We start from the raw sequence: 72,089 nt of genomic DNA, 5'->3' as shown, positions 1-72,089 counted from the left end.
CGACTACAAGGGGTTTCACTTGGCCTCAACCTTATGAGAAGTGGACGCACCACGATAGCAACGCTACTTGATTAACTCAAAACACAAAACTGATTTTATTCTTTGACAAAGAAGATATTTAAAGGCAACAGTCCTTTGCCAATTAGGAAAATAAAAGATAAAAATCCTAAAAACTAATCCTATCTTAAAATAATATCTTGATCTTATACTAGGAAAATAAAATCCTAACAACCTTAAAATAAGATAATTTACCAAGATAAACTCCAAATCCTACTAATCACGCATAACTTTCGGATTGACGTTACTCAATCTCGCGATTAATAGACGACTCATCAAAAATAAATCAACTAAAAACATTTTGATACTAAACAAACTATATTGATGCTATTGAATACGCATCAATAGGTAACCTAATCTCTTATTCAATAACTCAGCAAGGAAATGAATGCCCAAAAGGGAAAAAAAATCAGAATAGAAAGAGCAGAAGAAATATGCCTAAAAAACTCCCAAATCAAGTATTGAAAGTAGTTGTGATCCGTCAAGGAATGTCAAGGAGAAAGGAGAACCATGGCGGAGAGTAACAAAAAAAAGGGAATGGAAATGAGGGAAATGAGGAAATCAAGGAAACACTTCTATGTATCATATATCATATATCATACAATACCTTTGTCAAATTTCAAATTGAAACCCTACTAGCTTAAAATAGCAAATTTCTCAGCCTAATGTTATTGTATTCTTTCTTTGTGCTAAATTAGATAGAATACCCTCCACTAACTTGGAAACTCCATAAACCTACTCAATCAATCAATCAAAGCCTAAATCCCATAAGTGGGGTCCGCTACATGAACCAAATTTGATTATTCTGTGTAGTCATCCACAAAAAAATTTCCTCCTCCATCCCTTACGATCCAATGCTTCATCCTCATGCAAATCCATATACTTCATATCTTTCCTTACTCCTTCCAACCAAGTCATTTTCGATCTCCCTCACCCTCGTTTAACCCCTCCATGGTCCCACTCTTCCACTCTTCGAACCGGTGCACCCAGGTCTCCGTCTTACAAGCCCAAACCAACGCAAGCGTTTTTCCCGTAGTTTGTTTGCAATGCCTGCCACATCTACTTTCTTGCGAATAACCTCATTTCTGATTCTATCTTTTAGAGTGTTCCCGCACATCCACCTTAACATGCGCATTTCTGTAACCTCCATCTTTTTAATGTGCTCTTTCTTAGAACCCCAACATTCTGTACCATAGAGCAACACTGGTTTTCCCTTCCAAGGGAATGCTTCGATCACATAACACTCCTGTCGCCGCCCTCCATTTAATTGCACTCTTAAAACACAAATCGAATTACAAAAACCCCACTTTTCTACAAACCAAGAACGCAACTAGTATGTACTCTCATATCATCTAAATTCCTCGTGTATCTTTTGCAGATTTTGCCCATCTTACATTTGCTACTGGATAGACAAAAGATATTGGTAAGTTAAACTAAATGTCTTGCAACTTTGTGACAGCTTGCTACATGAAGCAGCAAACAACTTGCTAAAACATTCCATCAATCTGACACATTAGGTTATATATCTCTTTCAGCTCAGTCTAAGATAGACAAGTATCTTAGGTAATGTTTGGTTAACAAAGGAAGTAGAAATTCACATGAATTTGAAATTTGTGGGAATTAAATTGCTTACTTTAAATTCATGGGATTTTTTAAAAGTTGTTTGGTTTGCATAGGAATTTTTGCTTCCCATAGGAATTTCTATTTACCTAGAGGGAGCTAGGTAATTAAATTCCCACATTTTGTGGGAAGTGATTCCTAGGATTTTCTACTTCCCCCATTCCACCATTTTTTTTGTCAACCAAACAACTCTCCTTATTACAATTCCTAGGATTTTCCAATTAGTTTCCCATTTTTTGCAAAAACCTGTAGAAGACAAATATGCTCAATTCTATTGCAGGACTCAGAAGAATAATACTCCACTACGAAATCGGACTTAAAGAGAGAAAATCTACACCAGAAACATAAAGAATTTTTTTGCACAAAACCAAATCAATACAGTGACATACAGAAAAAGACTTTTACCTGGTCCAGTAGTTTTTCTAGGTAGATTCCTGCCAATAGGGTAGCATCAGTTGCAATAACTCCTAAATTTGACACTGCTCCCAGCTTCTAGTTGCAATAGCTCCCTATTTTCAACGACACAAAACAAACTAAAATGAATCCCACCAATCTACTAAATTTCTTGGGAATTGATAAATAAAATTTGCAAATTCCTAACAATATTTCTTCTCCAACTTTTTACAGGGTTATAGAAACCCCTCTCCCTCCCATCCTGTCACCCCCTCTAACCCCTCTCCTTCTTTCTCACTCTTTCTTCCTTCTCCCTCTCTCCCTCATTCTTATACACACTACGCTGCAGAGCCCAATCACAAAAGCCGATTCAAGCATCCCAATTTCGCTACTTGATACCATAAACGAATTACGATCAGATGCATGATAGATTAAGTTGTGTGATAAAAACTTGAACATCAGCAAATATAGATTGGCATAACATTAAACCACATGATGCAAAGCAAATTGTGTATAGGTAAGCTATATAGAAGGAATAAGCAATTAGTAACTCATCACTCAGGGTTAATTTAGATGGGATAAAAGAGGAATGCTTCACAGCAAGAGTAAAAATACATACAGTTCTTAAAATCAGAATTTTGATTTCATATCAAATATGAAATAGCAGCATGGAGAGTATAAAATGTCATAATTCACAATGACACAAACTTAAGCAATCGATGAGCAGAATTATAGAATTAAACTGAATCATCGTGGAAAACAAAAACTATTGCTGTTTTTAATAATCTCTCTTTAATTATGCCACTAAATTATCCCCTCTAAACACACACGCACGCATACAAAAATCATATTATTCTCACAAAATTAACCCATACTTCGTACCAATTAGCCTATCATGTTGACATTAGTCATTACAAGCAATATCAGCTTATTACTCCAGTACCTACCCCCAAAATAGAACACATAGGTTCACTTTAGAAAAATTAAATTTCTCATAATAATAATTTAAAGCATACACAATAACATGATCTGATGAAAGAAAATGCAACAAATTTGCATTTTTTACCATAAAAACTGAGGCACAAACAGAGCAAATTGCTAGAGAACCTTCTTTCAGTTTCACCATCTTACATTGCTAGTTATATTAATCAAAAACAACAACAACAACAAAGCCTTAGTCCTAAATGAAACATGCAAGCAGCATATTTAGAATCAACCAATCCATTTAAAGAATGCTAATCAATAGGAACAAGAGTTAATCAATGTCATTAAGAATCCAGGATATTCCAAAATGGCAATCAATATCTGGACAACGGTAAAACATTTCTTGACCACAATACTCAGAGAAACCCTTATAAATTTACAGTGCCAAGTATTAGGAATCTTATTTGTTTGGTATCTGATCTAGGCAACAGCAATAACACTATCTACCCACCAAAAAAAGGGGATTGAAAGGCAAAATAAGAGTTCATTTCGTGCTAAAATGGGCAAAATTTCCAGTTTATTTTACCAAAGCTGCTACAGCTTTCAAAATCTATATTCACTCGTAATCTACAAACAAATAGTAACAATTGGATCACAAAAGGTGCAACATTCTAGCTTAATCGCTGGAGATTGAACAAGCAAACAGAAAGAACCCGCATATTTTTACAGAAGGTAGCAATGATTCCTAAGTATGGGAATTCCGAATATGTCAACACCATATATCCTCTATTAGCCATTTTCTCAATATTTTCTTCATTCTACGAGTAGTATTTATTTATAAGGCCAACGATTGATTTTTTTTGGGAAATGGTATGTAATTATTGAGAATATTAGGAAACCCTCCTCACGAGGAGAACGAGGAGGGAACTTGAGCAATGATTATGGGACATGGAAATGTATTTGGGTTGTGGAAAACCAGAATTGATGATCTTGATTCATTTCCCATTCCTCCCTCTTCTCTTCTGTTCTGTCCAAATCATATTTCTGGTTTTAGAAAACATCTAGGGTTGTTTGGGTTGAGTTACTGTAACGCCATACACAAACTGACAAACACTAACTACAATAATCATAGGGTCTATGATGTCCCCGGCTGTTATCACCTCCTTTTAAAGTCACACCGGCTTACCTTCACCATCACTCTCTCTCTCTCTCTCTCTCTTAATAAAGCATCCTCCTTTTTCCCAGCAACAAACAACCATCCATCCAATTACTCTCAACTTTCTTTCTCTCTCCTCAGCCGCCGTCTATCTGGATTCTTCCAATCAGCCAGAAATTGAGATTATTCTCATTTTTATTTGGCATACCAGGTATTAGAATAGAGTAAACTAATACAAATCATTTTCTTCCAATGGTCATGACCACCCTCGCCCGTCGAATATGAAGGAATCCCCCTTCTGTGGTGGTTTTAGGTCAGAAAGCACTTTGACAGGCCACTAAGCAAAAGCTAAACACTTCTGCCAAAAGAGAAGTCTAAGGGTGGAATGTACATAGCTTACACATAGACGTCAAAAATAGATCCATCCGGAATGCCGATCAAAGAAAACTTGGCTTAAAATCGTGAAAACACATGAGAAAACACATCAAACCCAACATACCCAAAGATAACATAAAGCACCCAATTCAATGAAACAAAATCATTTTTTTGTGAAAACATCGGAAACCCATTTAAGGTTGGTACAAAAACACTACAAACCTGATACATTAGGTTGGCCAAACTAAACTCGTGGTGTTTGATGTGTCCTCTTACACTGGATATTGGATAGACAAAAGATAATGGTAAGTTTAACAAAATGTCTTGTGACCTTGTGACAACTTCTTACATGAAAGTAGCAGACAGCTTGCTAAAAGCCTAAAATATCTAATCAATCTGATATATTAAGCTATATATATCTTTAAACTCGGTCTAAGATGGACAAGTACTCTTGTTTCACATTTTTGCACAAGCCTGTAGAAGACAAAAAGGCTAAATTCTAATCCAGCCATTCAGGACTCGGAAGACTAAAACTTAATGGCAAAATACTCCCCTCTATCCTTTATTTTTTGCACAATTTAACCCAAAAGACATAGAGATTTTGTTGACCAAAATAAAAACATTAAAATGATATCAAGAAAAAGAGTTTTACCTGGTGCTGTAGTTTTTTTTTGGTAGAATCCTGCCATTAGGGACTTTAAGGTAGCATCAAGTTGCAGTATCTTCCAACTTTGACACTGCTCCCTGCTTCTACAGGCATAAATCTTGCTTCCTTGAGTTCCTAAGCAACCCACTTGGCCATATGAGTTAAAAGTTGCTCACTCCCTAGTGAGGATTTTCTATTTGCTAGACTGATATAAAATCCACCAAAAGTCCAAAACAACACAATTTATCAAAAGAGTGATAATCAAATTTCACAATCAACAACAAAATTGAACAAAAGTCGCAGTATTTATGAGATGGGTACCTTGGAGAGGATGAAAGAGGAATGCATGACAGCAAAAGTAAAATTGCATACAGTTCTTAAAATCACAGTTTTGACATCATATCTCATATAAAAGCAGCATAGAGAATAAAACGCTGTTATAATTCAGAACGGCACTAACCATACCTAAGATCTTAAGCTGTCAATGAATAGAATTAACCTGAATCATAATGCCAAACAAAAATTGTTTCTGTTTAAATAACACCTCTTTAAATATGTCTCTATAATGTTCCCTCTAAACAAACACATACACAAATTATTTCTCTCCTCACAAAAATAACTCGAACCAAGTAGCCTGACATATTGACATTAGTAACAATTCCAACTTAATACTCCCCCAGAAACATTACCCAGAAATTAATACAATAAGAGGTTCACTTTTGCACAATTTGGTTTCCGATAATCAAATTTTAGCAAACATAACATGATTTGAGAAAAAAAAAAATGCAACAACAAATTCGAGATCTCAACCAGAAAAACTGAAGCACAAACAGAACAATTTGGTAGGGAACCTTTTTTGTTTCACCTTCATCTCTTTAATCAACAAACATGCAAACAGCGAATTTAGAATCAATAAACCCATTTAAAGAATGCTAAACATTAGGAACAAGGCTTAATCAATGTCATTAAGAATTCAGGAATCAGGATCTCCCAGAATGCTACTCAATAGTGGCCCTAAATTTCGATATCGATAAACGGTTCATTGATCACGACAATCAGAGAATTCCTTGCACATTCACAATGCCAAGAACTGGGAATCTTATTTGGTTTTGCATCTGACCCAAGCAACAACATCACACTATCTATCCATCAGATTACAAGAACAATCAAATAAACAGCTGCCTGTAACAATTAATATCAATTGAATCATAAAAAGAGCAACATTGTAGCTTAATCACTGGTGCAATTAATCAAAAAATGAGATACAAAGAGAGAGAGAACCTGTATACTTTTCACAGAACCTTTTCCCAACCATCGGAATCCCGAAAATCTCAACACCACGAATCTTGAATTACCAATTCTATGCAGGGTCAAAGATTAATACCTTTTTCCTCAATAAATGATAATAGAACGAGGCTGAGCCCCAACGATGATGACAAGGTTATGTCGTGTTATACTATTTCTGGTTTTAGAAAATATCTAATCTAGGGTTATGTGTGGGTGGTTGGGTTAGTGTAAGGTGTAACGCCGCACACAAAGAAACTCTACTGTTACATTAATCACAAGCTCTGTCATGTCCCCAGCTGTTCTTTTTTAAGTCACACCGACTTACCTTCACCACCCCTTTCTCTCTCTTTATTTCTCCAATTTCCCAGCAACAATCAACCATTCGTCCAAAATACTCTCATCATCATCATCTCTCCCTTTCTCTCTCCTCTTACGCCGTCTATCTGGGTTCTTCCTTCAAACTATTTCAAAATTCATCCCCAATTTCATTTATTTAGATTGATTCAAATCTTATTTTTTCCCGATGGCTGACAACAGCAAGAAGGAGAAGGAAAACCTTCTTCTGGGGCGGTACGAGGTCGGAAAACTCTTAGGCCACGGCACATTTGCCAAAGTCTATGTCGCGAAAAACGTCAAGACCGCCGAATGCGTGGCGATCAAAGTTCTAGACAAAGAGAAGATCATGAAAGGAGGTTTAATGACCCATATCAAGCGAGAGATTTCAATCCTCCGCCGTGTTCGGCACCCCAACATCGTTAAACTCTTCGAGGTGATGGCAACCAAAACCAAAATTTTCTTTGTTATGGAATATGTTCGTGGTGGTGAGCTCTTCAATAAGGTGTCCAAAGGTAGATTGAAGGAAGACGTTGCTAGAAAGTACTTCCAACAGTTGGTCTCCGCAGTCGGGTTCTGTCATACTAGAGGCGTTTATCATCGGGATCTGAAACCGGAAAATCTTTTAGTCGACGAGAACGGCGACCTTAAAGTCTCCGATTTCGGGCTTAGCGCTGTATCTGATCAAATACAACAAGATGGGTTGTTTCATACCTTCTGCGGAACCCCGGCGTATGTTGCGCCGGAGCTTCTCGCTCGAAAAGGGTATGATGCGGCTAAGGTGGATATTTGGTCATGTGGGGTGATTTTGTTTGTGTTAATGGCTGGTTTTTTACCTTTTCATGATCCTAACATTATGTCAATGTATCGCAAGATTTATAAGGGCGAATTCCGGTGTCCGAGATGGTTTTCGCCTGAATTGGCTAGGTTGTTGCGTCGATTGCTTGACACTAATCCTGATACTCGAATCACCATTCCTGAAGTCATGGAAAACAAATGGTTCAAAAAGGGTTTTCAGAATGTCAAATTCTACTTCGAAGATAACAAAATGTGTACTTTCAAAGAGGATGATGATGTTTGCAGCAACTTCGATGAGACAGAATCTTTGTCTGAGTCCGAGTCTGAAATACAACGACAACGAAAGCCGGTTCCAGGCTTGCCGCGCCCGGCAAGCCTGAACGCCTTTGATATCATCTCGATGTCCCGAGGGTTCGATCTCTCGGGACTGTTCGACGATGACGATGGGGAAGGCTCAAGATTCGTATCCGGAGCACCGGTGTCGACAATTATATCAAAATTGGAGGAGATTGCGAAGGTGGTGAGCTTCACAGTAAGGAAAAAGGATTGCAGAGTGAATTTGGAAGGGTCTAGAGAAGGTGCCAAAGGACCATTGACATTACAAGCTGAGATTTTCGAGTTAACCCCATCGTTGTGTGTGGTAGAGGTTAAGAAGCAGGGTGGTGATAAAGGAGAATATGAGGAGTTTTGCAATCAAGAATTGAAGCCTGGTCTTCAGAATCTGGCTGTTAGTGATCATACTTCTCCTCCCGCTGTCGAAGTTGCCGCCGCGAATTTACCGTCGGATACGGAGTAGATTCGTATTCTCTATTTGAATATCATTATTTTATATGTTTTTTTGGGGTTTATATCTCTTATATTGTCAGCTAATTAGGGGCAGATTTCTATATTATTTTGAAAATTTAGGTGAGTCAAAACTTAAAATGTTGTTGTAATGGTTGAGACTCTTGAGAGCAAGGAATATATATATATATATAGTGAGAATATACTTTTTGGTAATCTATAATTACTTAATCACGTAAGTACTCCGTTACTAGTACTACATAGTTATTATATTGGATTGCGTTTAAAAAATAGTGAATCATATTTGAGTATTACCCCGTAGTAAACAACTCAAACAAGTAACTACTCCGTAGCTTGCATTCCATTGTTACTGAATTGGCGCGCATCTACTTGTTGATTTGGCGCACAACTAAAAGTATTGAACTGTAATTTGAATTGATAGTTATGGAGTAGTTATTAATTTAGTGTACATATAGTTGTTAAATTGGTGATCATCTCAAAATAATGAAGCGTCATTTGTATTAGTAAAAATTGTACCATAGTCCCTCACTCCTTATTACATTGGTACACATCTCAAAAAAATTGTACCATAGTCATTTGTATAGTTGCTCGTTCCATTTATTTATACTCTCTCTCTAAGTATTGTACATGAGAGTTGGGTCTATGGAAAGAGTGAAAGACCGATCATTTGGACATTTGAGCTCCATTCACGTTCATGGGCCTACTATTGGATCATCATTGCTATATATTGGGCCTCCAAGTAGAAATGGACGACATAGTTGCCCTATTAGTGTTTGCCAAATAGCTAACTCGTTAAAAATCGGAAAACCAAAGAGTAGGAAACTTGGAATAATCCAACGAATGTTTGGGTTGAGAGTTGAGACTAATACTCGTTACTTCTAGTTTCTCATAAAGTATCTCACACAAATAATAATTTATTTATGTAGATGATGTGACATATTATACAAAGTACTTGTATAAAATAGTTTACAAAATGAGGCACACACTTTCTCTCAAAATAAGAACAATTTGATTGAGAATTTTAATAATAGTATCCGGAGTCTACTAGAGTAGCACTAACAACAAGTCTAATTAGAAAATACATATCTTATATACCACCACTTTTTATAAAAATCAAATCACCTAATATGTAGAGGGTGGAAATATGAGACACAAAAATGGACTAACATGCATAGTCACATGCTCCCTTCATTTCATGATAATCCCTTCGTTTTATAATAATCGCAACACTTTAATTAGCACATATGCTAATGCATAATTTTGACTATTATTAATATTTGTAATAATATATTATTAACAAGTATAAAAAGATTAATATAATGAAAATATACATAAAGACTAATCCAAAAAATATTTTACATGACTACATATGTTTTTTTTCTATATTGGTAAAAAAATATAGTCAAAGTAAGCATATGAATAGTACAAAAGTCAAATTGTTACTATTATCAAAACGGAGGGAGTATATTTAAAGCCATGTGATATATAATTGCTTAACAGAAAAGGAAAAAAAATTCTTAAAAGTATGAAAATTACAAAAATAGCTTATATTACTACGTGTGTAATGTAATTTTCACAATGAATTAAGGTAACAGAAGAGGTCAATAATGCTTGTTTATTAATAATATAAATGTCTTAAAGGTCTAATGACATGTTCAAATTTAGTAAAATTATGTATGACTTTATTATTTTCAAAATATTAAATGATAATATTATGTTAAAAGTTGGAACTATAATTAAGTTTTCGCTTTTCATTTCAAACAATGTCGTGTCACTTCATTTACTGTAGTACTCCGCCATTTAGTTTTACTCATCTTTATGTATAGTCGTTTAAAATAATTTAACTACGAGTGGTTAAGGTCTTATATATGTTTAATGGTCCAAGTCCAAGAATTAGGAAAAAAAAAATGTTGAAATTCCAAAGAAAAGGATTACCTTTTACTACACTTTTGACAAATTGACAAAAATGAAATGAGAAGGTGTAGTGGAATCAAAGAATGAAGTGATAAGAACGTACAGGTTGTAATAAGTAGATCTACGGACTTTATTCTTAATTGGCAGAAAAAGAAGAATGTTCCACACACGTCCACTTAATTACCAAAAGAGAAAAAATAAAATCAGTGGAGGATAACTTTAATAAAGTAGGATTATATATGTACGTCAAAAACACTTGCGTGGACCTGGTCCACAATAATATTATTTGTGGATTCGAAGTCTATACACACGCAACTGACATTATATTGAATATAGTGACCATTATTTTTAACATAGTAACCTTATTTTTAACATAGTAATCTTTATTAAAACTACTACAACGTTTAATAATATTGTGAACTTGAAATACGACATTATTACCCTAATTTTAGCATAGTGGCCTTTATTATTCATATTGATCAGTATATAAAATATTTCATTACAAAAATAACCACTTAGGCCTATATATTACCAAAATGATTTTTATTTCAACATAGTGACTTTTTTTAAAATTATAGTGACCCTTTTTTTGTTAATAAAACAACCATACTTTCTCTAATGTTAGTGGTCCACAATAAATTAGTGTGAACCAGGTCCATTTAAGAATTTGTATATTTATGTACTATATTATACAAACTAGTACTAGTATACTTCATGTTCTGATCTCGTCAGATTCATTCGGTGGTCTGCCCCCTCCACTCACCAAATATTTTTGTAAAACAATATATAGATCTGAAGTACGTAAAATTATCGTTTTTTTTTCTTTTTTTTCAAAAGATTTCACATACATTACAATAGTTGCACCACGTAATAATCTAACCATTTACACGTAACAATACCTAATTTCGGTAAAAAAAGATAGTCAAGATAGTGATTCATTTTGTTTGGTGATTTTTCTAAAATTAGTCGAGTATTTGGTTCAATGGTTCATAAGACTAAAAAATCTTAGGTTAAAGATATAATATAAAACCTATATTCCCTAATAAGTGTGTCCTGAGTAAGATTTGAATTTGAATTTCGTCGTTGTAGACTTATTAATCTCTATATATTTTCCATAAACAAAAAGAAAAGAAATTTTTATATAATAATGTTAAGATAATACTTTTACTTTGTTTCCTACTTTCCTAATTATTTATTAGTAATGTACTTGATCATTATCTAACTAACACATCCTTGATGGTCTGCATTAACATGGGACCTGAAGTTGCTTGCCTCTAATGGATTTTTTATTTTTATGATCAATCATTTATCTTAATATTATAACTTCAAGGACATACTTTTGTGAAAGTACCTTCAAATAAAGAATCAAAAATAAACTCTACAAGTATAATATATTAATATACCAAGTAGGTAGTAATTTCCAAAAAAGGTAAAAATCAACATTTGTTACCGCAATGATCTAATTTTACAATAAATTGAGTGAAAAATTATCTTTTTAAGTACAACAATAACATGAAAGCTAGACAATTGGTATTTGTACTAAAAGTCTTAAAGTTTTGCACATGATTAGCTTTCAACCAAAAATATGCTTAATTTGATGAATATTAAGCGAAGTACTTCGAAATACTCGAAATTTAGCAATGAATAATACAACGCTAAACAAGCATATATATGAACATACTACAAAATATGTCATTATCATTAGACTAGAATTTAATTAAAAAACATGAACTTCACAAGGTCGATCGAAATTAAAATAAGTATTCAAAACTTAAACTATATATGCACGTCTAAGTTGGCCGCGAAAAAAATAAATGCAGATTCTCAACATGCATAAACATTAAACAACGAAGTACTTGCTTATTCTTTGCGAAAATAACGGGGCAAAACTTCGCACAAGCTAACGAAATAGCAGACGCGATCACGCGGTTCAATTCTTTTCTATTTTTTTTGTAAAAAAATTATTATTATTTTAGTCCAACCATTCTATTTCTCTCCTTTTACAATTTTAGTCAATTTTGGATATCGAATTGATACCACGACATTATAAAAGTTGAAAAACATCTTTTTGAAGGAGCGAGTAGCATTTTATAAAAGTATATATTTGAATTTTTTTAAAAAGAAAATATTATTTTGAGTGTCACCATAAATGTATGATCGATTAGGTGCTAGCAAAAATCACTCCCCAGATTGTTAGTATATTGTTTTATTATTAATTAGTTGCATTAAATAAATTCGGTAAAAATTTAAAGTCTGGAATGTATGTACAAAATCAACCAAATATGATAAGAGTTTACATGACTATTATTCACTTACGAATTACCAGTATTATATATATGTGAATGGTTAAAAGTCAAATGATTGCAACTAAAAAAAATGAAAATATGATTAAAACACCATAGAAACAAATATGAAAAGACTATGGATGGATTCGTAAGACTTACAAATTTAAGATTACCGTAAAAAGATGTATGGCACAAGGATTTTAGGGATACCTTACTTGATCTCTTTTTTTTTTTAGGAATATGGTAAGAAGATCATGAGCAAACTTTCAACCTTCACGGTTTTTTGGGTTCAGTATTTGCAAGTCAACCACTTGAGAGTAGAGGGAAGATAAGAGAATATTTACCCCAAGGCCCCAAATACCTTCACTTTAAAGAATTTGGACCCCAAAATTCTAAAATCAGAAATAAAAATTCTTACCAAATAAGGCAACACTTTAATGGTATACACATAGATAGTTTCATGCATACACTACACTGCTACACGCCTACACTTACGAATACGAGAGTATAATCAAGCCTAATTAATACTGTAGAAATAATACAGTACGTACTACGCGTAGACACATTTTGCAATTGAATGTGCATGCAATAATACATTACTCGTATTAGATTTAGCTGAGAAGATATGATGGTTGTATTTTTATAACGTTGCATGAGGCCACCATGAGATGCTGTCAGCTTTATAAAATGTACAGATCAGAAAAGCAATAGGAAGTCTGCTAAAGGTGTATCACCTAAGCTAAAAAACCAATCAGTATTCTTGTTTTCATCACTATTACTTCGTATTATCCCTTCGTGTACATTATTCTTCTCGATCTAATAACCGCTATCTCTAATTACGATCTTAGGTTAGTTAACCCCTTCAAAAAAGCAACCCTAGCTTTCTTAAAACTAACCCCTTCAAAAAAGCAACCCTAGCTTTCTTAAATTCTAAAGCCGTTGAGGTAATAGATGTATAGTTTTATAATGGCAACAAAAAATTTATATACACTGTGATTTAATTTAAGTATATACTAGAGTGTATTCGTGATAAGTTGATAACGCATGGTGTATATATATTAATATAGCATGTATATTTAGAATGAAAAATATAAGGAGATGTAAAAGTTATAAATAGAAAAAATGGAGAAGTGGAATTTTTAATTTTTTTATATTTTTGAAAATAAATAAAAGTGGAAGTTATTTAGTTGGAGGTTATAGCAAAAAAAAAAATTAAAAAAAAGCATAAGATTTGAGAATTGGGCTTTTGGGAGGTTGTGATTAAGTGTTGCAAAATGACTCTGCAATTATATAACAGATTTGATTTTAATTTATCAAAATTTATTTTATCATATTTTATCAAATTAATTTGAACTCACTTTAGTTGTAATTTAAAGTTAAATAACCTTTATCAACTCTTATTTTTCCTTATCTTATCTAAATTTATCATTCAATTTAATTTTATATGAACCAAATAGAATCTAAGCGTATTATCATATGCATATGTTGTTTGAATAATTCTAGTAGAAAAGATGGATAGTTTTACACATACGTTACACGCACTTTAATTTGCTAATGTTGGATAATGATCTTGATCATCTCGTTGTTATATGATCGGCGTTATCTTCGGCAGCTATTATTATCCATGTAAATATTGTTAGCTTAGTTTTCCCTTAATCTTAGGGATAAATATTAACTTTGTATATTTTGTAATTATCCTATTTTCCTTGCAAACTCTATTTATATGATGTACAATTCTCAGAAGATAATTAAGTAAAACAAAATACAATTCTTCTATCTTCTATATGGTATCAGATTCTTGATCTGACGACCAAGCAAACCCACGCCCACCTCCTCTACGCTGCCTCATCATGTCTTCCTCCACCACCGAAGCCTCTTCCAAGTAATACAATTCTTCTATCTTCTATATGGTATCAGATTCTTGATCTGACGACCAAGCAAACCCACGCCCACCTCCTCTACGCTGCCTCACCATGCCTTCATATTTCTCATATTGGCTCCTGCACTATTTCCAATCTCAAACTTAATAATGTTCTAGTTGTTCCATCTATAACCAACAATATCATTTCTATTTCTCAGCTTTGTTGTGATAACAATATATCTATTTCTTTTGAATCTAACTCTTTTCACCTGAAGGACCCTTCAACGGAGAGAGTGTTATTTCAAGGGACACCTAGTCGAGGCATCTATGAGCTTTCCACCTCGACTCCATCAGTTTTCACAAGCACATCGTCTTCCATTGATTGGCATCATCGTTTAGGTCATCCATCTAGGGCTATTTTTAAGCATATTATTTTGCAAAATAAATTAAATGTCTCTTCAATTTCCGTTTTAGACTGTAATTCATGTGCCTGTAATAAGAGTCACAAACTTCCTTTCTCTATCTCTTCTATTCAATCTTATGCTCCTCTTGAATATGTCTACACTGATTTGTGGACCTCTCCTGTTTACTCCCATGACAATTACAAGTATTATTTAATCTTTGTTGATCATTATTCCAAATACATTTGGCTATACAACTTAAAACAAAAATCGGATACTAAGTCTGTTTTCCTCCGCTACAAAGCACTTGTAGAAAAATATTTTCAACTCCCACTCAAAACCCTTTATTCGGACAATGGAACAGAATACCTAACTCTACAACATCATCTTACCATTGATGGTGTCTCTCATCTCACCACTCCTCCGCATACACCCGAACATAATGGCTATTCTGAACGTCGACATAGACATATAGTCGAAACATTCCTATCTCTACTCTCTCATGCAAACATGCCTCTTGATTTCTGGTCCAATGCCGCTTCTACAGCCGCCTATCTCATAAACCGACTTCCCACACCTACTCTAAACAACGTCTCTCCCTATTTCAAACTTTTTGGTTCGAACCCAAACTACACCAAACTTCGTAGTTTTGGGTGTCTATGTTATCCTTGGCTTAAACCATATACCACCCACAAACTAGACCCAAAATCCAAACCATGTGTCTTCATAGGTTATTCTCCCTCTCAAAGCGCATATTACTGTCTTGATCCATCAACCATGCGTATCTACACATCACGGCATGTCCAATTTCTTGAGTCTATATTCCCTTACAAATCACTAACGACATCCCCATGCACATCCAACAATGAACTACTTGAACAATGGGCTCCCTTAGTCATCCACTCCCTACACACGCCCACTCCTACTCCCTTACCTAATCCTCCTACGGCACCTACTTCGCCAATCACCACATCCCCACCTTCTCCCCCTCATACCTCCCCTACATCACCTACTCCTTCGCCATGCTCCCATCCTTCCTTATCCTCACCAACCTCCTCATCACCTTCCCCGCAACCCTCTCCTACCTCCCCTCAAATAATCACTCGCCTCCAACATGGTATCCGCAAGCCCATAAACAAATTAAACCTCAACGTCGAAGCTCATGACACTACCCTACCCAAAAACATCACCCAAGCCCTTAAGAGTCCCGTGTGGAGAAAAGCTATGGAAGCCGAAATCAATGCTCTTCAAAACAACAACACATGGACTCTTGTTCCCTCTTCTGCTTCCCAAAATGTTGTGGGTTGCAAATGGGTTTTTCGTATCAAGAAAAATAAAAACGGTGACATCACACAATACAAGGCTCGCCTAGTAGCTCGTGGTTTCACCCAACGTGTAGGCATTGACTATGGGGAAACATTTAGTCCCGTGATCAAGCCTACCACAGTCAGACTAGTTCTCACCATTGCAGTCACAAACGGTTGGCCCCTACGCCAACTAGACATCAACAACGCCTTCCTTCAAGGCACACTAACCGATGATGTTTTCACCGTCCAACCCCCCGGGTATGTAAACCCTCAATATCCCACCCATGTTTGCAAATTACATAAAGCTCTATACGGTTTAAAACAGGCTCCCAGAGCTTGGTACACTGAGCTTCGTCACCATCTTCTTCAACTTGGCTTCCGCAACACCATCTCTGATCCTTCTCTCTTTACTCTATTTGCAGACAACATAACCGTGTATCTCTTGGTATATGTTGATGATATTATCATCACATCAAATATGCCTGACTATCTAGACGTATTTATCTCTCAACTCTCAAACCGCTTCTCCCTCAAGGATCTTGGTACACTCTCCTATTTCTTAGGGGTTGAGGTAACGTCTCATAGCCAAGGTCTATTTCTAAGTCAACAACGCTACATCAACGACATTTTATGCCGTGCAAAAATGGATGAAGCAAAGCCAACACCCACGCCCCTTGCTGTTCACCCACCATTGACAAAAACGGGCACTCCTCTCTCCGACCCTACTCACTATCGAGCCCTTATTGGTAGCTTACAATATCTCAGTCTAACCCGCCCAGACGTAGCTTTTGCTGTAAACAAACTAGCGCAATATATGCAACAACCTACTGATTTTCATATGCAATGCCTCAACAGACTTCTACGCTATCTTAAGGGCACCTCTGCTATGGGTCTTACCATCCATAAGTCTACCCCAATGTCTCTTCATGCATACTCTGATGCTGATTGGGCAAGAGACACGGACGATTTCATCTCAACAACTGCTTACATAGTATACATTGGCAAAAATGCCATCTCATGGTCATCTCGAAAGCAGAAGACAAGAGCAAAGTCTTCCACCGAAGCCGAATACAGGGTTGTTGCTGCTGTCTCCGCCGAGCTTCTCTGGATACAAAATTTGCTACATGAATTGCGCTATTCTCTGTCAACTACTCCAGTCATCTATTGTGACAACGCTGGAGCGACTTACGTAAGTGCAAACCCTGTCTTTCACTCACGTATGAAACACCTTGCGTTGGACTACCACTTCGTGCGTGAGAATGTGCAAGCTGGTAAGCTACGGGTTGCCTACATATCAACAAACGACCAACTAGCTGATGCTCTTACAAAGCCACTGCCTAAGCTCACATTTACTACACTAACAAGCAAAATCGGTCTGTCATTCCCATCACAGTCCGTTTTGAGGGGGCATGTTGGATAATGATCTTGATCATCTCGTTGTTATATGATCGGCGTTATCTTCGGCAGCTATTATTATCCATGTAAATATTGTTAGCTTAGTTTTCCCTTAATCTTAGGGATAAATATTAACTTTGTATATTTTGTAATTATCCTATTTTCCTTGCAAACTCTATTTATATGATGTACAATTCTCAGAAGATAATTAAGTAAAACAAAATACAATTCTTCTATCTTCTATAGCTAATGCTTAGTATTGCAACACATTACACATGTGCACGATGTGTGAGGGTGGTATAATGTCGAAATACACAACCAAAGAGGGTTATTGAGCAAATGTATTACACAAATTGCAAATACAAAAAGAGTTCCAAACATGTACTTATACATCAGCTAAGAGCTTAAGATCCCTTAACTTTTTAATAAATTGCGGTGTTTATGAAAGATTCAATTGCTCATGAATGAGGTAAAGAATATGTTTCGACATTTTAACTCGGTCTAGTCACAAAACTCAGCTATATAACCCACTAATTAGGTTTTTTAAGACAATTTCTTAAGATAGATTACGATTCAAAGATAAGATAAATCTATTTTATCATGTACTTCATATCTTTATTATGGCTTTATAAAAAAAATTCGATATAGAAAAACTTCAAAGATATACGTACATTTAAAATGACATTGAATTTGATTGGAATTTGGTTAACACCTTATAAGAATTATTCCTCTCTTTTACTTATTTCTAATCGGTAGTATGAGTAAATAAATACAGAAAGACACGAGAGAATATTGGATGTTGCTTCCAGGAATGCGAAGCGAATGACGGGTCAACGTCTCTAAGCCGACACGTTCTTATCTCGAAAAAGCCCATGATAGTTCACCATATTTACGAAACTGCCATTTCCTACTTCTTTGTTTCTGACTTTTGACTCCCCACTCGCCTTCTCTTTCTTTGAAACCGTGTCACCGACGGAAAGAACCTACACCATAATGTTTTGTTTTTCTTTTTTTTTTTTTAATTTTTTTTTTTTTTAATTTTCTAAGTTTTTGGCACGTTTTATTATTGATTTTCCATTTTCGGTACGTGTGAGCTTTTGATTAGTCAATTACTCTACTTAATTGGCCTTTTACTTATTTAATTAAGTACACTACATAACATATGGTCATATCTTATTATACGATATCATCATTCTATCTTACTTAATATTCCAATTTGATGCCTAATATACCTACTTTATTTGTTTGTATACTAACACTACTTAATTTGCAGAATATTTTGTTAGTTTTTTTTTTCCTTCTAGTGACACTAATTAAGGAAATCATATAAAGAATCATCGCATGGCTTATATAATTATGTAAATATACACCTTATAAAAGCACCGTCACAATATTAATCTATCTGCATCCTATTTGAAAATTATTTGGTTTCATAATCAAGATTTACTTCATTACTTTATATGAGACAGTTCATAGGTGGTGCTAGTGGTGCATAATACGGTAATATCACCTTACACAAATCATTACTTTATTATTATCTAGTCTGATCTCTACCCTTTTTTTTTTAATGCATGAAAGCATTATGTTTTAGAGTATCATTCAATTCCCATCCTAAATTCGCGTAGTTGGTTAATAGAATTCATTCGTGACCATGAAGTATATATGACTGTATGAGTATGAAGTTTGAAGTTAGTTACCCTTTCTCTCAAGTACCTAGGTCAAGAGTATCTTCATGGCACTATGGCAGAGCTTTGGCCCAAATTTAATAAATTAAAATACCAACCAAAGCTTAATTGGTTAGTTGTAGGAGAACTCTAGGTACTTGCCTTTTTGCATAGCTATGTGGCACCCCCAAAATGGAACATACCAAGTATATAAATAAATTGAACATAAGAAACATTGTAGTAGCTGAAGTTTTGTTTTTTTTTTTTTTTATCAATACAAAGTCCATACTAAATAAAATTGCCTTCTTTATATGTAATGTTTGCTTGTCTATATGTTTTTAAAAGATGTACTACGTATTATAATTTGACCGGCACGTGATTTTAGTAGGGTTAATTGATGACTTAAATATTACCCCTATTACACCCAAAAAGTAAGAATAGGCAACAATGAGAGGTGACAAGAAAACAAAGGTTTTTTTTTTTCCTTAGCACTAATCCTTTCTCTTTAAATTTGATTCATTTTCAATTTATTTCCTAGATTTATACCAAACAAATCTAAGTCTGTAATTTATTTTTATTTTTTTGTTTAACAAAATTCTTTCATTATATAATTAACACCCTAATTAAGTCATACAATGGGTACAAGAAAGTAGTTCTAATAGATAGAGATAAACTTGTCCTTACAAACGTTGATAGTTTAATCTCATTAATTAGATTCTTTGACAATTCAAAATGAGTGAGGTGTAATTAACAAAGCTGTTTTTTTGTTTTTGTTTTTTGTTTGTTTTTTTTTTTTTCCACAAAGATAACTATATAAATAAAAGCAGAATTACAACCTAAAAGTGTAAACCCTCACACAGGGCTTGCTACTAACTATTACACGAAGAACGAAGAGAACAAAATACTTAAAAAGTCTTGCAGCATACCAATAGATGCGGAGCTTGAATAACCAAGAGGATCATATCACATCCACATTGAGGACCAAGAGAAGCCAAATGAAACGAAATAGTCGAGATGGACCAAGAGCACAGGACATAATAATTGAAGAAACCCAAATAGTAGCTGAAGTTTGGTCATTTTACGAAAGCACTACGTATAAAATATGGACAATTAGATTTGGTGCAAGCATAATTTATCATTGTCGTCTTTTATCAAGCTAATTCACCATACGCATTACAAAGAAATAGAAGTTAAGTGAATATATCTATATCTATTCACCTTATAAAGGAATATATAGGTTTATATACTCTATCAAAAAGAAAAAAAAAACTAGATTTATCGGTTACCATTCCTCTATATATATATAACGACAAATGTGATTAGACTTACCATGCATAATTTAACTAAATGCACTATTTTTAATTTGTAAGAAAATATTTTGGAAAACTCTATAGTTCATGAAAGTGAAAATTATATGAATTATAATGATATAATATCCATCATATATATGAGATTATGTTAGAGATATGAGATCAATCAATATCGGAAAATATATGTGATATATTTTCATAGTGATATTATCATGAGAATAATATATTTAGGTCTGTTTAGGTTAAAGATCTAGACAAATTTGGGGTGAAAGAGCTAATGGAATTACTTTCTTATTATTTATCAATAGGTAACCTATGATTATAAGATAGGAAACAATCAACTATAAATCCTAAAGATATATTCGCTAAATAATATCTTTAACCTAAACAAGCCTAAATATATTATTCTCATGACAAATATCACTATGGAAAATAATATATCACATATTTTTTCCGATATTGATTGATCTCATGACATATTATCATCTTAAAACAAAGCAATCAAAGTATATAGACTAGTTTGATTGAGAGATTGTTATATATACCCGTGTGTACTGTACATCCACGAGTATTTTGTACTCATTTTGATGATTGTTTTTCATTTAATCATCAAATGAAAAGCAAAAACTAACCTTGGGTTAGTTGGGAGTACGGTACACGCGGGTGTATATAACAAATTCTAAGTTTAGTTTTGTTTTTTATAGGGAAAATTTTAATGATTATTAAGCGAACCTTTACGTCATCTATATTAATTAAATTACGTCATTCTATAGTAAGCAATCAACATAAATGGCACATGAATTATTATAACAATATAAATTTACTGATACAATTGTCTTACAAAAATAATACTCTAATAATTAATTAATACAATTCGAGTGTTTGTTGAATCAGTTGGATCTCATCAACAAAACTTAAATTGGAAGACGACGAACGAAGTTGAGCTTGAAATTATACGAATTGAAGTATAAAGGTATTTTTAAGAAAAAAAAGACATTTGACCAGACCTAAATGCGTTGACCTATATGAGTATTACTATTTAGTACTGGTATTAGTTAATCCGTACTACGAAGGACGCCGTCCAACGGTACATCAATTTAAATGGACACACAAACGCAACGTAAGCTAGGAAGAAACGATAACACAGTACTACTGTAACTAGTTTATTTTTCACTAAGATGCTAAATTGCTAATTGAGTTATTGTAGTTTTTTTCTTTGTGTTTTTTAAACCTTTTCCTTCTTATACTTACGTAATTATGTTGTTTAAACATGGAGAGAAGAGCGGAAGGCTAATGTCTAGAGTCATATGCCCGTACATAGTCATTTTATACCGAATTACTCTTTTTTTTCCTTTTTTTTTTTTTACGAAAAAAATCGAATCAGATTATGATTGGATTATAATTTTAGGTTTGATCAGATAAAATAAGATTTCTTGAAAATCTTAGTTCATTAGAATGGATTAAGAGGGTTTGGATTAAAAAATAAAGATAAAAATTATATGAATAATTAATCTTCTTCAAGAGTAATATATGATGATGTTATATTATAAGCTTATTTGAAATCTTAATTAAGACTTATGAATCTGCCTTGCAAGGACTGTTTGGGGTAAAAATTCCCCTTCAAATGGACCAATGCCAATGCGACATGTGTCCATACGCTCAGCGCTCAATGAGCCACTCAGAGCATGACACGTGTCATCTAAAGGGGAAACCAGGCTTGAAGCCCATGGAACCCTAGAAATCCATCCAAACTCTCTATAAATATTGATGATTCACATCAGTTAAAAATAACATACATTGAATACATATTCCATACACACAGAAACGAGCAATCTTCATTGCAGAACCCTCCTGACTCATGAGGGTTTATTACTAATTTCCGCACTATACTCCTCAAACACGTTCTAACTTAATCGTCGGAGGCGGAAGTCCACCCCCCAGCCGGAGTCTCCGTGATTTTGCAGGTAAAGGCAGCTGGAGGTCAGTCTCGGTGTTGTAACTCTCCCGCAGGACACTTCAAAAAACCCCGAAACAAGGACTGATTTTGTATTATGTATTTCGTATATTGGAACTAAGTATATACTATCAAAAATCAACATTGTTTGCATCAAAATAAAATCAACATTGTTATCTTTGAAATATCTAATAGAATACTTTATTATTACTCCGTATTAGTTTTGAAAGAAGAATACTTTGCTATTAAATTTATTTTATTAAAATACTCAATTACTAAAGTACACTTATTTTATTAATATACTCAATTACTAAAGTACGTACACTCTATTAAGGCTTAGCTTATGGGTAATAATAGAGTACTCTATTATAATTAAAAAATAATGTCCATGGGCTACTATGTAAAAAATAAGATAACTGTATTATTATACAGAGTATATCAATATGGATTTCCGATTGAATCCAAATATAATTAAACCATTTAGTGTTAAATTGGATTGTGACTTGTGCAAATTCTAGTTAGATCAAAAGTACCTAGTCTTTACATTAAAATACAGTAAAACTTGACGTAAATTCGGATTGGATTGGACTCAGTATCAAAAAGACTTAGTTTATTTCAATATAAGTAACTTGGATTGTATTTGATTCAAATCGAAAACCGAACTTCATAGTCATTTGACACATTTTTTTTTTTCTTTTTTTCTTATCATCCATTACTAATCCATGTGCAACACAAAAAGAGCCATACTTGTAATTTGTAAATTAAACATTATTGAATTACTTGAATAAGTCTCATGCCCGGCCGCACATATAGATTAAGGCAATAAAAGGATATTATTCTCTACTTAGAAGAGAAAACTACTCTTAAATGAATTGAACATGAGAAACAACTAGACAAGCTAGATCTAATATGATGAAAAAATAATTCTCATTAAAATATCATCCAATTCAAATTCCAAAATTGTAATACTATTAAGATCAAATGACCTATAAAAACCTCCATAAATAATACGTAGTAGACTAGTAGTATACTGATGTATACCAATTAGTACATGTCTTTTGTTAAACATATAGATGCATGTTTATTCTTGTGTATCAAATTAAAATTATTAAGTTGATTAGCTAGAATCTGTTTCATACGTACTCTAGAATCACATGATTGGATTTTTTTTATTTTTTATTTTATGAAAGAATGAAGCAATTTTTAAGTAAGGATGGGAGTATATATAATTAATTAATGTGGACGAACTAATCAACGTTCACTAATTAATCAATTAGCTTATTAATCAAAGATGAGGACAAAAATAATTATAGTTTTGTGATAACACCTTACTACGGAGAGTAGTAGATAGAGAGAGCTTAGTATATGTACCTAAAATATCAAGGAAGAGGGACCACTTATATATTATCATGCTGTCATAGACAACAAAAACATGATTTGTACAATTATACTCGATCATCTAGAAATTATTTGACGATAATACTAGTACATCATTTGTGCTTTTATTTACTGTATTATTTAGCTGACGACAGAGATGAAGTCACTAATTATACAATAATTACAATTTACAGTATAGATAAATGAGAGCTGAAATTAGTGAAATACAGATATATTTGACATTTTTTCACCAATATTATATTCTTGAAGTAATATATAGTCCAACCTATTTAAGATACTGTATCAAGTCATGCATACAACATAATCAATCCAATTGAGATGATTGCAACAAGTTCGTATCTATTTTTTTTTATTTTTTTTTTCCCTTATGTATAAATCACAAATACTAGTTAAAGTGGATCAAGTGAATTACTAATTTACTACTATTAGTATAAAAAATACTGATGGGGCATATATTAAAATACAGAGGAAGTAGTTGTTAGCCGGAAAAGTAGTTCCTAGAGCCTGAAGGATGTAGTTGTAAATGCAAATATGCATAACAATTGCTTTAGCTCAACTATATGGTATGGTAAATAACTAAATACTAACTAAAACTAACTATATACTAAGCCTCATCAAAACACAATTCTTAAAAGTCAATCTACCTCAATATTCATCATCAAATTTGTCTAACATTAATACAATCCACATGATGGTATATAATATCAACAATTTTTTTGACCCAGTTTAACCATTGTAAACAAATCCAATAACTATCGTCAAACCTGCCCTTATCCATTCACCAACTTCCAATTTTATACAAGAGTGATTAGTTAAATACGTTACTACTTCTCCGGATTTCATAAATATTAGAACAATAATTATTTAAAAAATGTCACAAATATTGCAACATTTTCCTATTTGCACATATTGTCACTCTTTTTTCCTCTTTTATCACAAAAAATATTACATTACCAAATACAAAATCAAAGATCAAAGAATAATCATAATATTAATCCCTTAATTTTGTTATGGCCCTTAAAATATAAAAAGAACGCGGAGATGACAAAAGAAGAGCAAAAGATAAGAGTGACGTAATATTTGTTCTATTTTCTTTTTGTTTTTTCATCACAAATATGGGCCCACTTTAGTCACTCAATGGCCACCACTAGTGATAAATACAAGGGTATAATCCGTAAATAAATCACAAATCAAGGGCGTTTTTCCAACCATACTTTGTCTCAAATTTAAGATTGTGATTATAAAAGTGGTGGGTTGAACCAAGTTATCAACTTCCCCAAATTTATTTTCTTGGACTCAAACTTTTTAACATTTTCTCTCTCCTAATATTTTTCCCAAATCTTCAAAATCTGCATTTTTCAACTTATACAAATTTCAGATTATTCTGGGAAATTATTAAACAAGGTATGTATTTTGTTGACCCACTTACTCAAATCTTTCTTTCTTTCTTTAATTTCCCACTTCCCTAAATTCATTTCTTTGATGTATTGAAATTTTATGTTAGCAGTTTTTCATTTTACTTGTGATGAATTAGAAGTTTATGTTAGCAATTTTGTTTGTATTTGGTTGTTGGAATTGTTTGAAATTTACTCGTTGGTTGTTCAACTTGTTGAATTGGTTGCTTAAAGTTTGAAACTTTCTTGTATCTTTTGTATTTTTGATTTCTTATTTGGTGATTAGTAGTTTTGAGTTAATAAGGATTTGGAAATTGAATTGAAAGATTGTTTTATGTGGGAATTAATCAAAATAATCCAGAAATTTGAATTAATTGATGATAAGTATTGAAATATTGAATCTTGAGGTACATAATATAATATAGATAATTAATAAACATTAATTAGCTTTTATTATTGATGTTTGGTGCATGAACTTTGATGATATTTGGGAGTTTGAGTTACCCTTTTCTTTTTTCTTTCTTTTGGATTAAAAAGTGGCTTTTTTTTTTTTTTTAATCTTAATTCATGCCTTTTCACTGCTTCATAGCCTTCATTTGATGAATTTATGGACTCTGGCTATACTTTTACGCGGATTATTACCTTTTGTAACTATTAGTATAAGCTTAATTAAGGGTGTATGTATTTTCGGAAAACAAAATCAAATTAAGATAACCAGGAATTCTGATGATTAGAGTAGATTGATGTTTTTGTGGTTTCATACACATTTAATTGAGCCGAGTAGGGTGGAAAACTGGAAATATAGGCCTTACTATAGTAGCAAGATTTAGAGATCATGATGGTAGTAGTGTTAAGGTTTTAGTCTTTGTGATCATTTTAAGCGGTCTATGAAGCTATAATCTTTGTTATAGAAAAGATTAGATCTTGAATTCATTGCTATGTTATTGTGTTCCATAGTACTTCTATTCAATTGGCCTTTCCTTTCCGAGTTGTCCATTCGTTTAGGCAGTTTGTCCTGCATTATACATCCGGAGATGTATTGGTTTTCTATCGAGTAATGCGTGTATCCTTACTTTTAACAACCTTTGGTGACTGTTTTGTGCTTATTTCTTGTTTTAGTCAAACAGTCCTGGTTCTGTTGGTTCTGGTTAACCTGATGGAAGTTTATTACAGATTGTTATTTGTAACTCAGATTCATGTCCTTTTTACTGGTTACTGCCCGAACAGGGAATTGAAGATGTAGAAAATGAGGGACTTTAACAGCTAGCTACATTAGATTCTGCTGCTACCTTATAATTAATTATATCTTGATGCTACTTGATAAACTTAGGATGATGAACATTGGGGCACGCTGCCCTATCAAGATCGTGTTGTGTGTAGATTTGGAGTTGCTACTACCTGATTACTGTGATGTTCGGAGTTAGATGGTCATGTTGAATGTCAATGTAGCCTGTTTATCTGAATTATCTCAGCGTCAACATCCATGACTCCAGTGATAAGCATTTTGTTCATGTTCCACTGAGTTAGACTAATGCCAATTGCTTAAACTTTAAAGTCACATTATGTTGCAAGCAATCAAGAGATGTCCTAGATTGAGATGACAATTGAAGTCTATAAACTTTCTTAGGTCTTCATACTTCAATATCTTCAATTCGATTTGAGACCTGCAGTTCCCTTTTAAGGTGCAGCTTCCTGTTTGGATCTGTGATGGTAATTAAATAGCAAAAATTACCTGATATTGGTTTAGATTTATTTTTAATGCAAAAATCCATACTGTGAAACCCGGATATTGCTGATCCTGTGAATTTAGTTGGAGTAATTGGTGTCCGTCTTCAATCTATTTACCTTCTTTTATAATAATTATTGTCCAGTTGAACGTTCAATAGCTGTGTCAAAGTCTTCATGTTAATTGTATGATGTGGTTTTAAAATTTTGATTTGGCTTGAATTCTTATTGTTTCTTTAAATCTCTGCAGGTAACCATTTTGCTCTTGCTCTAGTGTAAGAAATAACATATCATATTCTCTATTTCTCACTGAACTTCTAGTTTCAAACAAAAGGCTATTAGTCTTTATCTTCCCTGTATTATCTTTTATAAGGTCAGATAGTACAATACTAGATGCAAACATCTCAGCATAACTGCGCTACGAGTGGAGTACATGGATTCCTTTACCAGCATGCCCCTGATATAACACCTTATTGCTCATCCCATTATCAAGTGTTCGACAATAACATGTACCCTAATAACCCTACTCAGGGAAACCAGATATCTTTCCAAAACTTCAATGAAGAGTATATCACATTAGACTCTGGTCAAAATGCTGGCCTTTATAACATCTATGACTCACCATCTGGTGTGAGCACCTCATCGAACAGAAGCCAGTTTTCTCCACAAGGTTCTCAGTCATACATCTCAGACCCTCCTCAATCATCCGATAACACTTATGGTTCCCCAATGAGTAACTCCTCTGTGGTGGATGACAATACTGAACTAAGGAACCAGCTTAGAGAACTGGAGCGCTCTCTGATGGGGCCTGATTCTCCTCGCTCGGCAGATGGACACTATTGCTCTTTGAGTCACGGGGGTAATCATGGATCCTCATCAAACCAACTGATGGAGATGCTCCCTAAGATGGATCTCAAACAGGTACTGTATTTATGTGCACAAGCTGTCTCAGAGAAGGATGTGTCAACTGCAGAAACCTTGATGGATGCTTTAGGGAAAATGGTGTCAGTATGTGGCACACCAATGCAACGTTTGGCTGCATACATGCTTGAAGGGCTGAGAGCAAGGCTGGAATCCTCGGGTTATACTATCTACAAGAAGCTAAGGTGTGAGCAACCAACAAGTTCTGAGCTTCTCACCTATATGCACATTTTGTATCAGGTTTGCCCTTATTTTAAATTTGCATACATGTCCTCGAATCTCATCATCCAAGAAGCTGTGGGGCACGAGCGGAGTATCCACATCATTGATTTCCAAATTGGGATGGGGACACAGTGGATATCGTTAATCCAGTCTCTTGGTAACCGGCCTGGTGGGCCCCCACTTGTTCGTATCACTGGAGTCGATGACTCCCAATCAGCTTATGCCCGGGGAGCAGGGCTGGAACTTGTAGAAAAGAGACTTCTGATGGAGGCTAAAAAATGCAACGTGCCCTTTGAATTCCATGCGGCAGCAATGTCAGGTTGCCAAGTAAAAAGGGAGAATCTAAGCATTCGCCCTGGGGAGGCGTTGACAGTGAATTTTCCCTACATGCTACACCACATGCCAGATGAGAGTGTGAGCACTGCAAACCATCGCGACCGCTTGTTGAGGCTAGTTAAGGAATTGTCACCCCGAATAGTCACTGTAGTCGAGCAAGAGTCAAACACAAACACTTCTCCCTTCCTCAATCGATTTGCTGAGACTTTGGATTACTACACGGCAATGTACGAGTCAGTAGATGTGGCTCTTGCTAGGGATGACAAGAAGAGGATAAATGCAGAGATGCATTGTCTTGCACGTGATATTGTTAACATGATAGCTTGCGAGGACGCAGAAAGGGTAGAAAGGCATGAGCCTTTTGGCAAATGGAGGGCAAGGTTGAGCATGGCAGGTTTTACTCAATTGCCCTTGAGTTACACAGTGATTGATGGAGTCAGGGGTTTGCTGAAGGAGTTCCATGGTAATTATAGGTTGCAAGAGTGGCATGGAGCACTATTTCTGGGTTGGAAGAACCGCATTTTGTCATCCTCTTCTGCATGGAGGTGAGGAATACTAATGCCGAATCACTTGATCAAACAAATGGCTTGGAGGTCTTGTAAAGTTCCGTTCTCTCCATGTCCTGCTCAAAATTTTGCTACATTCGTGGGAATTGGAATAAGAGTTCTGGTGCCTACTTGCAGTTTATCAGTAGGGTAACAATTAACAGCTTTGGTTTTGTTTGTGCAGCACCAGTATGTGATTTACTGAAAACATGTTAGATAAACAATTGGGGTTGGGGCCATAGTTTCATTTTCCATTCATAGTTGAAGTTTAGTTTTGTAGAAATTAATGCTACGACTAGTAGTTGTATAATGTGTGGCTATTGAAATCTATGGGTACATCTTTGGTTGCACCTTGTATTTTCAGCTGAATATAATGGAGTTCAACACAAACAAAACAAGCTTTTATAATGATTGCACATTTAAATTTGATAATTAAATCTCCTTTTCAATTTCTTTGAACTTGACTGTCCAATGATTTATAATGCTACAGATCATAGATGTGAAGACATGCGGCTATATTCTGAACTGGACTACTTAGTCGTCCACTCTTGAAACATCCCATATAGCTTTGTGCATTTTAGCTGGCGTGTGCAGGACATTCGCTAGCGCACGGTAACTTGTGTGACGTGCTTGTCCCATGTTATGCGCAAGCTAGCCACACGTGCACGTGTGGCATGCACACATCATAGGGTATATACTTTTTTTTTATAGGTAAGAAGAATTGTCTTATTATTTTAAAATCTCTCACAAGTCAACTCGGCTTGAGCTAGTAGGTTGTACACTTTGACAGCAAGAGAAAAGTAGGGGAATTTCCACTCTTTAAGTACTACTAATAGGGTTCAAATCTCTAACCTGGAGATTTTTCTTACCACTTTGCCAACAATGGGTTGGTATAGAGTTCATACAATTAGGTAGACTAATAATACTACCAGTCTACCACAATAACTATCTCCATCTTATTGTATCTTTCTCATTTGACCATTTAATGTGAGGGTTAGAGTCAATGGGGAAATGAATTAATGCACATGGAGTATTCTCTCCATCCCTCCTTGTTTGCTCCATAAACAAAATGTGTTTTTTATTAAGACTTTTCGATATAAAATTACACGTGAATGTGGGTTTAGTTATCGTTTTCACTTTTAAGGATAATTGGTGAGACGTGTTACCATATTATAAGAAAACAAGACAATTTTTAAGAGACAATCTAAAATGGAATTTAGGGCAAATAAATAAGAAATGAAAGGTGCACGATATTAATATGAATGTCATCTATTGTAGTTGGTTGAAATGTTAGGGTGGTACGTGGTACCTAACACTCTATGTACTCTCTCATTTTTTTTAAGTCCATCGCTTTTCTCTTTCAACCGTTTTTTCAAAGTGTGTCACTTCCTTTCTTGGATATATATATATTGCTCTCCTCACATGATCTCCACTCTTACTTTTGAAATACGTATTATTTTTCTTTTCTCACATCTCTTACTTTTTAATAAATTATCACTTCATTAATATATTCTATACAGAGTAATTTATAATTTCCTAGCAATCTCCACTTGCATAATACGGAGGGAGTAATAACAAATGGCATATCTGGCTAATCTGGGATATGGACCACACTACAAGGATTCAAATTGGACCTCCAGATGTTATGGCTTTAGGGGGGTTGTGCAACACGTTGGACGGCAAATGATATTATTTTTTTAATTTAATTGTAACATGTGAAAACAATCATATCCTTTTTTAACTCAAAAACAAATTCTTGGTTATGCTCTTTGAAGTTGTGAACTGATAGGCTGATAGCTACATATACATACTTCTTCTCCCACACAAAATAGTGATTCTTGTGGCTATTTGACTATTGTAGACTTGTAGTGGTTTCTTCAACTTTTGGTTGGGAAATATGCAAGAACCTAGAAGTCTAGAACTAAAACATAAATTTTACTAAATGGCATTAAGAATCACTTGTAACCGTCCAGAAATAATGTAAAATCTCCATTATTTCACCTACTCTTTAGGTATAAGATAGTCCTTGCTAATTTTTAGGAAACTAAGCTAGTGATGGGTTCAGGCGTTATCCCGAATTCTTAATTTGAGTAAAGAGTTTTATTTTTTTGGATTTGAAAGATAGAGTTGAGATTGTGTCCTTGTAACAAACTTGAAGGTCATTGAACAACCGTAATTTTTTTTTTTTTTTTTTTTTTTTTTTTTTTTTTTTTTTTTTTGAAGATTGTACCGTGTATGAAATATCCACTTTAATTGTAATTGTTGAATCTTGTAAAAACATTGACTTTGTAACAGAATTTAGATGATATTTCTATCTTTTTTACTAAATGAAATACATAGTTTTAATAATAAGATAGAGGTTTGTTTCAATTCATAAGTCGTCGTCACCTTTACTAAGGAAGAGGTGACACGTGACAATCACATGTAATCCCTTTGAATTTTAATAATAGTATAGATGTCTACTTATCAGCTTCTGACATACTTTTTTTTTTTTTTTCCTATCTATTTTATATTTAAAAATCATGTTAATGTGATTTGTTATTTAAGTAATATGGATATGAGAGAACCGAGAGAACTTACTAGCAAATTAGTTTCTAGGACACATATAAATATAAGTGTCATTTTCAGTCTAATGTCTTATGTCACCTAAGGTCCTTGTGACTTTTATAAAGTTGACTAGTCTAAATGTCTAATAAACTTTATCTTAATTTCCAACAATAATTTCACCAATAAAGTTTACTTGATAAGTTATAACTTTTACGTTTTAATTAGGTTTTTGTTGATAATGACATTGGATCAATCATCAGTGACACTTACGCATTGATTGTGAAGGTTCCAGGCAACTCAAATCACTTCCTCTAATTCATATCTAGAATCATAATAGCACAAAAACTTTACGAGATGAAATTTTCTTGTTTTCAAAACCTTAAATGTTATGGTGCTAATGAATCTAAGATTGGTTGAGATTTGGACTTCCCCTTTTCTACAAACTAAGTCGTTTGTGCTACATATATAATTGATTATCAACTACAATGTTGATATCCTAAATGATATACAGATTTATGAGATTCAAATTGAGCTTTTTTGAAAATAAATCATCGGAGTAGATCATAAAAAAGAGGCCAACCAAAAAGTAAACATTATGTTGTCTTCTTTAATACGATTTGCTCTGTATCTTAGAGGAGGATGCTAGGGGGGTGGCTCTCCCACGCCTAATTCCTCCGTAGTTTAGCTTCTTTGCTTTTTTGGTTCTTTAGTTTTTGTGTTTGCTTTTTTCCATGTTGCTCTCTTTTCTTTGGTTACTGGCTAAACTCTTTTGAATCAAAAAAAAGATGATTTTTTTTTTGTCATTAAGAGAGAAATTTCATATTAGGCCTCCTAGTCACTTTTGGACCAACAAACCGATCCAATCTAAAAGTCCCAACCCAAGATAATATTTGGCCAAATCCTAGCCCAGCCATAATTACCTCTAGACCTCCATCTTGAAAACCTACATTATAACCCATGTTCATAGGATTGCAATGTCATGAAACCCAAATCCAAATTAATATGGATTGGATTTACGCCTATAATCCACATCAATTTACAGGAGATATATACACTTGTAACAGATAGTATGCCAATCAACTCCTCTATTTTTTTATTGGGGTGCAATGAAACATCTCTCAGTCAGAAATAGCCAAAATTCGACTCCTTTTCCATTTTGATTTTGTTCTTCATTTCCCAATATCACAAGGCAAGTCCATCCTTAATCTTTGGAATTTTGTGTATATCAATATTTGTTTTTTATAATCAGGTTTAAAATTTTACGAATCATTTATTTATTTTTTTGATGTTCATGTGTTCAATGAGTCTTGAAACGCTTTGGCTTAGATATACATTTAATCTCACATGGGAATGTTATAATTTGTTTTTTATTCAACAAATAAATGTTGTATTGGATTGTTGAATTGTCGATTCTTGTGGAGAGGTTTTCTTGGTGATTGTTGATTTTTGGCTGTAAGTGCCCTCTTGATCGAGTATTGGTGCACATATGAGCACAAGGCATGGATGCGTGTCATAAGTCACGTAGTCATAATTCATGTACATTCGGCTAAGATAAAATGACATGATTTCGTAAGTAGGCTAATGAGTTTGTTTTACTCCAAAAACAAGATTACATCTTTTTGTGATTTTAATTTACCTCAGTTTAAGGAACATTCAGTAAATGATTATAAATTTACTCCACAATGTCACATTATTATCAAGTTTGTACCTATATCTTTTTTCATGAACGCATACCACTATTTGGCAAAAATATATCATCTATGTTTTCCAATAAATTACTCATTTCTTGTGACATTTTGTTGCTCCTAAAAGGAAGTCCCTGCATACTTTTTGCTCATCAAGTTCAAATGAGTCATTTGTTGATTTGATGTACGACAAATTTACTTAAAACGTGCTGTTGTTGAGATAGTCATTCTTTGAAACATTTTTATGTATGACATTGGTTTGAGTTTGACTTTCTGGGGGTGTTCACAGTTTTAAAGGGGAATGGCTTCTAAGCAGCAAGCAGAAAGATTGGATGCACACGCGATGCAGAGGGAAAAGGAAAGGGAAAGGCGCCGTCTTAGAGACAGGATAAGAAGACAGAACATGACCCAAGAGCAAAGGGATAGGCATCTTGCTAGACGCCGTAGAAATTATCAGCTCAGGAGATTGAGGGCTCAGAATGCCAAAATGTTAAGCTCTCAGCAAACAGATACTAGCATAAGGAGTAATGCATCTGAGCTTGAATTGATTGACCACCATTCTGCCAGTTTACCTATACTTAATGAGCTGCCAACTAGCTCTGAAACTACTCAAGGTTTAGCAGTTTATCTCATGTACTGCTTAAAGGAGTATCATTCTTTGTGAATTAAATAATGTGTTCTTAAGAAATTTCTTTTGCTATGTTTAGGAGGAGCTCAGAATATAAGGAAGAACCCGAGAAGGCTACGTGTAAGTGACATAAGGCATCTGGCTAGAAGATTACATGGTAATGGTCAACAGCATAATGAGGGACTTCTTACAAGCTGTGAGTTACTCTTTTTTATGTTCTGTTAAATCTGCTTTTTATGAGAACCTAATCTACCTATGTCCATATTTATGTGCTCATTTGACTGTTTCAGGTGTAGTAAACACTAAGAGATTGAGACTAACTCATGTCAAACGCCTGGCTCGAGCAGTAAAGATTACTGTGAAGTAGAATTCTTTCATATTCATAGAACTAGGCACAGGGGATGGACAGATTCTTATTACTAAGGATAGGAGCTGCAGCCTAGTTATGCAGGAGTGTTGCAAATGTAGCGTGAGTTCATTCACTGTGTATCATACAATTTTGGCAATGTAAAGAACATCTGTTTTGCAATTTTGTACTCAATGTTGCTCAAACTCTTTATTTCACTTGATTTACACGCGTTGCACATAGTCCATAGTTCATCATGGGTGCGTGCCAGCTGATATGAAATGGTTCTTAAGGGATCGATTATAGGCTTTATAGCATGAAAGTTTCAACAGATTGGTTTCCTTGAGCTACTGAGACTACATTGGTTATCAAAAGCATCATGAGTTTCAGTCCTTTCATCAAATTCTTCTGCCTAAAGAAACCACAAATCTGTTTTACGAAATCCTTGTCTTACAGTTTGCAAGAGAAACAATAAAATGAAGTTTCATTGAAACATGCAAGTTTGCGAACCATAAGAAACTAATCTTTAATTATATGTTGCGACATCATCACCATTAGGAGATAATTTTTGTAATTTCTTTCATTAATCTAAAATAAAATAATAAAAATTGACTACAATTTGATTGAAAGATTTATTTTACAAAAAAATCCAAACAAAAATTCCTTTTTTGATTGCATGAAAGTTTTAGGAGTTTGAGGTAGGCTTAAACACTTTGAGTTTCGGATATTGAAGTGGATCGATTTTGTGGTTCTAACCTTTTTAATTATTTATTTATTTTATTTATAAGTAAATTTTGTACTGTAACAACTTTTTGGGATAAACTTATCATAAATTCATAATATCATATTTAACATGATGAATTAATAACCTAAATTAATCAAAAGTACCTTTATTATTAACCGTTGATTATTAGATGTAATTTTGGAAACAGATTCTACTCCAACTATGTTCAAAACCCTACTTTTATTTAATATAAAAAGAGTAGACTTATAGTAGAATAAGGAAAACCAAAATACCTTCCCTCCAAAAATTATATAATTACCAGCTTTTTTTACAAGAATTTAACGCTAATTTCTTCACTTTTTTTATAATAATTGTTGAAAGTTAAAGAAGATCAATGTCTCCAAGGACTACAATGATTCAAGAAATTATTAATGGAAATCTTGATCATACTGCTAACTTGAATTCACTAATGCAAAATTTAAGCTTGTCGTCCAACAATTATGAAGGTATTGATTTTTTCTAAAGTTTTTCTTGTAATTTAATTACGTGCTTAATGGTTTCTTATATTGAAGAATGATGTTAGGATTCATCTATAACAAGAATACATATTGAAACTAATATAACAAGAATTCGACTGACTAACTATTTATAAGGTATTAAGGTAGAATTGTAAATAGCCTTAAACTTTAATATGCTGGTTCAATTAATTTTAAATTTACCCTAAAATCTCTATATTGGTTACATTTACCCTGAAATTTCTGAAATTTGTAGTCTGCATTGCATCACACATAACTTTGAAAAAAATCGATCGAATTATTAAAAAAAAAATTAGTATTCTGGTTCTTGGATTTAATTATTGGGGTTTTATTAAATGTCTCTTGTTTAATTTACAAGAATTCAGTATACAAATTGATTAAATGAAACATTTTTTCTGGAAATTCTTTGAAACAGGGGAATATTCTCTGTCTAATCAGTACAAAATAAGCAATGATCAACCTGTAATTGGCAATAACATTATGAATTTAGACTACAATCGTCAGTATGCAGGTGCTAGCAGTAGCAGTAACAACAGTGAATTGAATTATCGGAATTCAATTATACAATATCCTGGTCTATATTCTAGCGCAGCAAACAGACTATGGAATGATTTTATTGAATCGAGATGTTATAATAGACCAACGATCTTACTCGGAGATTTCTTAAGTGATCCTTACGTCGTAATGATGGATAAAGGACGTTCTTCTGAATTTCTGCATCTCCTAGAAGACTGTCCTAAAAGTGTGATCACTGGTATACTTGATAAGATTGCAGAATATCCTGATGAGGACCTTGTCCGTGCTTCCTGTCACCCTGTCGCGTAAGTTGTTAAGCTCTTTCATGAGTAATTGCATAGTTGTGTATTCTTACAGAAATGATTTATTTGTACGACCTTGGTTTTATGGATTCGGATCATAAGTTCTTATTAGGTATCTTTCAGAAGCAAGTTGAGGTCAAGACTGATGTTTTTGTTTATATTCAACAGTTTTCCGGTGATTAAGAAGTTGATCCATGTTGCGAGGAAACTACCTGGTGTTAGTCTGTTTCCTAGGACTTTTGCTCCTAGTGTTGTGAGCTTGATGAGTGACCAATTTGGAAGACATATTGTTCATGGATGCTTTGTTTCATTGGACAAATTTAAGAACGAGGTAAGCTAATCATTAATGTTACCTACATACATATTAGTACAATGGTTTATGAATGATTAAATATGTGAGTTTTGCCAGACTCTATATGAAGAAGTGGTAAAACATTGGTGGGATATAGCTACCACCAAGTATGGATGCATTTCGTTACAACTTTGCATCGATTATATGGATTTCTACCCCATGCCGTCCTATACACATCAAGGCGAGATTGTGAGGATAATCTATGCCCCTTCTCTCAAGGAACGTCTCCTCATGATGATCGCCAACAACGCAGCATTTTTGGCACTAAATGAGCACGGGTAATTTACCAATCATAATGCTCTATATAATATATATTCATTTTTGCATACAATGATTCTAACTTTTAACATGGTACAAAGACTTCGACTTAATGCTTCTATATAATATATATTCATTTTTTCATACAATGATTCTAACTATACATTGTTTTCATGATTATGATTTACAGGAACTACGTTTTACATCATGTAATAATGATGAATTATACATTATGTAATGAAATAATTGCTAGGGAACTAAGGCCTATATATGAGATATTGTGTATAAACAAGAGTGGTAGCTATTTGGTGGAGAAATGTTGCGGTTGTCCTTTTCGAAGTTATGTAGCAGAGGAGCTTCTGAAGAGTAAGAATCTTATGATTATTGTACAAATTAAGTTTGGAAATTATGTCATCCAGAGACTACTCAAAGAGACAAAGGTAAAAAAAATTATGCATTATTAGAAGTAATAGCATATTTTTGTCATAGTGAAGTAATTCATAAATTTATTGTTAAAAGTTTCATTTTTTTATTTTTTTATTTTTTTTTTTATTTTTTTTTTTTTTTATTGTAGAAGCATGACACTTTCTTGTACGAAAAAACTTTACAAGAAATTGTTGCAAGATTTGGATACTTTCGAGAATACCCCACACGGAAAGAATGTAGCCAATTTGATTAAAGATCAATTGATGGAAGATAATTACAAAGCCAATGGAGACAAGACACAAAAATGGCAACGAAAAGATCGACTTTGAGGCATAGTTTTCGCGGAGATAGGCAAAACAGTGAGCATTGTTAAGTTGTTGATGATCGTGTTGTGAAGCTAAGCTTATACCTTTCTGAATTCGGATCATGCAAAAGGGACATGAAAAAAAAAAAAAAAAAATCGTCGTACGCTGCTTATATAATTGTAGGATTGTTTGTGCTTTAGTGACTAATACCACCTTTGTATTTCGTATTAGTTTTGATGTGTTTGTGAATTGGGCCAGAATCTTATTAATTGTAATAGGTTCTTATATGTTTTAGTGAAATTTTTGGTTGCAAAACTTTTTACATGAATATGATTTTTTTTTTCATTGTTTTTTTTTTTCTTGTGCCTTAAACCAATTTTGATATCACATAAACTTATATGAAATGATAAAGCATGTTCCATGAAACCCCAATGAAAATGGCATTTAAGAATAAATTAACCATTCTCTAAAGAGGTACTTCTTCTGTTCTACAAATATTACAACAAGGATGAAATTAAGCATTTTAAGACACATTTTATATGCTAAATATCTATAATTATTTAAGAGTAAAAATTATAAAAAGTTGATATTGTGAAAGTATTTTACGAGACGTATCTAACAAGACCCCACATGACTATATTTTACTTTACGTATAAATCATAATATATGGTCAAATAAACATGATGAATAGTGTAAAGTCCAGTTGTTGCAATATTATTAGAACGGAGGAAGTATAACTTAATGCTGTAACATGAATGATATAATAGACTACCGTTTACTTACTTTCAGCAATTTAATGGGTAGAGAAGTTTCGTACTGCCTTTGTTGCCTAATAAATTTTTTTTTGAATTATGTAAGTTCCATATATAAAAAAACGCACTATGATTATACTCGCTCTGTCAGACCTCTAGTGTATCCTTAGAACCCTAAACATTATAAACATAGTTCGTTGCCTACGAGTACATGCACCATATTACATATATACACGGTTAGATTTAGAGATTGTTCTCTTCACCTGAAACAAAGAGATCTGGTCTGATTGTAATAAGGTCTAATTTGGTATGATCTGAATTTATATTATCTGGTCTGGTTTGATCTGATTTAATAATTTGACTAATCTTTGACCGCATTTTAATACTAATCTATATTATATAAAAAAAAATAATAAAAAAATAAAACATTATCAAAATGGATTTTGTTAGATTCGTCTCATTATGAACTTTTCAAATATGTAATTTTCATAAATTTTTTTAACACGCAATTAACGATATTTAGCAATAAGTAAATCCGATCTAATCTGAATTTGTTATGGAATAAATAGTAAGTATCTAAAACAAGTTGAAGACAAATCCTTAATGCTCCTAATTCCTAAGTATTTGCACATTGTTATGGAGTATTCCCTGGTATATAGTTGCTTACTCTTGCCAAGTTGCCATCCTAAATCCTAAAAACAAGTTGATGGTCAACCTATGGCCCTTTTTGGTTGGGAGGAATTGGGAGGAAAAGAAAAGAAATGAAAGGAAAAATATAAATTCCTATGTTTGGTTTTAAAAATATAAACCAGTTTTAAAAATTAAATGGGATTTGATAGGAAATGAAGGAAAATGGAAGGAAAACTCCCTTTACAGAATCTTCCATTTCCTTTCATCCCAAAATTGGAGGAATTTGGGAGAAAAGAAAAAAAATTAAATCTATTAAACTTAAAATTAATTTTCCCTTCCCTTTCTTTCCTTTACTAACATCATATCAAACAATAGATTCCTCTCAATTCCCTTCTTTTACTAATATCAAACCAAACATTGGATAATATAATTTCTTTCCTTTCTCTTCTCTTTCTTTCTTTTCCCTTCCCTTCCTTTCCTTTACTAATATTGAACCAAAAAAAGCCTAAGAGATTGATAATGCCCGAGATATCACATGTAAATCCTAACCAAAGTACTCTCTCTTCTTTGCATAGCTCGACACAGTCATAAGTCTTATAATTACCCCGTACTACCTAGGTAATGGTTTTTATGAGATCAATTTGGGAAGCTGAATCTGCAGAAGCAATGTCAACATGAAAGTCGGGTTGATCTGTTTGTTACACTGCAAGTTTAGTACATTCAGGCGTTTCAGCAAAAGTTTAATTTGTGACCTCTATCATAGGGGGGGGGGGGGGGGGGGGGGGGGGGGGGGGGGGGGGGGGAAGCTTTAAAGATACTACCACCGGTTGCTCAAAAGAAATCCTGAAGATTTTGGAAAAGAGTTGGGCTAATTACTGATTATGTGATGCTCAACAAAAAATTCACATTTGCAACTCAGCCGATCAAAGGAATAATATTGTGATGTTGCAGATTAATGCAATTAAAAATTGCCACATTTATCTCATTCCGCTCATAAATAGTTGGAAAAAAAAAATCCTTTCCACTAAACTCCTTGTCATGCTTGTACCTTGAATGATAGCGGTCCAAGAAATTTGTAAGCACATACAATAATCATCAACATCCCCTACATAAACATCTCTAATTTACGGGATCTAATTGGCTCTGGGGGTCGAAAATCTTCTAACCGCAGATTGGAGCCAGCTCGAATATCTTTCAGTACAGTTTCTCCTTGCTCAGATTTGATCTTATCCAGGACACTTCCTAGAATTTCAGCTGCCAACCCTGATTCTCGTAGACAGCCTGGTTCCTCCCCACCCTCTTGTATTAATCGACCAACATCTTTTAAAGGTACCAAGTTTTCTATTACTACACTGGCAAATATCCGGCCAAGAAACTCTGGCGCTTTAGGGGCATCAGTAACTGTATCCTCCAAGGTAGTCAATACAGATTTGAACCTGGGAAATAAAAACAAAAAGATGGTTCAAAACATACAAGTACAATAACTATTATTAATACAGAACTCTAACTAAAAATTGCCACAAAGAAACTCTTACCCTTCAACAAGCTGCCCAGGGCTAAAAATGCCTTCCCGAGGTCTTGTAAGGTTGACAAGCAGTCGTGACAGCATGTCCCGCTCCAAGTCTTTTCTTTCAAAGGAGTCAGTGACCCAAGCAGAAATGACTGTAGGATAAAAACTTGGAGCATTCAAGTCTTTGATGCATAGTGCAACTTCCTTCTCATCGTTCGCACTGAAAGCAAATCCCTCCATTATTTCATATTCAAAGAAGCAAAGACGCAAGTCATCTTTGCCTAAAGCAATCTAATAATAATATTTGCAATAAATTTCATCACATACATTCACTAAGTACCTCTATTAAGAATGATCTCAATACTTTTCGTATTCTTCTGTTTCACAAAGTACTTAACAATTTCACTTTATTCTATTCTTGGCACACACATTTTGCCATCTTACGCACCTACCCCACAGTATTTTCACCTTTCGACTCACTCTCAAAAACTTTATCCACCTTCTAACACTACCCACCTTCTCACACTCCTCTTACTAAACCCCTTATCCTATTGTCTTACACTTTGTGTGCAAACAGTAACTGTTAAGATCTTTTTAAAACAAATGTAGTGTAAATCTATCAAGGTCATTGTGCATCAAACTACTTTTATACTCAGTATTCATCATAGAAATTCACCAAATTGTCTAGGAGAAAAGTCTAGTCATCAAAGTGTCCCATTCCAGTCTTATCTAATACAAGGGGCTGAATGACTTCTAACAGAAAAATATGATTACTAAGCCCATCCACAAAGCTGTGACTATTAGTGAATGAGGATTATACAAGCCAAATTCACCTTTTTACATACAACTACTGCTCATGAGATGAAAGAAAGAGATTCCAAAAAATGAAGACTGACGAAGTACTTTTGACTGTCAATCCAACCAACACACTAGTGCCATGCATATGCGAGGAATCAATATAATAAGTAAAAAATCCTAGGAGAGGGCATATAACTCTATGCTACCACAACAATTAGATAACTGGGAGGTGGTGGTTGCTATTGTCCAAAAACAAGTCTATCAAGGACAAATTTTAAATCACGTGATCCAATACTCCAAATTGACTCCAGAGAGAAATTCTGGAGCCTGAGGCAGAAGAGGATCTAGACCGATAAGGGACTAAATCAAATGGTGAGTATCACGTCCCTTACTAAAGAGTTGATAGCAGCATCAGATAAAATTATTAATACATAATAAATTATTAAAAAAAAATGTGACGATACCATCAAGGTAGGCAAAAGAAAACCAATGAGATTAAAAAAAAAAAAAAAAAAAGGCTGCATGGTAGGGTTTCTAGGGTGATTGAGGATGAAAGCATTGCTATGAGAGAGTACGAGTAAATCACAATTATAATATAATTTCCTTTATTTCGCTTAGCTGTTGGCCTATTATGGGAGGGGTTCCAATAGCCTCACACAGCATGCCTTCAGGAAATATATTATCAATCAAGAATGATTCTGGGTATAACAATAATATGACACTCTCACTCCCAGCCCTGTACAATGAAGGTAATATAAAACCAAAGAAAACAATAAAATGGCAAGGTATTCACATGGCACAATTAGTCAAAACTATATTTCCCTCACTTGTACCCATTGAAAAAGCCTATGTTTCATACTTAAAAACCCATGTGAGTCATGTCATCTGATTTTTAATTTAGCAGCAAATTCTTCACCAGAAAAAAAATAAAATTAAATTAAAAAATAGGATTAGCCCTTTGAATCTCTGAGTGATAAGTTATACAAGAAAATGTTCCTAATGGCTACATATTCCTCTTTCTGATTCTGTCAAAAATTGCACGGCTCAATTCATCAAACCATCAGAGATGTCTAAACTCTAAAGCAGCCACAAATTCTGACATGACTGCTAGCAAAACCTTTGAGTAAACAAAAACAACCTAACAGGTCTTACAGTTTCCTCAACAACAAAAGCTAAATTGGCAAACAACAAAGTCAATATGTGGCATTGCAGCAACCAAATTATATAGTAAAGGTGGATTTGTGGCAAAAAGCACTTTTTAACAATAAGTTCACTACAAGATGATGTCCAATGTTTTCTACATAGTATATTACAAAACTTTCCTCCCTTTACGAGTCTACGTCAACTAATCTAGTGTAATTGATGTTTAGAAAAATAATTTAGCGTGAAATGAAGCTTCTAATTAATATATATATATATATTGAGAAGAAAATGGGAGGGTGCATGTGCGATCCAGCTTACCAAAAAAGGAGGAAATTCCTTAATAAGGAAGTGGGGCAAGTAAATTGGCACACCCCAAATAGGAAAATGAGGCAAGTAAATTGATACACCCTAAATCAGAAAATGGGGCAAGTAAATCGGTACACCCTAATTCGGAGAGTAGGGCAAGTAAATTGGTATTGAAGTAGTAGCATATATGAAGTACAAGACATATTTAACTAACTGCTTCACTTGTACAGTTATACACACCCAAAGAGAATGCCACTACAATGCACAAGCAGATGCTAGTTTAAGACTTGAAGCATCCTACAACACTAAGCATCAAAGCCCTGTGACAAACAGATATGCACACCAGCAAGATTACTGAAATATAAACATAGCATCACACAGACTTCGAATATTGGACTCAAATGATAGATTCCAGATATTAATGGGAGTCTGCAGTTAGATATTACAAATCTATGCTAATAGTCCCGTACCAAAAAAGATTTTGGCACTCCTATTGTGAGCGTATGCACGAGGGGAGTGATACGATCAATTTTTGGAGTGGGGAAATCACTTCAATGTGATGCCCCAATAAAACATAGAAATTTAATGAATCAATTTTGAAGTGAGGATATCACTTCAATCTGATGCCCCAATAAAACATAGAAATTTAATGAGACCATCAAAAAAAAATGCAAGCAAGCTTTACCTGTAATATTCCCTTATTGCTGAAATTGACATCTCCCGTAAACGCTCCTCGGGCCATACTGTTTCTGGAGAAACATTTAGAGCTGGCGCAACCCGTGCCACAGTAGGTGTTAATGGCCTAGCCCTGTCTAAATTTTGATCGGGATATCTGGCATCCCTATTTGTGTTATGCTCTTGGCTACTAGATTGATCATAAGCAACTGGAGCAACAAATCTATCAGATGGATTCCTCACAAGTTGATCTTCCCTTGAGCTAAATGCTCCACGGTCTGGCACATTACTGTAACCATTCAAACCACCTATCATTCTTCTTGAATCCACATAGGATGGGGTATTGTCTAACAGGGGAGAATTAGACATAGATGGTTGCCCTCTATATGCCATTCCCCTAGCAAGACCACCTTGGGGTCCCAGGGTAATTGTCTCATCACTTGATAGCCTCTGAGGCAAAGGCACTGAAGGTGTACCACGGCTTTCAAAAATGTTCCTTTCATCAATCCGGGAATCCTGTCCACCAAACCCACGAAGCTGAGAGGGCATACCTCTGAAACCACCACCCTGCCCAATAGGAGACGATATCATAGGTGCTCGAGGACCAAAATCCATAGGTTGGCCCCTTCTCATCCCAGAATTCATGCTAGGGCCACGATTTAAACGACTGGTTTGTACTTGCCTTTCTTGAGCAGCATCACGATGCACTTCATCAATCTTCTTAGGACCCTCAACCTTCCTTCTCTGTTGCCATTTGTTCTTTCTAAGGTCAATAGCATCCCTCAACATGAACCTCACTCTAGAAGATAACCTCGTATTGTTGGATAACTGACCCATAATGTCAAAGTAAGCATCCATATGCTCCTTGGCTTTGGGATGATCAATCATCTCCCCAATTGTGCTCATCAACTTGCACAATGCCTCAATGTTTTCTTCATCAGGGTTTTGATATTGACCTAACAACTTCTTTATACACTCGTGCATTATTCTTTCAGTTAACATCCTCTTCTTGTACAACTCACCAATCAATCTAATATTCCCCAACATGCGTCTACGTGCTTTCAATCTCATTTCTTCTCTAACTGCTTCGGATTGTTTAGGTTCATCCTCACCCTCATTATCAGCCTTATTAGCTTCTTGTTCCTCTCTTTCTCCTCTCTCGAATTCTTCTTGGCACTTGTTCAGCAACAAACGCCTGAAGGTGATTTTCTGATTGTCTACACTTAATTCTGGGAGCTCAGAGGCAAGATGCTGGCAGAAGTTCGCATACATTTCACAAAATGTTGGCTCTGTCAAAGCCTTGTCAAAGATCTGAGAGATTACTCCAGCCAGAGTCACAGAATTGTCAATATTAACTTCTTTAACTTGCTCAAACAATTTCTCAAAGTTCTGAGGAGTCAGCTTATTCAAAATACCCTTCAACTTCCTCTGTTTTGCCTCCTCTTCATCAGATATTTTACCTATCTCATACTTTCTCTCAGCTTTGTGCATAATCTGGGAAGGACCCTGAGGAGCGGGCATCAGACCTTTATTGAAGTTTGTAGCTCGTTGCCAACGGTCAGCATCAGAGTTATTTCTCTGCATTCCCAGAAAACCCATAGAATGCATTGGGCCAGACAAAATCCCACCAACATGTGGAACAGGTCCTTGTGCCCGTGGGTTCCTGAGCACACCATAATTAGGGCCGGGACCACCACGAAATCCCATTATATTGCTTCCATATGCAAGATCCATCCCTGGATCTCGAACTGAAGGAAACGGACCAGGCTGTTTATTCCACCTATCAGCATCCAATGTCCCACTAACACGGCGATCAGGTCGTGCAGCTGCAGCTGCAGCTGGCCTATCTATGGTTCTCCCGGCACTAGGGTGTTCACGATCACTACGAGAAGCACTAGTATTTTCAGACATCAAAGCTTCTAAATCAGAAGTAATTTCAAACCGTTCTGGGAGGTTAGTACACTGAGCTGAAAATGTTAGAAGGAAATCTCTGGAATACTTTTTAGCTGTAACTCCATCTTCATCATGAACTGAGCCTCCATGACCACCCTTTATTGAGGATTCCAACTTTGGTGTAGCAATTTCAGCTGCATCTTCCCAATCATCAAGCTCGGCTTTAATCTGCTCCTCCTTGTTCTTCTCAGAACTCTCTTCTGGTCTGACATCACCAGATACCTCCTTCGACTTATCATCAGCAGCAAGTTCTGTAGCAACACTAGATTCTTTCTTCTCCTCTGGACCCTTATAGGCCATGTACAAATCAGAAGATGTCCCAAGAGCATCTGCTTTCTGAAGCAGTTCTTTCCACTTTTTCTTCCCTTTATTTTTTCCCTTATTTGATCCTGACGTGGTACCTGATGAAGAATTAGGCCTTGAGTTCTCCATGATTTCTTCATGCCCTAAATGTGTGTCTAAGAGATCTGCCGAAACAGAAGTTGCCTCATTGTCGGACATACCAGATTTGGAGACATCGTCGCCTTTGCAACTGACACCATCTGTTGAGACTGACAAAGTGTTTGCTTCTGAGAGGCCACATCCATCAGAAATAATAGATGAATCATTCTTACACGAGCGAATTTCCATCAAATTATCGACTTGAACACAAGATTCAGCAGATTCAACCTCTCTTTGAGAAGTTTCCATAACACCCTTTACATCAGCAGCATTCATCAATTGCTCGTCTCGATCTATATCTTTGGCAATATCTGAGCCCTTCAAAGAACTATCTGACTGTAGTATGTCTAGTTCATTTTCTCCTCTTTCTTTGGCATCTGATGATTCTTTCACAGCTTTTTCTTGTGAAGGAAGGTCATCTTTATTTGTAGCCTGATCTTTAGAAGCAATATCCTGGTTTTCATAACTTTCTGATGAATGAGATGGGGCTTCAGTACCAATACCATCACCATGGACATCACTTGGTGATGACTGACCAGCTTCTAATATAGCCAACTTAGAGTCTGATGCAGTTTGAGTGGATCTAGGTTCTGCAGATTCAGAGATCACAACCTCAGAAGAATCAACTAGATCCTGACTCACTCTGGATTCAGACTTTCCATCAACCTACAGATAAAAAAAACAAAAAAAAAAAACAAAAAAAAAAAGACAAATTAATCATACTGCCAAAAGAAATTGTCTTAAAATACCTCAACATGCAAAAAAAGGGTATAACCTGTTGTGATGATTCAGGGTGCTCTTGCTTGCCTGGATTCTTCTCAATATCCTTGATAGGCACGGACTTACTTGAAGTTTCCCTCTTGACGCCATTCACAGGAGGAGCTATAGCTGCTGATTCTCTATGAATTGTATCAGAAATAGCAGAAACTTCTACTAAACTTGACGACTCAGTGGCAACTGAAGCTGTCATGGTAGCAGAGTGTTTTGGATGAGCAGTACTAGAGTTTGGCTGAAAAGCGGAATTGTCCACATTTATTTCTGAATCCTTCCTAGCAACACTAGGCTCCACAGCGGGATTCAATACTTTAGAGAGCTCTGGTCTTTCAACAGCAGAGGAGTTAATGGCCTTCTCCCTAGCAGACCCACCAGCTGCCTTTACAGTCACATGGACCGATGTTGATTGTGCAGAAGGGGCAATATTATGAGCCTCCCGAACCTGATCCAAACTGGAAGAATCAGGAGCGCCATGGATGGTAGCCCCAGCCCTGCTGACTGAATAGGTATTAGACGCAGATTGGTTCATGAAGGGCATAGTTGGCTGTGCTTGGCTAACAGGATAGCTAAACCTGGGACCCTGGGAGCTAGCATTTAATTGAGCACTTGTCAAAGGAAGTGAACTTTGAGCTGAGAAAAAAGGGGGGCCTGTTGTGTATGAGCTAGAATAGTAGCCCATGGGATGCGCTCCTGTATACGGAGGTACAGGTTGGGACTGCGAAGACCCACTTTGATGCACCCTTGGTGCTGTTGATCCACTGTTATCAAGTCTCAACTCCTCGTGTGTATCAGGATGTGTTATCTTCACTGTCTTACGTGTATTGCCAAAATTTCCAGCCTGCTGTTGATTATACGGAGCAGACATATTGATTCCCATATTTCCTAGTTGATGAGGAAGCTGCGGTGCAAGCTGAGGATTATATCCCAAGTTCTGGTTATGATGCATGATTCCCTGAGTTTGCATAAGTGGATGTTGGAGACCAGGCACAAAGACTTGCGGAGGAACTTGGGAGGGATTTCCCATCTGTAACGGCATCTGAATTGGCAACTGAAGCGAACTTGTAAGCATACCTTGGGACTGAATTTGTGGATTAGGTCCACCAAACTGCATGGAAACGGTTTGCTGGTGAAACGGTGATGGCACAGATATACCTGCTGCAGGAAGAACAGAAGGTTTGTGTGCCGGTGATGGTGGAGATGCAGATGCCACATGGACATCTCTTTTGACCTTACTTTTACTTTCTTGAGCAATCAGATTCTCAGTTGTAGAAACTTTCTTTTTTGGCAACTCCTGTTTAGGAGCAGATGGTAATGGAATTGCTGGCACAGCTTTTGAAGCTTCACGACGGGCCTGCAACAAAGCCCACAAGTAGTAATCAATAAATACAGGTGCACAGCACAATAGGAAAAGTAAGCAAAATGAAATTTGTACAAAACAACCAAGCCTTTAAACAAAATGAAACCTCTGTAAATCACTTTAGAGGAATATGTCTGAAAGAATATGTCTTTGTAGTGAGCTACAACACAGTATTAACGAATGGTTCATGGTACATTGGTACACTTTTAGACTACTTTAACAAAAATGGGTAGAAAAATACCTCTCTCTATCTATTCCATGTACCAAAGTGCTTCCTTCCAAAATAATGATAGGGTCAATTAAGAGTAGAAGCCAACCCGATCTAAGTTTTTCTTATAAGATCTTAAAGTAAAAACCAGATCAAACCAAAAAGATTATGATACTATCCCCATTTGGATTCAATTGTCACATTGTTGGCTCAAACTAACCTATCATCATGACAATTAATCTTGGACTAAAACATTATTCCATCAATTAAAATTAGCTTAGACATCAGATTCACAGCATACTTTTAATTAGCTGAGCTTTTAACTGAACCATACAAGACAAAAAGGGGGACATCTTCTGAGTTTCAAGATGGAACAGCATAAACAGCTGTAAAGCAACTAATTTAATGATAATGTTCGAAATGAACAAGAGGAATAAAAGAAGGCAGCAAACCTGATCACGCTTTTGCTCATCCAAATTAGGTGGAGCTGAGCTTGTTCGAGCTGGTACCTGGAAAGAAAACATCAGGCACAGCAGTGAGTATACATACCAAAAAAGTTACAATACATGCAAACCATGATAAGAAAGATGCAGCTATTGAGGCAATATAACTGACAGACCTGCATTCCATTCATGAAACCTGGACTTATGGATCCAAATTGCAGAGGAAAGCCCTTAGCTCCATCCCCTAAAAAATGAAGTTTTTTTAATTAAAAAAAAAAAGGTCAAGCATTATTTCTTAGAACAGAAATCAAAGAATCAGGTCAGATACAAGGTAACAAAGCTAAAAACAAAGCGAAAGTCAAAACACGAAGCAAACAACAAGAAAATACCCTTTGAAGGTGTGGAAGGTAAGGTAGTTTCAGAGCTCATGGAGGATGATTGTGAAGATGGAGCCTTTGGAATAGGTCGACTAATCTTATGAGATGATGCATCATTTGGCTTAGGGATTCCAGCTGGAGATGGTGTGTTGGACACTGCTGAAGCACCAAGAGAAACATGATCATTCCACAACACCAAATACCTCGATGATTACATCAACTATCAGAAAACAAGCAGAGGGCTTCCCAAATAACTAGTTCAATATTATATGACAACGATAAATATGGGTACATCTTACAATCACGAGCAAGGAAAACAGCAAGGGACTAATCTTACAAACAGCCATATTACCCAGAATTGGATAACAATTATTAAAACCAAACAAATTGCTGAAAGGAAATTGACCCCTCCCCCTCTCTCCCCCCCCCCCCAACCACTCAAAGAAAATAAACCCACCTTGTAATGTGGACTGTACATGGCCACCATTTTCTGCATAACGTGAACTGGTAACAGCATTAAAATCAGGGGTCACAGGTCCAGAATTTCCTCTAGATTGTCCGCCTTGAGCATGGTTAACCTTCTTGTAACTGATCATAATTGAAGGAAAAAAGAAAATTCAGTAACATAATACCCCTTCAATGAATCAGTTCTCACAAATTAGAGAGAAACAAATTAGCATATCATCCCATTCCCTCAACACAACCATTCTCCTTATTCTTTGAATATTCTCGTATACATTCATTTATTGTGCTGTTAAAATAAAAAAATTCTAATCAACCCATCAGTTTCTCACAAGACAAAATCAAAAGCTAAAATCAGTGGCATTTCCGATGAATAACAAAACCCATTTAACGTGGCTATCAATTCATTTATTCCCAAAAACAAAAGAAAATCCAATCATCAATATATCTCCATTCCCTCTGAATATCTCTATTTCTCTCTCTTTTTTTTTTAATTCTTTTACCTTGATATTCTCTCACGCAAGTCTAACTATGCGATGACCAACCCAAATCCTAATCGATACATCGGTTTTTCACAAGTGTCACAAAAAATAATAACAAAAATGATAAAAACACCCTTCAAGAAGGTTTCCAATCAATCAATTCTCACAAATTAAGTAAAAATCCAATCATCAATTATTCTCCAACCTCTTTCCAAAATCACTCTCTTTTTTGTTTTAACCTCACACTCTCATGTATGTTGTCTTCATTAATATGCTACGACAATCACCAAATCGGCAAATCCTAATCAATTCTTCAGCTCCTCACAAGTGTAACCAAAAGTAATAACATGACCTAACAAAAAAAACCCAACACTCTAAACAAACCCTAATTCAAAACAGCAATATTATACCTCTGAGTGTTCGAAACCGGAGGGGCGGTGGTGGTAGTGGGGCCGCTTCCGCCACCTCTTCCACGACCGCCAGGAAAATTCCTTTGCTGACCACCAGAGCCTCTACCAGATCGTCCACCGCCTGGTTTTCTAAACTGTGACTCGTTCTTATCAAACCTTGATTGATTGAGGGACATATAGACCCTCAAACCTTCACCAGAATAATTTAAAGTTTACTTCTTTTTGCTTCTTTCTTCATGTAGATCATCAAATCAAACCCAATTCAATTAACACACAGAATACAAAAAATCAAAGAATTAAATTTACCAAGAAACAAAAAAAATCAAAAAATTCATCAAATAAAGCTCTATAACAAGAAATCATCAAACCCAACAATATTCCGATTAATATAAACACGAAGAGGAAGAACAATCAATTAAAAATCAAGATACAAAAAAAGTAAGTGAAATTAGGGTTAGTAAAACAAAAATGCAATGCAGTTTAAAAGTGAAAAATACAAGAGAGTGAAAAAGGCGAGGAGAGAGAAAAAGGGGAAAGGTAATTAGGGTTTATGAAAAGGAAATTGGCGAAAAAAACCATGAAAATACAGCGATAAAAAAGGAGAAGAAGAAGATGGAAGTATACCTGAGACGAGAGAGGAGAAAAAATTTGTTGGGTGTTTGCGGAGAGACTGCTTGTTAGTTTTCTCTCATATACTAAAGTGAATTTTTAAGCTTCTGCTGTTTTTTTTTTTTTTTTTTTTTTTTTTGTTTTAAAAAAAAATAATTTTTGGAAAGTTGTATTTTGAATACAATACCTACATTTGGAGGGTATACTCCTAAAAAATACGAGTAATAAGATAAAGAAAGTTAAAGGTCAATTCTGACAGTGTGATTTATGTCAATTTATGTTTTTACTTTGTACAATTGTCCCATGAAATAACTTAATTTAATAGATAACTGTGGATCGAGGTTAATAATTATGAGAAATTTGTAAATTTTTACTAAAAATTTAGTAAGATTTGAAGTATGAGTTAGTTGTAACTTTTGTTATAAAAACATGATCTCTTCTTGAGCTCATGCTTTGGTAATAAGAAGGGAAGTATGATCCATTTAGAAGGCTTTAGGCCTTTAGCCATGATGACTTCTTAAAGGCATTATGAATTACTACTCTTGTTGCAATAGAGGAAGAAGTGGTTGATCCATCAAATTGAGTTTGGAAATTATTGATGAGAGGGAGTTTGGAAGACATGAACATTTAATTACATACTTAGCTAGTCACAAAAGAGAAGCGGATGAACTTGCTCATCTTGGTTAAGCTTATTATGGGATGTTGATTCAACTAAACTTGTAAAAACTCTAAAGAAATACATTTTTTCCACATTAATTCACCATTGATTGATGGAAGGAGTTGTATATAGGTTATCGTGAGAGAAATACACTTTAAAATATTAGTATAGTTTTGAAGGAAATACTAATTTACAATATTCAAATACGTAATATACACATAACATCCGAGCACCATTCAAAATTATATTGTTTACCCAATTATTAAGTCCCACTATCCACTTCAAACCATCTAAAAGAAGAGCTTTGGTGGTGTAAATACTATTCCGTACAATAATATTAAGAGTCATCATAAACCATATATTTTTGTAAAAATTGACTGTAATTTTCTCAAGAAGAGACTACTCTTAAACATAACTATACTTCCTTTGCCTAAAGGGTTTGATAAATTCATTATATATCTTGATTCTTGATGATCATCTCACTTTTCCACAAACCTTCCTTTCTTGGTCCAAAATTCCCCACCAAAGCCTTGTTCTTAATGAGTGAATTTCATCAATAAGTTCATCCACCTTATAAATAGGTTAAGATTTTATCAACCACAACTTTAATAAGAATCACTTTTCTAAGCCTAAAGTAATTGAAACTAAATGAAAGCCCGTGCGATGCACGATTTCTTATACATATATCTCAAGAAAAGATATTTTCCTATATACTCGAAGTTTTTTTTTTATTTTTTTTTATTTTTTTATAATTATTTGATTTATTTTACAATTTAATAATTTCAGACAAAAAAAAACAAAAAACAAATAATAATTTAATTTAAATGATATTGCCAATTACAAAAATATAATTTTTTTAATGTAATTTATAATGCGACTTAAGTTATTGTTGTTTTGTATTTTATTCGTTGTTGTTAGTTATATGACAATAATATGATATCTTTCCAAAAAAAAAAAAATTGTAAACATGATATTTCATTGATTACATATTAGGATAAGATCTTTAATATGAAAATATAGTAATTTTTTATTTTTAAAATAATTTAAAATCCTAAATCATTATTCGTTTCCTTTTACGCTTGAAATTAAACTCTCAAATCTATATATCATTTTGTATACTTCTTGTGATCTCTTGATCTCTAACAAATTATCTGTCTTTCCAATTTTTTAGACATAAAATGTTTAAAGAAGGTAAAGTTTTTTTATTGCGTTATAAGTTTTAAATTTTTTTTATGAAAAAAACATCTTATTAATCGGGTATTTAGATAAAACCATTAATTTCATAAGATAATTTTATTTTTTTTAATAATTTAAATCCTAATATCCCACGGTTTTTTATACGTAAAACCTCATAAAAATAATTTTTGTAATTAGATCATACTCATAATATTTTTGATTACTTTGCTATTGTTTTTAAGGATAATTTTTTATTAATTTATGTAATTTATTCCCCTAATAAATATTTTAATAAGAACATTAAAAATAATAGTTATTAGATGTAATAATTCGATGTAAAAAAAATTGTATTAAAAAAAATTTCGATAGGATCGCCAATTTTGTTCACACCCATATCTCTTCCATCTAATAAAAGTGGATAAATTGAACATGTTAGCAAAAATAAAATTTATATAAAATTAATCTTTGTAGTCTTATAAAATAAATTAAAATATTTACCAGAAAGTGAATAATTGTTGTGAAATTAATCTAAAAATTGTAATTATACAAAATTAAATCTATGTATTGGAATTTTTTCATCGTCCCCAATCGCCCAAACAATAGTATTTTGGAAAATTGAATCATTATTTTGTTGTCGCTGACAATGCGTGCGATATTGCTTCTTATTTGTAACGACTGAAAGTATCTAATGGAGTAAACTTTTCCTTCAATCAATTTTGAACAAAATTGTAGAACAAAGTTGATTTTAATTGAGGCATGAACGTAATTCTATGACTTAATTAAGCTACCTAAATCACAAAAAAATTATTTAATCATAAAATTAATTGATAAAAACTAAAAGGTTCATTAAAAGTTTTATTAATGTAAACGATTTATAAAGATATAATACCTCCTCATCCAATAGGATCATCAGGCGAGAAACTCGTACTTTGATATTCCAAAGATTTTTGCTCGAATATAATTCTCTTATTAAATTAGATCTGCATGTAAAAACAAAATTCAGTAACAAAACATAAACATATAATCATTAAGTATCCCAAATAAACACAATTTAAGCAATAATCACAAATATACATTTAAACATGGGTTTTAAAAATTAGGCTAAGAATTACCCAACCATTGATGACATAATAAAACTATCACAAAATTAATGACACATAATTTGCTTGGTTTGGTTTTGTATTGATACGAAATTTTGTTGGTGTCATATGATGCGTCAATTTATAATGGTAAATATCACAAATTTTAATTTAATTATAATTAAGGAATAATTTTTATTCTTATCATAAACACTATCAAAATTTATCTTATAATAATAGGTATATAAATCCTATATCTAAAGATGATTATTTTAAAAGATAATTTTTAGTTTTTTAAATAAATTAAATCCTAATAAATCAATATTCATTGTTTTTATTTACGTGGCAAAATTCTTAAATCTCATTCGTCACTTTTGTTTAGGTGACAAACGAATTTTTTAATTCCAAAATAAAATAAAAATCTAATTTTTAATTGGTCGAAAATATACCTTTGCTTATGTGGCGCGCCAAATGCTCTTGAAAAATGCCTACTTTATTTATATATATTAGATTAGATTAGATTATTCTTCCCATCATTGTAATTTCTCTATATCATTATAATAATAATAGCCCTCTCTACTTGCCCTAAAAATATATATAAAAAAAAAAAAAAAAAAAACTCCTTATTATGTGCAAATCTTTTTTTTTTTTTTCTTTTTTTCAACCTTCAATCAAAGTCGAAATAATTGGCAATAAGAGTATCCCCACAAAACAAATGTTAATCATCCTCCTCTTCTTCATCCACATAGAAAATCTCACACGTAAGTTATTCTTAACAAGCGTTTTCTCATATGCACATGATTTATGCAAATTTCGTGCATATTTAGAGATTATACTACGAAGAAGAAAAGATTATTTACTTGTGAGAGAATTTCAATAAACTGCATGAGTTATCACCCACCCAATACACAAACGAAATGGAAGAAGAAAAGGAAAGCCCACCTTTCACCATTAAGCACTTTTTGAGATAGACAAGACAACTCACAATTGAAGTAAATTCTTTTTCTTATATTGTCATCAATAACAAGCAACCATAATTCAACAACCAAAATTTCTGCAAGTTCACTACCACTCAAGAGATCTTGCATATTTTGGCCATATGAAAATCGAAAGTAAAATTATTGCCAACTGTAATTATAACTGTAAACATTAATAAAATGCTGGAGTAAAGTGTTTGAAGTATACATTACGCAAAAGAATACATGAGAAAGGTATAGCCTTTGTTGTCTGAAAAACTCAACTCCTTGATCATTTCAGAAATAGGTTTTACTTCAGTTGTTGCATATTTCACTGCTGGAAAGAGCCTTTTATGCTTTATGGGTGACATAAGTCGCAAATTCGTTTATTCAATCCTCTTTGATCATCATCTTCTTTGCATTTGCGAATAACAATCAAATAGCACAAGACAATTAACCTGCAAACCAAACATGAATATATTCAATAGGCGTACCTGTTAAACATATTAGTCTCAGCAAGCTGGTCAAAATGTCTAATTTTTACCGCAAAATCAATTTATTACAGCAATTTCCGGTTCCAGCTTCATAAACTCTTGCATTAAACCTTAAGCAGATACCCCAAAGTTTTTGCTTCTCTTCTGGTATGCAGGAAAACGAACCCCCAGGCCCAGTAACATTCACAGTTTCACACCCAGATTTATCTTCAAGGAAGCAGCATCCCCATTTTCTCTGATAGTCTTGAACGGTCGAACCCTTCTCTAAAAGCCATGAAGTCAGCTCCACAAGGGAGAAAGCTTTAAAACTGACAACAAATCCTAGATACCAAGCATACATAAATCTTGGTTAATTTAATACTACTCACAATAAGCACAGAGAGTCAGAGACACTTCACAACAATGGATTAGTTTGTTGAGTGCCTGTTCATAAGTGTACTGATCATTTTCCCCCCCAATGACCTGCATTTTTGTCCATTTCGCACAGGTCAGACAAACAACACTAAGGTAAAAAAGAACACAAAATTTATGAACATATGACTAATTTGAGATTGAGGTAGTGTGAGCTTGTGTCATAAATGCAACCTAGATTTGCACCAAAAATAAATGCAACCTAGATTAAAACCAGGGCCCTAGGTGGCGGAAACATAAACTCCAATTTGAGAAAGTTTCAGCGTGCCCACTATTTTCCATTCGTCGTTTTCAAACATGTAGCTAGAATAAATTCCAGTGACTTACATTTTATTTTTAACTGACTTTCATAGAAACAAACTTCTTCATGAAATAACTCTTTGATAGTTTGATGACATCAAGAACCAAACCTTCTCTAATGTATGGAGGTTTTAGTGGCTTTCCTTCCTTGTCTCCCTGAAACAAGCAGCAGAAACTAATGTCAACAAATAACAGTGCAATAATGACTAGGCAAATCTTGCAAAGCTTCTTTATCATAAAATTCAACCTGACTAGGATATGACCTAAGAGAATCTCGTCATTCACAAATTTTAAAGCTGTAATTCTGCTGCAATCATATTTGAGTTTTTGACTTGAGAAAGTATAATTTATAACAAAGCAAAAAAAAACAGTAGCTTGAAACTTTTTCTTAGGCGTCAGAAAACATCAAAAATGAAACAAAAAAAAAAGGGAAAATAAACATAGGAAAAAGTAAGGAAGAAACTTCTTCACAGCAGATGCTGTAATATATAGTTCTCTTTGAATTCTTGCAATGTCATATTTGATTTGCCTAAGAAGTTTTTTTCCACTATTCAATTTAGTATACTCAGTCCTCTATTTTAGAGTTTCACTTAAAAATTATATTTTCACAAAAAAGTGTCTAGTGAGAAAAGGAAAACAGCCAAGTCGAGCTCAGTTCTGAAAGAAAGAAAGGATAGAAAATTCACACACATAGAACTATAGAAGCCACGACCATGCTTCAAACCTACTCCCATCACAACATTATCATTGCCATTTAGTCTGCTAAGTGGCATTTTTTCAACAATTTACCAAGCCTTCACCATGTTCCGGCAAGGTAGGTTCTAAGTTACGCCAACAGATAAACAGGGGAGAATAAAATAGTTCAGTTGGGCTAAATTTAGACATTCAGCAAACTCCTAGATTGACTTAGTCGTTTTAAGGCAGAACTTACATATGTTACTGACTGGGCCAGATCTCGATATCAGACCACTTTGAAAGTGCAAAATACATTACATGTACCCAATGTAGTAATTTTTGTACAAGAATTAATCTATTTCACATTGTACTTTGAATTGGAGCATTCAACTTGGACAAAGAACCTAATTTCACCATCCCAGACTCTGCACAAGTCCAACAGAGTTTCTAATTTATTGGCTTAACTATAGCATGGTGACATACTTTCTCACCAGTTACACTCTTCCAACCCCAGCCCACTCCAATATATGAGTGAATTTTAACAACATGCAGTTATGTAACCTAGACTGGACAGAAACATGTGCGAAATTGGTAGTATCGTAATGGACAGAGTCAAAGACTAATTCATAAATTACAAGCTAAACCCTGTGGGATTTAAATATGATATTTAATGCAATGGTGTAAGCTTAGACTCATAAAACCAGTCAAAAAACAACTTATTTTTGTCCCATATCCCCCCCCCCCCCGCCTCTGGGGAAATAAAATAAAAAAGCAAATATGAATATCATTATAGCTACTAGGAAAATGCGGTAAGTGGGAACAAACACATTATTTCTCTTTGCCATGCAATGGTACTTTTTGGGCATTAAGTATGCTAACAAAAACATAAGAGCAAACAAAAAAGAGAAAAATAATAATAATAATAATAATAATATTGAAGACTTAGATATTGATAACAAGACATACAGTCGAAAACCTCATAAGATCAGCTTCCACATTTGATACAACTTGTTCAATTTTTGTCCTTTCACAAATCCATGCACGTGACCACATGAGTTGAATTCAGATGTAAAACTCAATTGACAATAGGAATCCCACAGAAATAATCAGCAGCAATTTCATAGTAGCCTCTCTATCATGGTCCAAATGCAACTTTGTGGACCAGGGGCACATTGCACCAGCATTACCACCGTAAGAAATTAAACATCGAATCTACACTGCCAAAATATTAAAACATGTTTCAAATGCCTTTTGTACATTTTGTTCTATTGCTGCTTCTTCCCTATTGATCAGAGGAAAGGTGATAAATTATCAAACAAGGATCCCGGCCACTTAAAAGAACAAAAGTCATAGCTCCCTTGCAATATCCTCAAGCATTTGGGAGAAACTTGCACAGACATGAAGCTTCCTTGTAGCCTAGATCAAGAGACAGCCAGAATCACATCCCTCCATTCCATGCAAGCGAAATTTTTTAATAATATATACCATGTGGTAGAATTGGGGACAAAACCATTTTCCAGGCCTCTATATAGAAGCATCAAGGCATCATTTGACATGCCAAGTTTACAATGCCAGTTAATCAAAGTGTTGTAAGTGATAGGATCAGGGGCAATTCCTTCAGCTTGTAACCGCTCAAAGAGGATAACAGCCTCTTGGATGCGTTCTGTTCTACACAAACCATTTATCAGGCTATTATAAGTTACTATATCTGGTGTCAAGCCTCTATAAATCACCTCTCTTAAAAAGTCCAGTGCATTTTGTACCTTTCCTGTCCGGCAAAGGCCATTGATTAGTATATTACATGTAATAATGCTAAGCTTAATTCCTTTTCGAATCATTTCCTCAAATAACTCTAAAGCTTTTTCCACAGCCCCACCCTGACACAGTGCCTTTATTAAGCCATTGTAAGTGACTACGTCAAGAGGCAACCCTCTAAATAACATATCATGTACAAGCTTAAGTGCGTTTTCTGTAGATCCTTTTCTCAAATAAGCATGGATTAATGTATTGAAAGTAATGGAGTTGGCAATCACTCCTTCCAGTAACATATCTTGGTATAACTTCAAAGCCTCTTCCATTTCATTAACCTTGCATAGCCCATAAATTAATGAATTAAATGTGTATATGTCAGGTTTACATCCATTTACTGACATTTCGGCATATATTCTGAAAGCCTCGTGGACGTTCTCCTCTCTGCAGTAGGCACTTATAAAGCTATTGTACCCTGCAGTATTCAGGCTGAGCCCCTTGGCAGACATCTGATCCCGGACTAAACTAGCTTCCTTGAGTTTACCTTTCTTACAGAAACCGTCAATTAATGTAGTGTACGTAGTGACATTTAGCTTATATCCTTTACGTTCCATCTCTTCCACAAGTTCAGAAGCTGACCCTAGAAAACCCTCTTTGCAAAAGCCTCGGATAAGTATGTTATATGTGTATACATCTGGTGCACATCTAGAACCCACCATGTTCTCTTGGACAATAGCTTTGGCTTCATCAAGCTTTCCAATAATTACATACCCGTTTATCAAGGTATTAAACAGCACGATATTAGGCTCAGGAACTTTACCCAAGAGAGCCCTTGCTTCACTGACTTGTCCAGCTCTACACAGCCCATTCATCAAAAACCCATAGGTCACTGCATTTGGGGTGAAAGCTCGAGCAAGCATCCGATCAACCAACTTAGCTGCCTCATGAATACGACTAACCTTACAAAGACCATGAATGACATCATTAAATGTTTCAACGTCAGGGATACATCCCATCAATATCATCTCTTCCAAAAGGGTCAATGCATCATTTACGCGATTAACCTTAGACAAAGCATGAATAAGTGTCTGATAGATGACTGAATTGGGGACACACCCATACTTGGTCACGTCCCTAAGAAGCGACCATGCAGTGTCCACCTTATTAGCCTTACAAAAAGCTTTCATCACGACACCAAAGGTAAACGCAGTTGGGGAAAGACCCCTATTCAACATATCATAAAACACATTGGGAGCAACCTCATGACAATTCCCAGCAACCAAAATTTCCAAGACAACATTATAAGACTTAAAGGTCGGCTCGAAGCCATAATCATTCCTCATATCCAACAACAACCTAGTGGCTTGTCCAGGCAATCCAGCCTTTCCATAACACCTCATAATCAACATAAAAAGGGACTCTCTAAAAACAATCCCCTCATCTTTCATTTGCAACAATAACCTATCTATCTCCTTAAACTCGGAAACAGCACCAAGTTTACTAATCAAAGCATAATACACATCAAATGAATGAGAATACCCTTTCTGGGTACCGGCCCATTCGAAGAGCTCGATCGAAGTGGGCACATCAATAGGAAGCTCAATCAATTTACACAGTCTAATGGGTGTAAGAAAATTGAGTGATTTCTGAAGATCTTCAATGTCATAGGGTTTAAGCAATTTCTCCCAATCAGTAGTCTCAGAATTAAAATAACCATTTTGATTAAAGTTCTTAACAATTAACTTATTACAACTAATATTATTATCATCATTATCAAAAGAAGAAGAATTTGAATGAGATCCAGATGAACAAAATGAAAAACTGGGACTTTTAGACAAAGATTGGAGCTTTTGGGTCACATAAGCTCTAATCTTTGGTCTTCTTAACATAACAACTAAAAATCTCCCAGATAATTGGAAGAAAAATGAAAGGAGTTAGGAGAGAAAAAATAGTGTACCTTGCAGATAAATTGAAGAAATAAATATGGCGGTTTGAGCGCCAGGCAGCAAAGGGAGAAGAGAGAGCATGGGAATGGGAGTGAAGGATACAGCGCAATTGAAAATACGCTCCTAAACAAGTTAAACGACACCGGTTTGACATTAATATCCTTTTCTTGGTAACTTGGCCTGAAATTTTTGAAAGAAAAAAGTACGAGTAATGAGTATTTTTTGAATGAGGCCGTCCCATTTACTATTTTACTGAACATGAGAAACAAGGTTAAATTTGTAAAATTACATGTAAAACCGCTATTTTAGGGCTTGTTTGACATCGTTTTTTGTTTTCAGTTTTCAATTTTTGAAAACAAAAAACCAAAAACAAGAAACAATAAAAAGGTGTTTCCACCTTTTTGTTGTCAGTTTTCGAAATTATCATAATTTTAATAAGTTTGACTAATTTTTTATTCATTATATGATATATGTCATATGATTTTAAAAACAAAAAACCAAAAAAACCACAGCGATGCCAAACGAACCCTTAAGTAGCGGTTTATGGGCAAGTAGCGGTTTTGCCAATTAACAATAAAAAAAAAGTGTTTTATTTACGTTTTTGCCATTTGAGAAACATAATTTGTTTCTCACGTTGAGAAACTTGGAATTTCTCATTTTGAATACAAGAATAATTTTTTTATTTTTATTTTTTGAAAGTACGAGTAGTGAAGAATATAAGAATATTTTTTTAATTTTTTTTAGTGTTCCACCCAATTCACGCTTTGGGCAATACTCGACTAATCACAATATGCATGTAATTATGTAAAGGTTAGTAATTCTAGTAATGAGTAAATAAACAAATTAGGAAATTTTATTGACAAATTTCACAAGTCAAAATATTATGCTCAATTAAATATATCGTTGAGGTTAGTAATTTGAATAATGAGTATAAACAAATTAGGAAATTTTATTGCCAAAGTTCACACGTCAAAACATTATGCTTTATTAAATACTAGTTTTGTGTTCGGGCAATGTCCAGATGGTTGATAATATTTTAAGATAGCATTTTTACTTGAATGTTAATTACGTTCAAATAATTCGTTTTGATAATGTAGGATATTTAGACATAAGATATTATATGGAGTATACTTTGTATAGTTTTGTTTGTAAATAGATATTTATGTTATTATTGACTTGAAATTATTTTTATTGAACTTAAATTATTTTCACTGAACTGAAATAATTTTACCAAACTAAAATTATTTTTACTGATTAAAACTTATTTTATTGATTCTCTAATATTTTTTAAAAATAAATTAAATAACAATGCATTTTGTATGCGGCTAACCACACCATCTAGTCGGACAAAGTAACCTTTATAAAACTGATCGAGTAACCCCTGTAATACTAACTGAGTAACCTCTAACATTGACTAAGTAACCCCTATCTATAACACTGATTGAGTAACCACTATAATACTTACCAACACTACTAGAATTAGGCCGATTTCCGACGGACACGTATTTCCGTCGGAAAAATCAGAAATTCTGACAGATTATTTTTTCGTCGGAAATTTCCCACAGATTTTCGACGGATTGTTAAAATTCGTTGGAAATTTCCGACAGAGTAAAAATCCGTCGGAATATATGGGATTTCCGACGGAATATTCCGTCGGAAATTTAATTTTCCGTCAAAATTAAAATCCGTCGAAAATTTCTGACGGAATATTCTGTCAGAATTTAATTATATATAAGGAAAAAAACGACCTTCCCCCTTCATTTGTTCTCTGATCATTTCTCTCTCCTCTTTCGGCGCTCTTCTTTTCTCTTCTCTTCCCCCTTTTCTCTCCTCGCTCCTTCTCTCTCCTCCGCCTTCTCTTTCTCTTTCTTCTCCTTCCGCTTCCTCCATTTCTCTTCTCCTTCTTAGTTCTCCTCTCTCCTCCGCCCTCTCTTTCTCTCTCTTCTCCTTCTCCTTCCTTCATTTCTCTTCTCCTTATCAGTTCTCCTTCTCCTTCTCACACCAACACTGCCGCTGCGTAACCAACATCACCACCACCGATGCGCAATTAACACCACCTGCACCATGAGTTTTGTTTTGATTATTTTGAAGGTTTTTTAGGCCAAATTCGACCATTAAAAGCCTAGATTTAGAATTTTCATGGCCGAATTAGGCCTTGTTAAACCGTTTTCGTGGTGAAATTCGAAGCCCGTTTCAATTCAAGGTATGTTTTATGTTTTAATTTTTCGCTTTTCTGAGTTTTTTTTCTTTGTTTTTTTTAAAAAATTTGGGTTTTGAGGAGTTGTGTGTGCGTGTGTGATGTGTGGGCTGGTGGTGGGTGGCGATTTGTGATTTTTTGGGTGGTTTCGTGGTTTCAGGCCTGGGTTTGGTGGCGTGGGTCTGGGTGGTGGTTGTGGGTGGCCGTTTGTTCTAGATCTGGGTGGTTTCGGGTTTCTGGGTGGTCTGTTGGGTTTGGTGGCGTGGGTTAGGGTTAGTTAGGGTTTTGGTGGTTTCGTGGGTTTGGTGGCGTGGGTCTGGGTGGCCGTTTGTTCAAAATTTGGGTGGTTTCGGGTGGTTTCTGGGTGGGTTAAGGTGGTGGGTTCAGGTTAGGTGGGTCTGGTGGATGGGTTCTAATTAAGCTGGTGGTAGGGGTGGTAGGAGGCGTTTTTTTTTTTTAAAGCAGTTTTCGACGGAATTTCCGGTGCCGGAATTCCTCTTCCGACGGAAATCCCGTCGGAAAAGGTCAAATTTCCGGCGTTTTTTTTTTTTAAAGCAGTTTTCGACGGAATTTCCGGTGCCGGAAATTGGTCTTCCGACGGAAATCCCGTCGGAAAAGGTCAAATTTCCTACGAAGGGTTTTGCGAAAGAATATTCCGTCGGAATTCCGTCGGAAGACCAATTTTTGACAGAAGTTGTTTTCTAGTAGTGCAAGTAACCCCTATAGCACTAACGAAACTCTGATCTTGTAATAGTTGGTGACACGGTTTGACCAGCTACGTATAAAAGTTTGTGATTCAATATATTATAAATGGATCTTATTTTAAAGAACTTTCTAAAATGAATTTGATGATGGAAATAGAATTGAGTTATAGAATATTTATTAAAAGTTATGATTAATTTTGTATATATGAAATCGATAATAAAACTCTGTGCAACAATTTTATCTTAAAAAATCTATCCAAAAATTGCTTACTTAGCATCATATGGGTCACAATAATCCCTATTTATTTCTTACGTGGCGCGACACTTGGCGAAAAATTGAAATGTCAAGTGTCGATGTCTCATAGCCTGGTTGCGAAATCGGCTTTATTTATTAGTGACTAGTACGTACCCTGGGCGATGCCCCGGATTCCCTCCACAACATATATCTTTATGTAATTATAAAATAATATAAAGTAATAATTTTATTCTCAAAGGCATCATCACTAATGTCTACATCTCTCCACGTTTGAAATATTTGTTTCTTTGAATGTTCATAATTAAATGAGTAATTTAATTTTATGGTTTCATTGACATTTAACAATTTGAACTCCCGTCTTAAAAAAAATAAAAATAAAAATAAAAAAAAATAAAAAATTGAACTCCTAGACTTATTCAAAACCCTTAGTTCGAAAGTAAATTTTCGGCTCCTAGACTTTTAGGATTTTTTTTTGAAAGATGATTGCCTATTTGGAATTTTAATTTTGGTGGCGATACCCAGTTTATTTATTGAATTTTAAAATATTTTTTTTTATCTATATGCCAAATTTTAAAACATATCATTGATACGAACATTGTTATGTAAGAGATGGATATCCTTTTTGATTTAGGACGGATATTTTAACGAAGGATACCATTGATTTTTGTAAGAGCACGCAATATATATAATAGAAATATACACTGTATATGAGAAAATGATACAAAAATTCTCTCTTAAATTAATTTTGCTTGATTAATCTGATCCAATGTCCTTAAAAAAAAAAAAATCTAACCCAATGTTGCATAATAGTATCTAAAAATATATTGCAAATTTGCAAGCTATAATCCTTATCGTACGTACTTCAACTACTAATTGTACAGAGTATAGTAAAATAAACCTTTATGACTAAACTTATGGGCTAATTCCACCAATTTTTTAATTTTTATTTGTTATTTTGTTTTAAGGAAATTTTTTTATTACTCACTTATGTCATAATTTAAGAAACTTATGGGCTAAAAATAGATTTATTGGAAGTTATAATTATTGAAAGGTATAAAATATTGGTATTTTATTGAAAATAAAACTCTAAACCTATAATTTTATCCAAAAAACCTATCCAAATTTTATTGAATATAAAACTCTAACCTAACTTTTTTATCTTACAAAATCTATCTAAATCTATCCAACATTTTTATCCTACGTGTCATACTAATAATCTATTGTTGTCTACGTGGCGTGACACTTTGCGAAAAGTTGAAACGCCAAGTGTCGTTGTCTTGCGGCCTGGCTAAAAGTTTAGCTTTACCCTTTTGATAATGCAGGATATTTAGATATATAATATCCTATCGCTTATTTATAGAATAGCGTACTTTTTGTAATTTTGTTTGTAAATAGATATCTATGTTATTATTGACTTGAAATTATTTTTATTGAATTTAAATTATTTTTACTAAACTGAAAGTATTTTTACCAAACCAAAAGTATTTTTACTGGTTAAAACTTATTTTCGTTGATTATCTATTATTGTTTTTACTAAATTAAATATTATAATTAAATATTTCTTTCTTAGAAAAAATTTCAAGTTAGTTTCAAAACTTGATATTTAAAAGCAACAATAACTAAAAGCTAATTTTATCAGAAAAAATAAAGATAGATTATTTCAATTTTAATATATATGAATTTGGCCGGATCAAAATAAGAAAGATTTGTTACATATTTAATAATTCCAGTTATTGATCTACTAAATAAATCAACCTGCAAAATTAATTTTATGTTAGTTGGTATTGTTTTTAAGGATCTCAATGACATTCACCCAAAGCATCCACAAACAACAATCGGGAAGGTATAGGATGTTGCATATAATGGTGTGTACAAAACTACAAAATCACCCAAATCAAGTCTTTTACTAATTCTATCGTCTAGTTTTGTGTTCAGGCGATGCCCAGAGGGTTGATAAAAGTATATCGATAATAAAACTCTATTCAACATTTTTATCCTTAAAAATATATCCAAACTTCGCTTACTTAGCATCATATGTGTCACAATAATACCTATTTGTCGCCTACGTGGCTCGACACTTGGCGAAAAATTGGAATGCCAAGTGTCGCTGTCTCATGGCCTGGTTGCGAGACCGGCTTTATTTAATAGTGATATATGATATGATATGATATGACATCATTGCATCAGCATGATATGATGTACTTGTATTGATACAGTAATTGACTAATTGTTCCTATAGGTTCTCTAAATCCTTGCACTATCACAGTGAGTCAGTGACATAAGTTAGGTTACAATGATGATAAAATAAAAATTCATAACTTTTGTGTTCCTTTCAGGGATATAAACGGAATTCAATTTTAGGCATAGATTTGATTCAAGTTTATGGTACAATGTTAAAACTTTAACCAATAAAAGCATTACTCTTCTCAACTTATAAATAAGTTTGATTAAACAAAATTAAGTTTTAGTATTAAAAATTAAAAAAAATAATAAAAATGTTAAAGCTCAATCGAAAAAACTTTTTAAAACAAAAATAATTTACGTGCAACAATATATGATCCGAAAAGAACAAAGCTTAAGCTGGTTGATATATACGTAATCTTTGGGATACATCATTTATTAGAGAGGTATGGTCAATGCTTTATTTATGATTTTTTTATGGGGCATTTCCTTCTCAACCACTAATTGTATGCCATATGAATGTAACTGTGTATTAAAGTCATATTACATCTTTAAGAGCAATTATGCTCAACTACAAGTAATGTGACAAGAAAGTTATTACTGAATTAGACAGGAAATATAGATTATCAGTAGTAGTTAAAGATCACTCAACAAGAAACTATAAGAAGAACAAGATTAACCCTTGGTGCAATTCTTACAAGTAATAATACAAGATATTCGCTACTTTGTGAACATTTACTTAAATGTACAACTAAAATCCTCTTGATATCAAATCAGATTTAAAAGCAACTTTGAAGCTCTAGCATTTTTCACAAAACCATGGTAAGGGTTAGAATTTTGCATACCTCGATCTAATTTTAAGATATGGTCCTTACAATTAACCCCTCCATAGTAAATAAACATAAAATTAGAAAAAATAAATTAAAATCCTAATCCTAACAACCTCGCTATCCACACTGAACCTTTTGTTGCAGGAACGATCTTGCAGCTTCAATGACGACCTGCCCACTAACAAAGTGCTGCCTGCACACAGGCATGTAGACTTCAGCTCCACCAATCAGCTCAGTCTGTTTTTCATCAGTTTTCCTCAACGTGAAAGAGGCAGGTTTGCCACACAACTCACATCTAGCAGTGAGCTTTGTCACTGAGTCTGCCAGTGGTATTATACTGAGCACAGAACCAAAGCTCCTCCTGCAACAGAACTGACATTAGCTGCAAGTTTCCACGTAAAATTTTCAAATCTAAATCATAGGGAATGACAGCTTTCTCGGGCACACTAAGATTTATTTCCAGATAGAGAAAGTAGATCAAGCAGTAAAATTTTATTCTTTCCTTAAGATTTAGACAAAATAAGATTTATTTCCATAGCATATGCCTTGATACTTGTATAGCATATTAAATTAGGGGCACATGACATCGAACAGGCAACTGGGTGTAGTAGACTGTAGAGCAATGGATCAAGAAAAACCTCAGTCACTCCTAAGTTATACACTAGTATCCAGATGCTATAGCCTATAGGATTGAAGAGAAAATGATTAGATTAGTACCTCAAGTAGTCACCATCTAGCCCGGCAACTATAATGGTCTTGCCATCATGGTCGGCAGCTCTCTGGCAGAAGTCGTATAGATCCTCGAAAAATTGTGCTTCATCAATACCGATCACATCTAGCTGCAGATACACTCATTAGGAGTTGTCAACATGGAAATTAAATCATATGCAAAAATGGGTTAGCATGTGCAGAAAAAAAATATGCTGCACAAATTTACAAACCCACTAAATCACCAGCTACTTTACAGTGAGCATGTAAATGAAAAGTCAAATTTTTTGCAGAGAAACTAATCTTTTATGTTGCGATTTCCCGGTGATAAACCCAAATGCACAAAAAAGATTATTCTAACCTCATCATAAGCAATTGAGCCAAATTTCTGTTTGAATGATGACAAGTCAGGTAAAGCTAAGCATGGAAATTTTTCTCCATCATGAGTGACAATTGAATTGAGTTCATATCTCGTGTCTTTGTTTGATTTGATTAGAGCCACTTTCCTGTTTCACAGATAACACAGAAAAGGAGCACTTTAGTGTTCCATTCATCCTGAATGCCAAAATTTAAAATATCCAAGGCAAGAAAATTTCGCAACAGCAAAATATTAGCTCAAACTCAATGAAACTATGGGCAGAAAATAAAATGATGTTTGTATTTAGGTCAGTAAGGCCGTGCCATTCTAAGATACAGTGCTCAGATTTCAGTAGGAAAAAGGTATTAATCCGATCCAAAATACTTCGTATATATTAGGAGATTTCTTGACTTCTTGAATGATTAGATTTCACTTCTTATACAGCTCTAATGCTCTACAAAATATGCTTTGACTACCCTTCACTTTTTTGGGAAAGGAGAATGAAAGAGCGGAAAAAAAGAGGGGGGGGGGTGGGGGGACTGGTAGAGGAGGTTCCAAAGGCTCAACAAATCTATTTCTCATCCTCATAACATTTTAACCTAACCTTAATAGTTGAGGTTCCATTCCTATAATACTTGCCAAAGATTTCAAGGATACAGAAGAGTTGTTGGGCATAGCATCCAAGTGATTTGCTTTGAAAACATGAGATATACACAGAGGTCATTATTTTGATTCGGGTAAGTTGGCTGAAATGAAAAATATGAGCAAAACAAGAGAGAAAAGGTAATTATCTTACATGTTTTAGATTGCTCACATACAACCAGCAAAGCAACCCTTTAATGATATCACCAATTCTGAGACTTGAAAATCTTGATAGTTGTACAACTAAGATTACTCAAAACTTAAGTCTGGAATGTAATCACTGTCCACTAGTGCACAAGTCAAAACTTTAAGCATTTCATATATATCTTTAGTATCTTTGTGTGTGTTGTCACTCTTATAGAAGTAATGGACTTCATTTTGGAGCTCAATTCTACTATATCCAGGATCCTTTTTCACCCCAAAGTCTCTCATCAAACCCCAAACCTCAGCCACATTTTCCCACATTGCATGGGAGGCAAAAGTATGGGATAAAACAACATATTTTCCTGCATTTTCAGGCTCCAACTCAAAAAATTTCATTGCTGATAATTTCAGCAGCTTAACATTACCATGAAGACGACAAGCTCCAAGCAAAGAACCCCAGACCACAGAATTTTCCTTACAAGGTGAGCTATTAATAAAATTATAAGCCTCTTCTAACCTCCCAGCACGTCCTAAAAGATCAACCATAGCGGCATAATGTTTTCTATGAGGTTGGATCTCATAGTCATTCTTCATTAGTAAGAAATATTTCCAACCTTCATCAACAAGACCTCTATGGCTACAAGCAGAAAGAACAGCAAGGAAAGTGACGTAATTAGGTCTCAGACCTTCTTTTATCATTTTGTCAAAAAGATCCAAAACCTCACCAGTCCTTCCATTGTGTCCATATCCAGATATGAGGGCGGTCCAAGTGATTACATTCTTATCAGAAGATTTAACGAACACCTGATGTCCATCAATTAAACAACTGCATTTGAAATACATATCCATGAGTGCACTATTAGCGACAACATTTTTCCCAATTCCACATTTTACCATGACACCATGGGCTTGTCTTCCTTGTTCCAGAATCGCCAGTGAGGCACATGCTCTGAACACAGATGAAAAGGTGAATTGATCTGGAGTCACACCAATATGCCTCATCTTGTGATACAGACTCAATCCCACATCTTCCATGCTTTTCTGTACATACCCAGCAATCATTGCATTCCATGAAATTAAGCTCTTCTCTAGCAATTCATCAAAGAGAATGCAGGCAGTCCCCAACTTCCCTGCCTTAGAGTACAAAATCAACAATTTGGTCTTCAGGTATTCATTGAGAGTAAACCCAACAATAACCATATGGGCATGAATTATTTTGCCCCACTCATATGTCCCTCCATGTATACATTCTTGCAGCAAGAGAGAATAAGTGTGCCAGTCCACAATTGCTTCAGAACGGCACAGTAGCCCAACTGCTTCCATCAATCTTCCAGAGTAACAAAGGTCCTTCAATGTTTTATCCAACACTAGGGAAGAGCTCTTCACTTGTGCAGCCTGAAAACTGGGAGATACTAACCGTGACAACGATATCCAGCAGCCGAAACTACAATCTCGGTGTTTCCTAGACAACTAGGGACGATGACAAGCTAAAACATCACTACTACATACTGAGGAGGCTGTTCCAGGATGAACATGCCACTATTTCTCTTCTAGGCCAGCCCAAAAGAATTATTCTTAATTTTTTTTGTCTAAAAATGGTACTTATACAAATCCTAATTCCAATGTTCACTTATAACAAGCTAAATATGCTTCTCCTACATTGCTGGCATTTCAGCTAAAAAGCTAATGAAGTACTCCATACTATGATTTTTCTTTTCTCAGTTCTTCTCTAAGAAAGCCACATAAATTACTTTTGGATTCCCAGTAAAAATTTCCATCATTCTAAAATAGTATTAATTCCTAACACTTTAGAAGGGCACATTCTACTTCAGGATGTTTCAAAATACTAAGCATATCTAATGAGTTGAATATTATTTTACCCATACTACCATTACTATGTGTACTGCAATACCATTATACTCCATAATAAGATGCCTGTTCCTGACAATTGTATATTTCATCAAGGAAAATTATGATACCCTGACCCAATTCTTCGAAAACGACCTCTAACAAAAATGTGGCTCATTAAAGTGAGGCAAAGGAAGTAAAAATTTATGAAAGGATCACGCAATATATCATTAATCATAATGTATGATGTTAAGGGTGTAAAATAATACAACTATTATCAAGAGTCTTTAAACAAAGTCCTATATATCCTTAATTGTGAGAAGTCGAGATAATGTAAGTATGTAACAATCATTTTGAGAGTCGAGACGACAAGGGTGGCCATATTCATAGTAATTAAACAATATTCGATCACATAAACCATACTCCGCATAACAAAGCATACAATTAATAATACTTCACAAAGTACAAGCAACAACAAAAAATCGACCAGACAAATTGCAACCCTGTAACGTAATTTTGAAGTACTTAGTAAGTCTTAAATAATAAAGATGCAGATTTTAGCACCAGAATTAATGCCTAATCCCTAATCCCTAAATCCCTAATTAATATTTCAAACATAAAATTATAAAAATTCAAAAATATATTAAAAAAATCATCAGGGAATAACCTGCCATTGCTGCACTCTGATTGGATACGGCGAAGAAGGGAGGTAGTTTTTCCGGCGAACATGGGGCCCACAATAACATGAATTTCACCGCAAGACGACGGCGGCGGCGAAGACGAAGGATGTTGCTGCGCTTGGTGAGAAGAAGAAGAAGCGTAAGAACGAAGAGTACGCAACATTGGGGAAAAGGGTGGAAGAGGAGAGAGAAAATTAGGGGTTTTATGGAGGAAAAAAGGGCGCTGAAAACAGAATTGGAAGGAAGGTGATGATTTAGGGAGGAGAGAGAAAGTTTTGGGAGAAATTAGGGATTTCATTTTAGGTAAAGTATTTAACATCCCCAGAATTTTCTGGGGAGGAGGAGAGAGAAACTGAGCTTAGAGCTTAGACATGGTTATGGAGTTTGAAGATGAGAGGTTTTAGAGAGAGGGAGAATGAGTTGCAGAATTTTGGATAGGAAAAAAAAGGTTTCAGGAGTTTTTTTTTTTTTTTTTTTTTTCTTTTTTTTTTTATATATTCTTTTCTTTCCCTCCAAACTAGACCTAAAACCCTAAAAAAAATAATGGAGAAATAAAATTGGTTGAATTAATTAATCAATTTGATTGTCAATTGACATTTTATGTTAGCATTAAAGAAATAGTTCAAGTTTCTTAATTAAAGATATCAGAATGTACCTATACTAATGCACGGGATTAAGCTTTACGAAAAGGAATAATCTTTGATAGTGGGTAAATAGTTATGTTTGAAGCAATTAAAAATACTTTATACAACTTCTGCCTCTCCTCTTTTTCTCTTCCTCCTCAAAAACCCTAAAAAAAATTCTTGTTTCTAGGGGCTACCACCAACCTTTTGGTCGATGGTAAGCCCCTAATCTCTTAGTTTCTTACTAGTTTTTACTTTATGCTCACAATAATTATAGTCTCTCTATTTGAGAGTTTTTCTACCCGAATATCGGGTTATTTCTACTCGTATATCGGGTTAATTTCTCTCTTTTTGAGAGTTTTGAGGCTATATTCTTTAATTTCACAAGAAAAATTGATTTTTTGATGAAGAGTTGTGCTGTGTCGCCATGGAGATTAATTCTACCTCTACAATCAATTGTATCGAATGGTGTTCGATTCCAAAACTACAATAGA

At 34.4% G+C, this 72,089-nt stretch overlaps 6 protein-coding genes and 1 long non-coding RNA gene across 12 annotated transcripts in view; 3 read left to right on the top strand and 4 right to left on the bottom strand.

Annotated features, from left to right (window-relative positions):
- Nucleotides 1-860, bottom strand: part of LOC110687471 — a 4,846-nt gene extending 3,986 nt beyond the window's left edge. The window contains exon 1 of the long non-coding RNA XR_002504440.1: nt 1-860. This exon is cut by the window's left edge and continues 2,892 nt beyond it. This is a non-coding gene — a long non-coding RNA (uncharacterized LOC110687471).
- A 5,920-nt stretch (nt 861-6,780) lies between these two features.
- LOC110687470 (CBL-interacting serine/threonine-protein kinase 12-like) lies at nt 6,781-8,615 on the top strand. Its single transcript, XM_021864126.1, has one exon. It carries the CDS (start codon nt 6,982-6,984, stop codon nt 8,383-8,385), a length of 1,404 nt encoding a protein of 467 aa, XP_021719818.1. The 5' UTR covers nt 6,781-6,981; the 3' UTR covers nt 8,386-8,615.
- A 16,518-nt stretch (nt 8,616-25,133) lies between these two features.
- LOC110687469 (scarecrow-like protein 13) lies at nt 25,134-29,433 on the top strand. Its single transcript, XM_021864125.1, has 2 exons — nt 25,134-25,286; nt 27,252-29,433. The coding sequence occupies exon 2, from the start codon at nt 27,395-27,397 to the stop codon at nt 29,027-29,029; it is 1,635 nt and encodes a 544-aa protein (XP_021719817.1). The 5' UTR covers nt 25,134-25,286; nt 27,252-27,394; the 3' UTR covers nt 29,030-29,433.
- A 4,125-nt stretch (nt 29,434-33,558) lies between these two features.
- On the top strand, nt 33,559-34,252 carry LOC110687547. The gene is made up of 3 exons (XM_021864206.1): nt 33,559-33,871; nt 33,965-34,081; nt 34,176-34,252. The coding sequence occupies exons 1-3, from the start codon at nt 33,559-33,561 to the stop codon at nt 34,250-34,252; spliced, it is 507 nt and encodes a 168-aa protein (XP_021719898.1).
- Nucleotides 34,253-39,919: 5,667 nt separating this feature from the next.
- LOC110687468 (eukaryotic translation initiation factor 4G-like) lies at nt 39,920-51,113 on the bottom strand. 2 transcript variants are annotated; one of them, XM_021864123.1, is made up of 10 exons: nt 50,996-51,113; nt 50,372-50,603; nt 49,475-49,605; nt 49,030-49,176; nt 48,817-48,884; nt 48,650-48,706; nt 46,634-47,983; nt 43,475-46,524; nt 40,568-40,762; nt 39,920-40,468 (listed from the first exon to the last, which is right to left on the bottom strand). In XM_021864123.1, the coding sequence occupies exons 2-10, from the start codon at nt 50,545-50,547 to the stop codon at nt 40,138-40,140; spliced, it is 5,505 nt and encodes a 1,834-aa protein (XP_021719815.1). In that variant the 5' UTR covers nt 50,548-50,603; nt 50,996-51,113; the 3' UTR covers nt 39,920-40,137. The 2 variants fall into 2 exon arrangements, with proteins under 2 accessions (XP_021719815.1, XP_021719816.1); XM_021864124.1 differs by having other exon boundaries at nt 49,030-49,173.
- Nucleotides 51,114-54,995: 3,882 nt separating this feature from the next.
- Nucleotides 54,996-60,598, bottom strand: LOC110687467 (pentatricopeptide repeat-containing protein At5g64320, mitochondrial-like). Of its 4 annotated transcripts, XM_021864122.1 has the most exons (5): nt 57,696-60,598; nt 56,082-56,210; nt 55,712-55,805; nt 55,394-55,607; nt 54,996-55,307 (listed from the first exon to the last, which is right to left on the bottom strand). In XM_021864122.1, exon 1 carries the CDS (start codon nt 60,365-60,367, stop codon nt 58,151-58,153), a length of 2,217 nt encoding a protein of 738 aa, XP_021719814.1. In that variant the 5' UTR covers nt 60,368-60,598; the 3' UTR covers nt 54,996-55,307; nt 55,394-55,607; nt 55,712-55,805; nt 56,082-56,210; nt 57,696-58,150. The 4 variants fall into 4 exon arrangements, 3 of the variants coding, with proteins under 3 accessions (XP_021719814.1, XP_021719812.1, XP_021719813.1); XR_002504439.1 differs by having other exon boundaries at nt 55,394-55,805; nt 60,436-60,598; XM_021864120.1 differs by having other exon boundaries at nt 55,394-55,805.
- A 5,819-nt stretch (nt 60,599-66,417) lies between these two features.
- LOC110687466 (thymidine kinase a-like) lies at nt 66,418-71,880 on the bottom strand. 2 transcript variants are annotated; one of them, XM_021864118.1, is made up of 4 exons: nt 70,960-71,847; nt 67,662-67,806; nt 67,310-67,431; nt 66,418-66,953 (listed from the first exon to the last, which is right to left on the bottom strand). In XM_021864118.1, exons 1-4 carry the CDS (start codon nt 71,289-71,291, stop codon nt 66,710-66,712), a joined length of 843 nt encoding a protein of 280 aa, XP_021719810.1. In that variant the 5' UTR covers nt 71,292-71,847; the 3' UTR covers nt 66,418-66,709. The 2 variants fall into 2 exon arrangements, with proteins under 2 accessions (XP_021719810.1, XP_021719809.1); XM_021864117.1 differs by lacking the exons at nt 66,418-66,953; nt 67,310-67,431; nt 67,662-67,806 and adding an exon at nt 67,845-69,846 and having other exon boundaries at nt 70,960-71,880.
- Between the last annotated feature and the right edge of the window lie 209 nt (nt 71,881-72,089).

Source organism: Chenopodium quinoa, unplaced genomic scaffold, assembly GCF_001683475.1.
Source record: "Chenopodium quinoa cultivar QQ74 unplaced genomic scaffold, ASM168347v1, whole genome shotgun sequence".
Classification (NCBI taxonomy): Eukaryota; Viridiplantae; Streptophyta; class Magnoliopsida; order Caryophyllales; family Amaranthaceae; genus Chenopodium; species Chenopodium quinoa.
Note: the sequence above shows the minus strand (reverse complement) of the source record. Positions and strands in the feature narration are given on the sequence as shown.

Coding starts and splice junctions, on each gene's coding strand:
- LOC110687469 (XM_021864125.1), top strand. CDS start 27,395: ATGCAAACATCTCAGCATAACTGCGCTACGAGTGGAGTACATGGATTC.
- LOC110687470 (XM_021864126.1), top strand. CDS start 6,982: ATGGCTGACAACAGCAAGAAGGAGAAGGAAAACCTTCTTCTGGGGCGG.
- LOC110687466 (XM_021864117.1), bottom strand. CDS start 71,291: ATGTTAAATACTTTACCTAAAATGAAATCCCTAATTTCTCCCAAAACT. Junction 69,847..70,959: donor TCAGAGTGCAGCAATGGCAG/GTTATTCCCTGA, acceptor AGTATCTCCCAG/TTTTCAGGCTGCACAAGTGA.
- LOC110687547 (XM_021864206.1), top strand. CDS start 33,559: ATGGCTTCTAAGCAGCAAGCAGAAAGATTGGATGCACACGCGATGCAG. Junction 33,872..33,964: donor TAGCTCTGAAACTACTCAAG/GTTTAGCAGTTT, acceptor TGCTATGTTTAG/GAGGAGCTCAGAATATAAGG. Junction 34,082..34,175: donor TGAGGGACTTCTTACAAGCT/GTGAGTTACTCT, acceptor TGACTGTTTCAG/GTGTAGTAAACACTAAGAGA.
- LOC110687467 (XM_021864120.1), bottom strand. CDS start 60,367: ATGTTAAGAAGACCAAAGATTAGAGCTTATGTGACCCAAAAGCTCCAA.
- LOC110687468 (XM_021864123.1), bottom strand. CDS start 50,547: ATGTCCCTCAATCAATCAAGGTTTGATAAGAACGAGTCACAGTTTAGA. Junction 48,885..49,029: donor ACCTTCCACACCTTCAAAGG/GTATTTTCTTGT, acceptor TTCATTTTTTAG/GGGATGGAGCTAAGGGCTTT. Junction 48,707..48,816: donor GTTTCATGAATGGAATGCAG/GTCTGTCAGTTA, acceptor TTTTCTTTCCAG/GTACCAGCTCGAACAAGCTC.